We start from the raw sequence: 59625 nt of genomic DNA, 5'->3' as shown, positions 1-59625 counted from the left end.
AATATCCATAGTGTTTGTTAGTATATGTATTATATGTTAGTGCATATATATATTAGCTCTAAAACACCAACTAGCTTTAATAATGTTGTCTTCTTAGTGTATACTTTCCCCTTTCGGTGACCACTTTCCCTTTAGGCCATGATGTTGTTTTGTATAGTGTGTATACCACTTAGGCCATTTTCTCCTATATAAAGGAGACCGTGTAGAACATTCAATATATCAATCATAATACATACAATTTATTCTCTCTCTATCAATTTATCTAACAGTGTTAATTATATAATGATGTTAAATTATGGCGATCATGTGCCTTTAAGAAATACCATAATTTTATTGATTCTTTTAAAATATGCCGATTATAAATGATATTAATGAATGTGTGACTAAAAAATAATATGAAAATGAATATTTATTATAAAGTCGTTATCATCACTTTCACTTAAGATGAAAAAGATGATCTAATAAAAAAAGTAGAAAAATATGTAAAGAGTGAATTAAAATGATGATATAAGAGGTGCAATAATGTTACAGATAAATAACTCAAATACAGAAAAGTACCAAAAAAAATATTGTGTGGTCCAAATTAATTTTATGTGTGCATCTCCACTATACAAGAATTAAATTTAGACCACATATTATCTTTTCTTCATACTTTTCTCGGTCTAAATTTTTTATCACTTATATTACTCTTTACTCATCCAATTATAAGGGCAACTGGAAAATATTGGAATAAGTTAAAAAAAATAAGGAAAATATTTCAAGGAACAACAAAATAAATTATTCATATTTTGTAGCGATCAAACCAAATTTATTTAAAATCTAGAAATAACAAACTAAGGCCTCGTTTGGGAACCCTCCTTTTTAGTCAAAAAACTAAAAAGTTACTAAATTAGCCAAAAAGTCAACAACCCATACCAAAAAGTCAAAGATTCTCTTTTCTCTCTATTTTTTGCACATCTTTTCGTAAAAAGTCAAAAAGTCATCCCAAACATACTAGTTTTTTTTAGCTCATATTTTAACCAAATAGTCAAAAAATTTCTAAATTAGCCTGTTCCCAAACGAGACCTAATTATATTGTAAATACACATGATTTTATAGGGGCGTAAATAAAAAATAATTATATTTATAGGGCCGTCCCTTACAATTCTCCTCTGATGAAAGTTGCAATTATGTTAAATTATTTCCACTTAAATGTAATTTTTCAAAAATTAAAAGTAGAGCTCATCCAAAGCAAACGGCCTATGAAATTAAAATATTCCATGGTCAATTTATGATTTTAAAAAGACAATGATCTTAATTTCCAGAAAAACAGGTCAGTATAAAATTGCCCTGGTCATTTTTCTTTATTCTAAAATTGGGTTTTATTATCTATGTAAGTAAATTTTAATATGTAATTTTGATAAATATATATAATTTATTATTTTTATAAATATCTAAAAAAATTATATTAAGACTTCGCTTAGAGGCTCGAAAATTCTGGAATTATGAATCGCATTGAATAAGTGATGGAATTACTAATATAATGGTATTATGTTGAAAATAAAATACCTAATTGCTCAGGTTTGTTTTGAAATAGTTTGTTGAGATTAAAATTTATAAAATTTTGTAACAGTCCTTAATATAAATTTAAGAAAAATAGTTGAGAACACTAAAAGTGGTGCTCTAATAGCACTACTAATGATGTAACAGTGAGCAATGCCTTTTTTTTTTTTTTTTTTTTTTTTTTTGGCATTTCCAATGCTTTAGTGTTATTAGTAGTATTTTTTTTAGTGATATGAATCGTTTTTGTAGACTTAATTATTCTTATATAGTGAGAATCCTAGTCCTCTCATTTTGAAGGGTTAAATCCATGAAATTGTTTATACCATGTCTTTTTTGACAATTAGACATATAATTTTTATGAAATCCATCAAATTGCTATTCAATCTCAAGGCATAAACTGGTCGTATACTTAGTTATAAAAATAAAAAATAATCAAGCATATGGTCGACGAATCAAACCCATGTGGTTGTTTAAAAGTTGACTTTGATGTATAGCTAACCATTTGGACGGCTAGAAAATCAAGAGCACTTTAGGTTGTAATTTATGCCCTCAAATTGTAAGGTCTCTATCACATTCAATTCAAGTCCAAGTTAGGGTTTTATATTTGGAAATAGTTTCTCTCCAATTCATTTTTGTAGATTGGACTGTATTATTGGGCCCAGCACGGGTCCCATTTCGATAATTTAAACCGAATAATATGTAGAACTCGTCGAGTACTTTATTCTTTCAAAAAATTATGTTGATCGGATATCGATAATCCCTTGATTGGAACACATTTTTATTTATTTTTAAAATTATATTTATCATTTATAAAAATATGATCTGATAAAGGGCTATCAATATTCGATCAACATGATTTTTTTACAAGTATGAAGTACACGATGAACTCTACACATTAAACGGTTTAGATTATCAAAATGAGATCCGTAATGAACCACACAAACCCAACAGCACGGTCCAGTCCACTTTGTAAATTGAAAAAAAGCCCTCCCCTTTATATTTTTGCAGCTTTAGCTGAATTTCAGAAAACTCCATTATTCAATTAATTGACAGAATTTGGATCAAATTTTCAACCACTTAGGATTCGTTTGGGTCTAGTTTTTAACTAGGTTTTTTTAACAGATGTACAACTTCTTTTAGTAGATAATTTTTTTTTTCTTTTTTTGCAAGGACTCAAAAAGCACACCATAAAAACCTATAAAACGAAAAAGTTGAAAAAATTTTATTAATAAAAAATCAAAATAAAATGAAAAATGAAAATAAAAGATGAATTTTGGTCTCTTAGACAACTTATTGATTTATTTAAATCATATCACTTCTTTATTTTTTTTATTTTACATATTTTTCATAATAAGTCAATAAATCAAAAAATGTCACGCTCTAAATAGGCCTTTAAACTAGGGGTGAGCATGGTCCGGATTGGACCGGATTGGGATAAAACTAGGATCAATCCGTTATCTACGGTTCCTAAAAAATTGGAACCAATTCAATCCGTTTAAATCATGGAACCAATCCAAACCAATCCATTTAAATACGGATTGGATCGGTTTAGGACCACGGATTCACATAATTAAATAACAAAAATATATTTATAACACTTTAATTTTATAAAAATATAAACATAGCGCTATATTAGTTCCACAATAGCAACATATTTTTCTATAATAGCGACATACTATTCTAAAATTTAAATAACCATAAGAAAATTGGTTTCACTATAAGTATTTAAACCATTACAACTTAAAACTAAAAACGAACAAACAAGAGTAATAAAAGAAGATGTTATACGGTTTTAGGTTTGAGTTTAAATTTTATATAGAATTAAGAGAAGATACTATGGGGGAGGATGTATAATAAAAATATAGACTATTTGTATACGGTTCGGATTGGTTTCAATCCGGAACCGTGGGGTTCAATCCGGAACCAATCCGTAAACTACAGATTTTTAATTCTTCAATCCGGAACCGAACCGCGGATTCAAAAAACTAATCCAAACCTATCGGATTGGACTGGACTGGATCGGATTACGGATTTCACGGATCACTTGCTCAGCCCTACTTTAAACTAATCCTCTTGCCTTTCATATTGCAACAGTACCAAAGAACATAGGACTCCCCCTTGGATGAAGGAAATCCCAAATCCTATTCAAAAGTGAGTACCATATGCGTCTTATTATAAATTGATATAATTTTATCATAAAATTTTATAACATTAATTATAAAATACGTAATCTCACTACAAATTGACAGAATAAAAAATGTCGTAACTAAGTTACAAACTTTTGTTACATTAATTACAAAATTTTGAACATTTTAATACGTTAATTTATGATGAAGTTACACATTTTGTGATTGATATTACTAAATTTTATGATAAAATCATGCCAATTGTGTGGGTGCATATGATAGGGTTCCCCCCTAGTTAGGGATAAGGCTATTCTACACCCTCAAATGGGTGAGTGTACCATTATGACATTTGTAGGATTAATTACAGTGAATCCATTCAAGTCATAATTAAAAAATAAAACTTAAATCATAATCAAATATCACAAAAATTATAATAAAGACCTTTTAGATTATTACTAAAATAATGTCATAATAAATATCGTAATATTCATATTAACACCACAATATATATAATTAAATCATAATTAACACTACAATAAGTTATAATCAAAAATCATAAATATCATAACTCAAAAAGAGTATGTATCGTAATTTTTTTCCTAGTTATATATACAGACAAGGACACAGGATTCCATTTCAATCTCAGGAGAAAAAGTATATCTAACAAAAATATACAACAGTTTTTCCTTGACAATTTTTACTGCCGAAAATATACATTTTGTTGTTGTCATAGAAATAGGTAAAGTTCGAACAAAATGATAAATTATTGTTTTTTGTGTTTTCAAAAATACTTGCAATAACTCAAAAATTGTTAACAACATTTAAAACTTAGAATGTCTGAAGATGTCAATCTCATAATTTTGCAACCGAAATTTCAAATGCAATTTTAAATTGTTCGTAAATTTTGCAAATATTTAATTTTAAAAGACCTAAAACTATCACTACGATCTAAAACATAAACAGCAACAAACAACTCCATCATATTCTTATTCACCAAAAAAAAACTCCAGCATATTCTCATTAAATCGGTTTTTTAATTCTTATAATTAAATATCACATGTAACTATAAAATATCGACCAAAAAATAATGTTCAATGGTAATATGGTATTTAATTCTTGTAATTAAATATCACATGTAACTATAAAATATCGACCAAAAAATAATGTAATGTGATCTCTTTGATGACGAGTAAGACCTCCATCAAATGTAAGACCATCTCCAACGGTGAACCAAATTCAGTATCAAATTTGAATTTGATGAAAAAAGTCATTTTTTTTGCTCCAATAGTTTCACCAAACCGATATCAAACTGAGAACGGAGCAAATTTTTCATCAAATTGAGAATCTGCGTGAGCCTTCACCAATTCACTGTGTTGTAACGTTGTAAGTGCGGCCACGGTCAACCTACTGGATGTCCGGCCAGTCGACCGGTAAAAGGTTCAAACAGTTCAAATATTCAGGTTCAAACAAGTAAAATATATATATATATATATATATTTGCCTTACCGGTAGATCCCTGCCTTTGATGATAACCATTGGAGCAGCCCATATCAGATTGAGAAAATGGTCCTTTTTTTACTCAGATTTGATGAAAACAAAGATTAACCATTGGAGATACTCTAAGAGATCAAAACAAAAGAAGAAAACTGAAATAGTGAAATAAAAAGAAGAGAAAGAATTAAAACTAGAAGAATTTTGAAATAGAGATGGTGAAGAGGAAAAAAAAAATTGAGTTGAAGAAAGAATTGAAACTAAAAAAATACGTGGAGTCGTAAAAGCAAGACGTGTCGTTTGGGGAGTGGCTATTTTAGCCAAAAAGTCAAAAAGTTACTAAAAGTTGTCACATCACCTCTCTACTTTTCTGCACATCTTTTCGTAAAAAGTCAAAAAGTTACTAAAATAGCTTGTTCCCAAACGAGGAAGTAAAAAAAGAAGACGGAGAACCAAAACAAAGAAGAAGAATAAGATGGAAATATTCTTGGAACTAAAAAGTGAAGACTAAACTCAAAAATACAGATTTTAAGTTAAAGAAATCTTGAGGGACGACTACTAAAATTTTCAAAAACATTGGAGGGGCAAGTCTATATAATTTGTAAATATTTATTTATAACTATTATTACCACTACCATATTTAAAGATATTTTTTGTCAAAATTTAGAGTGCCACTGCCAATATTGTTGACCTGCCATTAATTTTGTTGCCCTCAAACATGTGGAAGTATCACAGCCATGACAGGAGGGACTAGAGCTCAAGAAATCCAAAGAGCTGACGATTCCAAGTTTGCAAAAATCAAGATTTTGAAGAATGTTGATGAAGAGGCGAGGCAGTGGAAAAAGTAAGAAAACTAAAGCAATTTTCAAATGTCATGATTTACAAAAAAAAAAAAAAGTTCAAGAAATAGCTAACATAACGAAGAATGTGCCGGTAGAACTCTTAATAAATTACTCCATCAATGGACTTACAAATGAAATCTAGGCTCTTGTGCAAAATTTCCAATCCTATACCATGGATCAAACATTGATTTGGCTTTATTAAGCGAGCCGAGTGTTAGGAGCACCATCTCTGAGATGAAATCCCATGGTAAGTTTTTTTTTTTTTGTTGTCGATGGAAATGCCGGTAATCAAACATATGATTCTACCATAGTTTCTTGATTTTTAATGAGATCTAAATATGCATTGCAAGGAATGAAAACAATTAGAGGAGAAAGTTTAAAGTTGGAATGATGAAGATAGTGATTACGAAGAAAGTGATGAATTGAAATCAAAGGTGATCAAAGAATTCCAAGTGGAAAAAATCACAAAAAAAAAAAATATGACAATTCCCAGTTTGAGATAGAAGAAAAGTGTCCAAGAAACAAAAATGACGACAAAGAACTTACTTCCACCGGTGACAACAAGATAGATAGGAAAAGGGTTGCATCTGGATGGATTGTGTGCGTACCGGATTCCGCACTAGATGAAAGTGGATCGGGGCTCCGCACTCGATTGATGTCACACCCTAAATCCGGGCATGACCGGTCGTGGCTCACAGGGATTTAGCCCAAGGCACACGTAATCCTAAACATGAACCCAAAACCATAAAGAATAAATGTGATGATAGCCCAGAAATAAATAAATCAACACTCAATCCAGTGACATACCACAAGTATAAACAGAAAAACCAACCATAATCAAAACCATCCAAACTTATGGAATATAAACAACCCACATATCAAAATAATCCTAAATGAACCTCAATAAAAATAAAAAGAAATATGCACAAATTTGACATAACAATCTAAAACAAAATAAATGAATGTCCTAGAGGTCCATACAATCAAGTCTCCGCTATGCCATGAGTCCACTCTAAGTCCTTCTAACACCTGGAAGTGATAAAAACTAAGTCAGCTGATAGCTCAGTGAGTAGCAACGTGGATAGTAAATACAATTTTGAAAACAGGGTTCAATTCCAAAATAAGATATATATCACAGAAACTAGATTGGCATATAGTTTGGTAAATACAATCTGTTTCAAAAAGAAGGTTCCACAGTTCAACACTTAAAATACTCATGTCTTGCAAGAACATGATAAACAACAGTTTCTACTTAAAACAGATTATAACATGAACACCAATAATTTTCTGGGTACCAATAAAAACAAATAATATGCCACACAGTTCTCAAGGCTATAAGCCCCATTGGATCTAACACCGAACTAAGAGTCATCCTCAGGGTGGCAGCCTGGTCTTTTTCTCAAAGACGATCCGATTGAAGGTCACCTAGCTTTTTTTAAAGGTCTTTTCCTTACAATCGTTGAACACTAGAGTCATCACGGTCCAACCCGGATCTGTTCCATAGTGGCCAGAGTCATTACATGCAGTGAAATAATTTCCCTGGACTAAATACACACATGGTCCCAATAATCAATACACATCAGTTTCACCAAACATGGTAGTTCATCATTATAAACATGAGACCAAAACAAATAGTTTACAGTATGCCAAGTTCACATATGTTTCAGAAATAATTTGATTCCATTGATAATATAATAATTTATCAAAACAGTTTAGTCATGAAATAACAATTTAATTTTCCAACAGTTCAGGGTAGGGGAACATTTATAAAAATATGTAGCATGAAACTACTCACCTGGAAACGAAATAATATAATCCTCGAATAGAGTATGAAAGTCCAACTAGTGCCCTGAACCAATATGAAAACTATACGTCACTACTAATTTAAAAATGCTAAAGAATACGAACTAAGTAATCCCAAACTAAAGCGCACTAACACGGCTCAACCCAACTCACCGTTACTCTTAAATATTATCTAAGTTCATGTTCTTCAGGGTCTAAAATCACCAAAGACATAGGTTCCGATCGAAACTTAACTAAAAGTGACTTTAAGATAAAACAAAGTTTTTCCAATCTATTCGCTAACTTTGAAAATTAAAAATCCACTCCACGTTGTTCGAAAAATTCTAAAACCTCCAGATATCAACTAATATATCCTAAGTTTCAAATCCAATTGGTTTCACTTGATTTGCTTATCAAATAAATTATCTACAATTTATTATATCCAAACAGGTTGTTTTCTGCAGCACTTTAAAGAAATTGCCGATTCTCTTAATATACGCGAGCAATCAATGCAAGACCAAAAATGTAAGAAATTAGACTCGTAACCGGTTCTAATGACGCTGATTTGATAATTTTTGAATTTATACCCAAAGAGAACAACACTTCCAAAGTTACTGTTTCGGACTGGTTTCCTAGACAGATTTGAATACCTCAATTTATATGGATTTTGACTCCCAAAAATTATGAAAAAATTCAGATATGCAATTCAATATGTAATTGATCTAATGTAACAATTTCAATTCAAACTTCATTCGTTTGATATGGTTTCTTGATTTTTAAAGTTTGAGATTCTGTGCAGAATTTTTGAACTAAAAATTACACCATTCTTTATACATGAATTTAACTCCTCAGATTTCTTAACAGTATATACACATATATAATACATACACCCACAACCTCTCCATCATGAATAAAATAATAATAGAATAAGAATAAAAAAAAACAAAAGCAAAAGGAAGAAGAAAGCTAGAGAACACACCCAAAAGTCCATCATTGTTTGCAACCATTTTTTTTTTCTTCTTTTCTCTCAACCCTTCTCTCCCGTCGTTGCTATGCTTACTGCTGCTATATTGTATTGAGCAACCTAGGGTTACTATATATATATATATATATATCTGACCAAATGACTCTAGTTAATTATCTTTTGTTTTATTTTGTTTTCTCTATCAATTAATTTAAATAACATACAAATATTATTTGATTAAAATATGCTTACTAATTTGTCATTTCTTTTTTTTTTTTAAATAATAAATCTTGCCTCTAAATTAAAGACTTTCACCATAAATTTATTTTAGGTTTAAAAATTAATTAAAAGACCTCCAATAATTTTAATTTTCACTTTAGGATTCAACATCAAAATATTTAAGATTGTAAAATTATTATTATTTAATTATCTATTTGATTTATATATTCGGGTTCTCACAATTGAACAATCCAAGGATTGAGGTTCTTGCCACAAGAAGTACCGTAAGAGCTGCCTGGCCGGGGTTGGCCGTATAACCCCTCCAGTGTAGGAATTAGTGATCGGAGAAGAAGTGCAGAGAGTTGAGTTTGTAAGTAAGTGATGTTCAGCTTGGATCGATTCAGTTACCTTCAGTGTGAAATTCATGTAGTATATATAGGGTTCCTTGCTTGCTCAAGATGGAGAACCACCTAGTAGTTGTCATAGAATGCATATACTCATTGTAGTCATGCTGATAACAAACTTCATTCTTCTAGTTTAACAGCTTCCCTGATTCTAGGTGTAGGGGACCAGCTGAGGTGGCAACTTGCACATGCACATACTCACAACTTCCACATTTCTCTGCGAGATTTCCTCAGCTCGGTACCTTGGTTCCCAAGTTCGGCCCTAGATGAGGCTTCTGTTAGGATGGGCTGATCCATTCGGATATCTTTGTGTGGGCTCGGCCCACTTTAGTTCGGCCCATAGAGTAGGTCTTGCAGCTCGGCCTAGCCTAGCATCGCGGTTGGATTAGCCTTTCTACTGCGGGTTGAGCCCAAGTGCTTGAAGACTTGGATAGACTGTTGATCATGGAGTTGGGCTCAATTGGCTTGCCCATATATTCATCTAACCCACTTGGATTTGGGCTTTAGTGGATTGGGCCAGTCCAAGGCTAGAATCCGACCCATTTTATATCCAGCCCCTTCAGATTGTATTCAACTGCCAACAAATTAGAGGAAGAAGTTTTTGATATGAAGAAACAACTGCAAGTTCCTAGCAAGAAGAATCTAGCTCTTGATGACCAAATTTGTCGGAAAACAAAGTTTGAAATGTTGATTGACACTTTAGAGTTGAAGAGTATTTTGTTCCTTAGATATCTCTGATCATTGATTACAAGGAAACCTTATCTCTCGGAATCTGGAAGTAGGTAAATATTCCTAGATTCCTTTCCATGGGTAATTTCGCACCTGGCTTTCTATCTTATCGATTAATGGACATTTTTTCTTTATTAGTGGCAGCATGAAATTTGGGTGAACTATGCTTGTGAAGTAATTTAAAGTTTCATGGATGACACATTCACAAAAGAAAAATGAGCAGACCCATATCATCCAATGTTGCTGTAGTTAAGAGAGGTGCATCCCAACCTTGCGGACAATGTTGTTTTAAGGGGGTGACATGATGCAAGTGGAGATTAGTTACTTGGCTAGAACTGATCAGTCAGCAACAGCTAGTTAAGCAGTTAATGGAGTTTGATAGAGTTAGGTAAAGGGATTAGGTAATTGATTGGAATGGGTGCTAATGAATTAAAATGTTCGTTCATAGGAAAAGGGATTAGGGAACTCTCTCTCTCTCTCTCTCACAATACTCTATTTTTTCTCTTCTGTTAATTCTTGATGACTAATCAGTTCCAGCTCTGTGACTAATCTCCACATTTTGCAGCAAACTCCATTTCAACTCCCCATGTAAATCATTGCTTTGCCAACCCTTGCTTCAAATTACAACATAGAAAAACATACTAACACTACTAACACTGCCAGCTCAAAATTGTTATTTGGCATGTCTATCAGACTTAAGAAAGTCCACCTCTGATCTAGTATCAAGATTAAAAAGTGCACACATTTCAGTGTTGCTTAAACAAATTAATAAAAGAAGCAAGAAACCAACAAGAGAAAATGTAACCAACCTCAAGAGTGTACAATTGCATTCAGCCAAACAAGTCAAGTCACTAAAAGATAAAAAGATAACACCTGCTTTTTCCTTAAATGCTATATCTGCAATTTTATCAGATATTATTTGATCTTGATCCATAATCAAAGCCTCTTTCATGAGCAAAGTGAATGCAGCAGAACTTCTTTTCCAGACTCGGTAACCATTTGATTATTGAAACTCTCAAAACTACAGATTGAGAGGCTTCCCACAAAAAATGGATAAGTAAGGTCAAGAACAAAAGAGGGAACAAACAGCACAGCTGAGCATACCTTTCCAGACCTATTGGAAAAAGATCATACATAATATCTGATCCGCGCACTGTTGCCTATTCATACCTTTCTCGGGACCCTCTTTGGGTTGCCCATGTTTTGCACTTCATCATAATTCATACCTTTTCTTTCTTTTTTTTTTTTAAAAAAAAATAAAATATTTTAATTACAAATACAATCTGAAGTAGAGGAATAACAGGGAAAAAAAGATGCATCGCATATGATCAAAGTCGAACCTGGGTATCATGTCTGATAAGAAAACACCTCATCCCTGCGGTCGAACCAAATCTAGTTGGGGTGTTCTAATTTCCTTGGGGTTGGCAAACATGGCAAAGAAAGCCTGCATATTAATGCTGTTGACAAAGAAAAAACCTTAATTTGATTGCATCATCTGAATAGTATTACTTGAACATGACACCTCCATGTGTTACTTGATCTGTAATACTCGTCAGAATCACTTAGAAGTACGTGGAACTATGCATAGTACAGCAATAAGCTATTCCCAGCACCACAAGCAATTAAGTTCGTTCTTGGATGCCAAGCCAGATGCAGTAGCTTAGAATTTAAGTTACAAGAAAAGTCAGTACTTCCCGAGCTAGAGTTTTCATGACCTGAAAAATTGGAGAAAGGAACAGAAGAAGCTGACAACTAAATTAGGAAATGCTATAAGAAACGTAAGCAAAAGCATAAAAAAAGGTGTTAAGAAGTAGAACTTGGGAACTCCAACCTTGTCGATAAAATGCACGAGTCAAGTTGCTGAGGGATGACCTTCTAGCCCTTGAAGCAGCTTGGAGATGTGGCTTCCTGTATTCAAGGACATTAAAAAATCGATGGAAAGATGATGTTTAAGAGATGCAAGGTGACTCTTTTTGTCCAACTGGAATATTAGAACAATGTGCTTCTACTGACTATTTAGGAATCTGGTGAATACTTAAAACTCAATTAACAGGACAGGATTCCCCTACAACAGTCGTGATTACCCGCTTTTGACTTAAGACGGAGTGTAATCACCTGCCTATGACTTGCCAGAAGTGAAAAGGACTGTCTTAGATATTAACCTGTATCATGTTCTTAGCAAAATGACAGCAGAACCTCCATAACACTACACAATGCATTGAGAATGGAAGCATTCTGGCAACTGGAGAGATTGCAAAAGATCTGCATAGCTTAAGGCATCTTATGGAGGCTATCACTATGAAGCAAGAACCATATGATGACAAAGTAGATTCAACAAGTGAATCCGAAATGCTTGGTCTACTTGAAGATTTATAGTCTAAGACTAGCACACTGTTTATTCTCCCATTTATTGAATATGGAAACTGTCAAATTGCTTTAATTGGCAAAGTTATGGTGGTAAAAGGCACCATGTTTGAGGGGTGGATCTGGAGTTCAAAGCATGAAGCTAGTGTCTATGGCCTATGGGCAAGATATACTGAAAGTCTACACTACTACCAAAGAGAAAAATAAATACACAAATAAAAGCCAGGAGCTTTTAAACAAGAAATTGTTGGTTCAGTGGTTAAAAATTAAAACTCGGCCTTTTGACTTTGAGGTAGTGTGTTCAAACCTGAGGGCAACCAACCACTTTGTGCGGATAATGTCAAAAGTTAGGTTTGTATCCAATGTACCCCTCCCACCCAGATCCTCATTCAATGGGAACTATACTGGGCATATTTTTTTAAAATAAAAATCAGGAGCTTACAACCACTAAATTAAAGCAATTACCATCACATTATAATGGAGGCTTCTTCAATAATGTAATTCAAGCATCAGTAGGTAGATTTTCATTTTCACATGATATTCAGTGGTCAGATAATTGAGACAATGAAAATAAAAGGCTACCTGCACGGATTTTTGCTAGCTTCCATTGTGATTCCTTCTTCACTTCCAACTCCATTGGAAAAAATACGCAGTAGGTTGCTGAGTTTAAAAATACAAATCATTATGCATGGAAAATGCAAGAAATAATAGGTAGATCACAAGTGTCCAATGTGTTGATAAGAACCTAGAGTTCCTGTTAAAGAAGGACAAACCTATAAGATCCAGTTGCAAAATGAAGTCCATCTCCACTGAGGCAGCAATCAAATTTATCAAATATTGCGTCATTGTTATACAAATCACATAACTGTGCAATACATAGTAAGTTGAGTTATCAGCTATGGAAGATACAGAAACACAAATTTCTTTCTCATGAAACTATCAATAATGAGATTACTAAAAAATAAAAGAAACTTTATAACTTGTTTGGAGGAATATTTATTTGTCATAGATGAGAAAACTCAACATGATGCCAATGAACATTCCTTCAAGAACTGGTTCAGTGATAATCAACAGGAGAAGCTCAACAGATGGATCAATACTCAGCCTTCGAAATTTTTTAAGCCCCTCGAGAACTTCAAAAACAGACAATAGCTCCATATTAATTGTTCCATGTTCTATAACTTTTGTCCAATGTACACCATCCATTTCTTCTTCGGAGCCTCATTAGCTCCATATTAACAATGTCCTCTTCATACCCTCATCAGCTTCCTGGCATTGCCCATGATGGTAGTCCATCTTAAAAAGTTAGCTTCTAATCTGCTGATATCTTATGGACCCCTAACGTCCCAACTTGGGACTCAGTTGAAGAACAACATTCTTCTCCTGAAGTTTCCTTTTTCCATGATTCATTCTTGTTTATATCATTTTGCCAACCATTTCCGTCACCTGACAAGTTGGACTGCTCTTCAAGGTTTTGGGAACTAACCCTTTCAAGTTTTAAGTGTACCACAAACAATTTATCCTATAGTCAGAAGAAACTTGAATGATTGTGAAGTACTCACCTCCTAGTCATCAATCTCTTCTTCCCAGATCTTAATGCTATTCATTCAATAGGAATAACACAGGGTTAAATAGATTTTGGAATAAGATCCAAGAAGTGCATCATCATTTATTTTACATTCCCATTTCAGTAACTTTATGGCAGAATCTCCTATGATTTTCTTTCTTTCTATTTTTTTTTTTTTTTTTTGTTTCTTCCCCTTCTTTCATTTCTCAATGTTTGGTGACAAAGCTGCTGACATTGTTCGCGTTCAGGCAGTATCTTGAACAAAAGTTTTCTCAAACCTTTAAAGACTACATGGAAGACAATACGATTCAGACATGTAGATGGTGCTCCTTTTGTGCATTTTGAAAGAACCAGGGGACCCGCTCCTTGTACCTCATATCTTAGTTCAACAAAATTCAACTTTGCAATAACAGAGTTTGGACATTTGACACCCAATAATCTCAGCTGTTGGTTTCTCCAGGATATCTACAGAATATACATTATGGGCGTGTTTGATTAGTAGGATTATAGTATAGGATTGGGATTGTTAGTCCATGGATTCACAATCCCATGTTTGATTACAAATTTTATTAACCGGATTACCTGTACGGTGGATATTCAATCTGACAAAATTAGTGAATTTTTAATATTGAGAGGGGCTGGGATCATAATTTCAAGTATGAAAGAAAAAGAAAACAAAATGAATACATAATAAATGGTTATCTCACTAATTTAATTAGATAACTAATAATACACTAATTCATGGGATTATTAATCATTTTACTATTAATCATGTTAGTCAAACAAGGCCTATATCTAGAGAATATCTACAATATTCTCACAGGATAATATCTATACAATATCTCTATAATATACATAATATCTAGAGAATATCTACAACATTCTCACACCAATAATGTCAAACCAATACATCAACATTCAGGTAAAACAATAGAGAATAATTTCATTGCAATACGGAGTTTATGCAATACAAATAATAATTATATGAAATATATTCACTTTTTTAAAAATGAAATGCTTATTCATGCTTTTTTAGTGCAAAATCATCACAGATATAGATTAATGAGGATCAATTATATTTCTCATTGAAAAATATTTTACCACTACCAATATGCTGTAGTAGAAATTTTATTTAAAATATTTTTTTCATTTAAAATATTTCAGAGTTCTTTTTTTCGTCAATTAATTTGTAAGTTATAAAGATGTTCAAAGATAAGAAACAACTGAGCATTTCTGTAAAGAATGCCATGAAACTATTTTAGCATTATCAAAGTCTGGAGCTACAAAATGACAATGTTTCCATCACAAGCAAATCATTCGACCTGCCGGAATTGAACCAGCGACCTAGAGGATCAGTCCTCTGCTCTTTCCACTGAGCTAAGGTTGACTTTGGACACCTCTTCTACCTCAATGAATTCAAGCACTTCCATTATCCCCACACAGAATCATTCTAATGAAGAAAATTAGTACGACTTTTGCAGCAAAGAGGGAAGCACTCAGTTATGTTGCCATGAGAACAGCTACCACAGGTTCCCTTGGCATTTGCTTGTTTCTACAGCAATTAATCTAAGGAGATAGGATGAATCAAATAACAAGCAGAATAGGTGATGCAGGACAGCGCTGTAAGGGCTGTTCTGGGGATGTGAAAGTGCTGAAATTTAAGAAAGAAAGAAAGAAAGAAAGGAGGAGAAGAAGATAGGTATAGGAATCACTCCTAGAATCCCTTAGGCATCACACCTAGGGTTTGATTGCGTCACACAATCCATAAGAAAGCTTCAAAGCTCTAAAAATTCTCTAAAAGTCTATTGAATTAATAGCATTACATGACTTTATATAGAACTAAGAGACTTCCTAAACCAACTAGAACCAGAAAAAGGAAACTGCTATAATATCTTAGCCTTCCAAAACTAACTTAAGACCAAATAAGAAACATAAATTTTTTTTGATAAAAAATAAATAAAACCTAATTAAATAATTTGACCCACAAGATGACCCATGGGCAACTTGCATAACATATGTCTAGAAATTATGAAATTACCAAAATACCCTAAACTAAAATAATAATAATAATAGAACATCACTCATAAGCCTAAAACATAACTATCCACGGTCCCAAATAAGTTGCTCATCATCCAATGCATGCCAAATCAAAGCTTGGGCGAGGCATCCCTTCCTTGTCTCTTGTACACCTTAAGAGGCTGCTGCCACTTGCCTCCATCAATAGGATAGATTGATAATAATAAAATAGTCAATGCATCCATCCAGGGGAAAAGAAGAAAGATTAAGACCAATATATGACCCTTTTGCACCATCAAACATGACAATCCATGATAATATTCTTCAACTATTCATCATATATGTGTTCTTACCTTGGGGCGAAGGTGCTCATGAATCTTAAATATTGCAACGGGAGAAGTCTCCATATGCATATCCCATAGCTAAAAAAGGAAAGTAAATTTATTAGTATACTTGCTAAAAATTCCTTGGTCCACTTCAAGTTCATAATGAGATGATGAACAAACAGAAAATAGTATACTAGATGACGGAAGAAAAATGGTAAGATACATTGCCCACTTAATCTACAGTCAAATATGGATCATTCATGTGTGTTCACACCCAAATAGAAAGAAAAACTTAGGCATATAACCAAAATTATAGACTGAGAATTGCAAACAGAGGCACGAGAACAAAAAATAGCCGTCTTCAATTAATCAGCATGTGTGGATGTGTGTACTTTTCAATTAGAAAAGACCAAGAAAACTAATAACATTCCTACGATTGTCCCCAAGAATCCAATGCCATGGCTCATGGGGGCTGCCTTATTATAACTAAACAAAACAAGATGCCATATATCATGTTGCAAAGCTTGACATGCACTGTTGGGCCCCTTTTCTAACAACTTAGCTTTTGGGACTGGTGGTTATCTAACATGGTATAGCTCCAGTGGGGAGAGGTCTTTGCCTTTGTTTCCTTGTTTGTATTTTGTTTCTCTATATGTTTGAATATTCAGATTAGGGGTGGGTGTTGTGTCGTGTTTGTGTCGTGCCATTTTGGGTTCGTGCCAGACTTACCTCAACACTACCCAAGCCATTTATCATTTCATGTTATCGTGTCGTGCCATTTTCGGTGCCATTTTCGGTTTGTGTCCAGTTCATGTCCTGTTAACTTCTCATATCAAAAAGTTTCACCCATAGCTAAAAATATCAAGTGTATGAAAAAATCAAAAAAAATCTCCACAAGTTGAATTTAATGAAACTAATCTCTACTAAATGAAAATCCTTCATAAGAATAATTGATTTCAATTCAATTTTAATTTCCTAATGTACAAAAATTATATTCTATTATTGTATTTTTTACTATATTAACCCTATAATAGTAGATAAAAAAAATACATTATATTCAATTAAAAGCATTGTTAAAATCCACCTACTCTCCACCTACTTCACCCACTTAAACCTACTCCACTAAACCTAACCCACTACACCACTACCACCTCACCTACTCCACTAAACCTAACCCACTACACCACTACCACCTCACCTACTCCACTAAACCTAACCCACTACACCACTACCACCTCCACTTCACCTACTCCTTACCTACTACACACTCACCCTCTTCTATATATAGGAATCATGAATCATTGTAATAGGTATCAAAAAATCAATCAATAATACAATTCTCTATTTCTTTTTATACATCAATTTTAACATGGTATCAGAGCAAGGTTAACAACTTAGTCATTCTGCTTCACTGGCGGGCGGCAGTCTCGTTTTGGCCGCCCGCCGGACCTCTACTCATACCTTCCATCCGCTGCCACAAATCCCATAACTGAATCATCGGAATAATCGCCGTCGTCCACGGCTTCACCGGCGAGTCGAGCTGGCTCATTCAGCTCACCTCCGTCCTCTTCGCCAAGTCCGGCTTCGCCACTTGCGCCATATTCAGACCCAAATCAACCTCAGCTTCTCTACCATGGCAAGACATGTTCCGATCTGCCTTCGTTCGCAAACCCGACTGCGTGAAGACCTAGGGTTTTGGATTCTGCTTGCTTCATCTTCAACGAAGAGAGCAGCCCTCAAAACCGAAATGCCCAAGCAAATCCATGAGATCAAGGACTTCCTTCTCACTGCCAGAAGGAAGGATGCACGTTCTGTGAAAATCAAAAGGAGCAAAGAAGTTGCGAAGTTCAAGGTTCGTTGCTCCAAGTACCTCTACACACTCTGTGTGTTTGACTCAGAGAAGGCTGACAAGTTGAAGCAATCCCTTCCTCCAGGTTTGAGCGTGCAAGACCTGTGAATCAAGTTGAGATGGAGTTGGAAGCGTAATTTGAAGGCCTTGTTTATTTAGAGTTGTGCTTTTGCAACTTATCAGATTTTATTAAAAAAAAAAAAAAAAACACTTGTTTGTGATGGTTGCTATCACCCACTCTCTCAAACAGATTCTCTCTCCCATGTGACCCACTCTCCCACCTATCCTCTTTCTTTCTTTTCCTTTGTTTTATATTTATTTTACTCCATTTTTTTTTGAAAAGCAACCGACACCTCCTCTGGTTTGCACACCCCTCCATTATTTTATGTTTCTTTTATTTTTATTCTTAAACACCACCGCAACATTCCACCCACCAGCCTGCTTTCTCCATTAATACATTTTTATTCTTATTATTTTTATTTTTCTTATTATTCCTCCCAAAAAAAAAAAAAAAAAAAAAAACCATCCACCGCCTAAACTTTATGTTTTATTATCACTTTCTTTTTTATTATCACGTTTCATTGGTGCTCTTGCCAAAATTCCAAATTTGCACAACAACCCATATTTTATTCATCTCAGGGATCACTCCCGATCACCATTTTACACAAAAAAAAAAAAAAAAAAAAAACAAACCATCACAACAAACCAAACCACCACACCAAAAGAGTTGTTTTCTTTTCTGCAGACGGCCGCCAACCGACCTCACTTCTTCGCCTATTCCGCCGGTCTCTTCTTCTTGCCTCCGTCTTGGGCGGCCCTTGACGGTGCTGCCTCCGTGTTTTTCACGCCGCCGAGCACGTTCACTCCCCCATACTCTTCCACTGCAGCATATGGCGGCCCTCCAAATCGGAACATCACGGTGGCCTTCCGCTTCAGTTCCTTATTTTCTGCCTTTAGCACGCTTATCTCTGCTCGCGCATCCTTATACATGCGTTGGAGCAGAGCCAGCTGGGAGTTTACATGCTGCACCTCATTTGTCCTACTCTGCAGCCGGTTCGACAAATTTGTGACCGCCGTCATGCTTTCCACACATGCCTTCAAAGTATACTGATTGGCCTCCACATCCGACTGCACCGCCATTCTTTGCTCCACAGACCGCATCGGAAAGTTCAACGGGGCAAACTCCGGGGCGCTTGGTTGAGTTTCAAGTGCCACCGCACCAGTTCTCTCTCTCGTTGACTCATTGAGGTCGGGAAAGAGAGTGAGCAGACTCCGGGAAGATGACGCCATTTTCTGGGCAACAGAGTGTTACAGAATATCTCTCGCAACAGAGTGTTACAGACTTTCTCTCTCAGCACAACGAAGAGTTTTTCAGACTCTCTCTCTCAGCACAACGAAGTTTTTTTTTTTTCAGAGGTTTTTCGCAGCTTTTCTCTGCCTGAGCCTCAGCCTCCGTCTTATAGCCGAGGCAGCCACGCGCATCGCGCGCCTCTTGCCACCAGCCGACAAACGGGCACGCCAACCAAGACACTCACGTGCCTCGCCATCATGTCCGGCACACCTTTTGATAAATTGGGCACGCCTTTTGATGGCACGCCTTTTGAAAGATTGGGCACACCTTTTGAGGGTGCGACTTTTTAAGGGTCCGACAAGACTCTGTAAACTGTCCCGACATTGATTCCGGTTAGCTCCTTTATGGGTCCGACAAGACTCTGTAAACTGTCCCGACATTAATTTCGGTTAGTTCCTTTATGGGTCCGACAAGACTCTGTAAACTGTCCCGACATTGATTCCGGTTAGTTTCTACAAGGGTCCAGCAAGACTCTGTAAACTGTCACAACAACTGTCACCACATTGTCTGCTACAACGGTCCGACATGACCCCATAAACTGTCTTCTACATCGGTCTGACACCGCCATCCAGTGTCCTCTACACCGTTATGACACCACCATATAGTGTCCTCTACAACGTTATGACACCCCCATACAGTGTCCTCTACAACATTATGACACCCCCATACAGTGTCTCCTATCCTCTTTTATTTTTATGTATTTTCTTGTTTTGTTACTCTCTCCAAACTCAAGTTGGTTAGTTCCTATCCCCCTTGAGTTTGCGGGGGCTGTTAAAATCCACCTACTCTCCACCTACTTCACCCACTTAAACCTACTCCACTAAACCTAACCCACTACACCACTACCACCTCACCTACTCCACTAAACCTAACCCACTACACCACTACCACCTCACCTACTCCACTAAACCTAACCCACTACACCACTACCACCTCCACTTCACCTACTCCTTACCTACTACACACTCACCCTCTTCTATATATAGGAATCATGAATCATTGTAATAGGTATCAAAAAATCAATCAATAATACAATTCTCTATTTCTTTTTATACATCAATTTTAACAAGCATATATATTTATAAACTTATATTAGCCTTAAAATCCTATTTACATGCTTTTTAATAAGTTAGAATGAGTGACATAAGGGATTTGAAAATGTCATGGAACTCCTTGGCGAAAGTAATATTAAATGTGTAACTAATTTTTCATTAAACGGATTATCCATGTCAGCTTCATATTATGCAGGTTCCATTAGGGGTGGACATTCTTCGGGCCTAGTTGGGTTTAGGCCGGGCTGACACTACATAATAATGGACTTTGTGTCTTCTGTTAAAACCTATCACCTACTTCACCCACTTAAACCTACTCCACTAAACCTAACCCACTACACCACTACCACCTCACCTATTCCACTAAACCTAACCCACAACACCACTACCACCTCCACTTCACCTACTCCTTACCTACTATACACTCACCCTCTTCTATATATAGGAATCATGAATCATTGTAATATATATAACATAATATCAGTCAATAATATACATCAATTTATCTTACATGGTATCAGAGCTAGGTTAAGAACCTATTCATTCTGCTTCACCGGCGGGCGGCAGCCTCGCCTTGGCCGCCCGCCGGACCTCTACACATACCCAGACTGTAACTTCATCTTCCTCTCTCTTACCTCTCGGCTCTCTCAGACCATGACAGACACCTCTTCACTGGCTTTGTCTTCTGCTGCTCTCTCATCTTCAACACTCAGTTTCTCAAGTAGCCTGGCAGCAGCAGATGCATCTTTGTTTTCCTCTTTCTTTTGTGATTCAGCTACCTCTTGAAACATTTCTATGAATGTTTTGCAATTCTCAACAGACCCAAACCTAATGGCAAAGAGTTCATCTTTCAATTCGCCATCAGCGAAATCAGCCGCATGCCAAACGCATGACTTTTCGTTCCCGGTGTGTTCCTGGACCGACATCGTCGGAAGAACGAGATGGTTGGCGCAGATCTTGAGGGTTTTGGATTGTCGCATAACGAGCCGAACTTTTCCAGTTCCCTTGTGCTTCAAAAGTTTCACTGTACCAGCACCTCTCTCCTTCCACTGCTTTTGCTTTCAACTCAACTGCCGCCGCCGCCGAAGGCGGGTCTCATCTCGGTTGGGGTGAAGATCTTCCAAACAGAAGGCGTCGCCGCCTTGTACTCCGGCGTCTCCGCCACCATCCTCCGCCAGACTCTCTATTCCACCATCCGAATGGGTCTTTACGAAGTCTTCAAGCAGAAATGGACACTCCCACCTGTTGAGCCCGTGGATAGAAAATATATGGATGCTTTCAAAGATGAAGCACCTTCCACATACCAGGCACACATACACACACACACACTTGCACTATACCAACCCATTTTAATATATTCACATCACTATCCTAGCCCACAGGTTCCGAAACCCCCACTGGATTTCTTTTATTTTATTTTAATATATTACTAACACACTTGCACTATACCAACCCATTTCTTCTCATTCTCATTATTTTTTATTATTATCACATGGGCGTGTTCCCCCTCTTTCAAAAAAAAAAAAACCAAACAATTTACAAATTTGCACAACACCCATATTTTATTCCTCTCCGGGATCAACCCCGATCACAATTTTACACAAAAAAAAAAAAAAAAAAAAACAAACAAACAAACAAACATCACCCACAAACACCCACCTACAGGCGGGATTTTTTCCTTTTCCCTTCTCTACTCTGCCGCCGGTCTCTTCTTCTTGCCTCCGTCCTGGACGGCCCTTGCCGGTGTTGCCTCCGTGTTTCCCACTCCACTGGGCATGATCACTACTCCCTGCTCCTCCACTGCAGCATATGGCGGCCCTCCAAATCGGAACATCACGGTGGCCTTCCGCTTCAGCTCCTTGTTTTCCGCCTTTAGCACACTTATCTCTGCTCGCGCATCCTTATACATGCGTTGGAGCAGAGCCAGTTGGGCGTTTAACTGCTGCACCTCATTTGTCCTACTCTGCAGCCGGTTCGACAAATTTGTAACCGCAGTCATGGTTTCCACACATGACTTCAATGTATACTGATTGGCCTCCACATCCGACTGCACTGCCATTTTTTGCTCCACAGACCGCATAGGAAAGTTCAACAGAGCAAACTCCGGGGCACTTGGTTGAGTTTCCAGTGCCACCGCACCAGTTATCTCTCTTGTTAACTCGTTGAGGTCGGGAAAACGAGTGAGCAGACCACGGGACGAAGAGGCCATATTCTGGGTAGCTGAACGGGAAGACGAGGCCATGTTATGGGTTGCTGAGTGTTTCAGAGAAAGGTTGGTTACAGAATGGCAACAGAGTGTTCCAGAATCTCTTTCTCAGAAACGGAAGAGTTTTTTTCAAAGGATTTTCGGCGGTTTCAGACTGGTTTGCACAGCCTCCGCCTCAACCTTGGTTAAATAGCCGAGGCCGACACGCCACTCTGTCGCTCACGTGCCTCGCCGCGTCTCCGGCTCACCTTTTGATGGCTCGACGCTTTCTGTCAGGCACGCCTTTTGATGAAGTGGGCGTGCCTTTTGAGGGCGCGACTTTTGAGGGCTCACTATATATATATATTTGGGCAGCCTATATACACCATCATACAGTGTATTTTTTAAGGGTCCGACAAGACTCTGTAAACTGTCCCGACATTGATTCCGGTTAGCTCCTTCAGGGGTCCGACAAGACTCTGTAAACTGTCCCGACATTGATTCCGGTTAGCTCCTTCATGGGTCCGACAAGACTCTGTAAACTGTTCCGACATTGATTCCGGTTAGCTCCTTCATGGGTTCGACAAGACTCTGTAAACTGTCCCGACATTGATTCCGGTTAGTTTCTACAAGGGTCCAGCAAGACTCTGTAAACTGTCACAACAACTGTCACAACATTGTCTGCTACAACGGTCCGACATGACCCCATAAACTGTCTTCTACATCGGTCCAACACGAGCCAGTGTCTTCTACATCGGTCTGCCATAACCATACAGTGTCTTCACCATCGGTCTGACACGACCATACAGTGTCTCCTATTCTCTTTTCTTTTATGTATTCGTCTATTTTCTTGTTTTGTTACTCTCTCCAAACTCAAGTTGGCTAGTTCCTATCCCCCTTGAGTTTGCGGGGGGCTGTTAAAACCTATCACTTACTTCACCCACTTAAACCTACTCCACTAAACCTAACCCACTACACCACTACCACCTCACCTACTCCACTAAACCTAACCCACTACACCACTACCACCTCCACTTCACCTACTCCTTACCTACTACACACTCACCCTCTTCTATATATAGGAATCATGAATCATTGTAATATATATAACATAATATCAGTCAATAATATACATCAATTTATCTTACATCTTCCAAGCTTGGCCTAGCCCTAACATTGGGCCACTACATTTGCCCAAGCCTAGCTTAAAAAATAATTATAAATCCCAAGCCCACCCATCATGCTATATGTTAAAAAAAAAAAACATTTTGTAATTAAATTCAATCACATGTTATATTTCTTAAATAAATATACTGACATCATTATAGATTAAAGGATTTTGTGTATAAATTGAAAGATTTCTTAAACAAATTTAATCACACATCACCACAAATGTGAGTTATAATAAAATCAACAAAGATAAAGTATAGATGCTAAATATATATATATATATATTAATATATTATAATTAATTAATTAATTTAATAGCGGGTCAGACCGGGTTGGGTTGGAAGTATAAATCACATGCCTAGCCCATCAATATATTAGGCTAAAAATATTAGCTCAGCCCCACCCTATGGGCTACAACAACCTCCCCAAATCCTCTAAAAAATAGTACTGGGCCGGGCGGGCCAATGGGCCAATGTCCGCCCCTAGGTTCCATGCTAACCTGATCTATTTAATATTTGTGTTATTGGGTCATGTCATATAGGTGTTCATGTCGGAAAATGGTCACTCCTAACCCGCTAACTTCGTGTACAGTTTTGAGTCGTGTTATCTTGTCATGTCGAAAATTCCCATCGTTAATTTGGATCTCCACATGCAAGACGGGAAATGCATCAGGGAGGGTGTTGGAGAGTTTAATATGTATTGTTGAGCCTGTTTCCTAGTAGCTTAACCATTTGGGACTAGTGATAATCTAACATATCAAATAGAAACACATGGAAACATGCAACCATACTCACTTGGAGAAAGAAAACAACTAGTTAATTTATCATCATTGAGAGGATAACGAAAATATGAAGGAGAAATTCTAGATTGAGAAAATTTAAATTCTCAAGTTCATACTCAATTGAGTAGTTAAAAGACCTTCAAATTCATATAATCACGACTTAGAATGTGTCTTCCATCAGTTGAAAACTTTATGTCTGATATAGATGCGATGATTTCCGTGAAAAATGATTTAGAGCCACGGGATTCCCCATCTCGAAATCTGTAAAAGCAGACTTCAAACTATAAATTTAAAATGGCACTATGGTTATTTAGGATGAAGAAAAGAATAAAAAGTACAAAACAAATGATAAGCCAAAAATGAGAGGGAAGTCATAAACATGAGATCATGAAATGAGGGGGGGGAAAAAAAAAAGTAGAGAGCACAAATAAAAATAAAAAATTCATACAAAACTCACATCCTTGCACTGTGATCACATAATGCTGACTGCCGCATGTCTACTAGCCGAATAAATCCCCTTGAACTGCTGTAAGTGAGCAGATTACAGTGAAGTGGATGAAATTCAGCAGATGTTATCACCTCTGAGTAAGAATTGAAAAGATCCATCATAAAAAGATACTTAGAATTGGGCCTTAAGAAATTAACATAAGTACTTCCAAATGTGCCATCAATTTGTTAATTAATCATGAGAGCACTGTTGCGTATTGATCAATGAAAAAAATGACATAGGCCATAATAAAAAATAAAAAAATAAAAAAATAAATAAATGAATAAATAAATATGCTAACAAGCAATTCTTCAAATTTTAAGTCCACATACATTAAGATGAATGCAGATAGATATATAGCCTTTGCATCATTATGCAAGCAGAAGGATGATTCATTCATCTCGACTATTTTGAGACTTATAACTATACACTAAAGGCATGTTTGGGGTAGCTTTTGGCTGTGGAATCTTCAAAGGACTTCACAGGCATGCCTTTGCCAAAAGGAAGTTCGAACAAAAATTATGTTTGGCAATCACACACCTAACATATATATATATATACATTACTGTCAGGGATTCATAAATGAAACAACAATGAAGAGGAAAATAGGTAGAAAAATATATTTTTAATGATAAAATTGGTATTCAAAGTTCGAACCATCCTTCATTGAAATGGTTTCTTGACTTCCAGGGAAGTCATTTTCAAAACTACACAGGTAGCTTCTCCTAAATGGGCTTCTTCCAAAAGCTCATCTGCATAAGTTTAGCAAACATTTATTTGTGCAAGTCCTTTTGGGCTGGAAAGTCATCCTAGAAAGATACCCCAAATGCTACCTAAGTATCTCATGAATATTGATTCAATGGTCCTTGGCAACAAGTGCTTGGGTTCTGAATACATATGCAGGTGTCTAGGCATGAATCTATGTATGTATGCATGTCCATCTAGAACATTCCATATTGCAATCATGACAAACACATCACTTGTTTAGATCACAGCAAATCAAATAAGAGGTTTAACAGCCTCCGAGATAATTGAAACCTTATCAGATGGAATTGTGTACGCTAACAGATGCACCATATGTTGTCCTTTCTTTGAACTACTAATGACAACTTGTACATTTTTTTAGCCCATTTATTCAATACGCATAAGAGAGTACATGACAAAGCGAATTAAAACCTAGTATCATCTCATTCCTTTTTTATCCCCAAAAATTCAAGCAAGGTGCATACCTCTCTAAAAAGCCAGGAAAAAATATTTTTGAACCTTTTCTCCTCCACATTTTGCAATGCCTTCAGCCTCAAATCTATATAGTTGTTTTAGCCAAGTTAGCATGAAAATCATAAACAACCTCAAAATAGAGCAAAACACCTCACACCTTACATATGTTTAGGGAATTGGGGAGCTAGTGACTGCGCAATAATCATCAGCCCCATCCATTGGGGAGAACTCTAGTGTCCATACGCTTACCACCAGGGCCCAATATACATTTTTTGGAACTCATACCCACTTAAAAACTTAAGGCCGGTAAATGGAGATCCCCATCTAATGTATGTTAAGACCTATCCCTTTTACTATTTATTTGATATGGGACTCTACCTTCACACATACTCTAACAATCTTCCCCTCATGTGTAAACCAAATATCGGGCTTCGCCTTGCTCCCCCTGAAGTTTAATCTATGTTAAAATTCACCTACTACACACCTACCACTACCACCTACTACACACTCACCTACTTCACCTACTCTCCACCTAATCCTCACCTACTACACACTCACCTATTCTCTTCCCACATCCTCTCTTCTATATATAGGAATCATTGTAATATATCAACTACAATCAATCAATAATACATCAATTTTTACATGGTATCAGAGCCTAAGATTTAGGCCTGTATTTCTTTCTCACCGGCGGGCAGCCGGCCGGCAACTTTGCCTTTGCTGCCCGTTGGAATTTTCTACACACCTTCTGTCTCCCTCCAGCTCTCGTTTAAAAAAAAAAAAAAAAAGAAAAAAAGAAAAAAGGAGTACCAGAGACTCTACGATTTCTTCTACGACTCATCGACCTTAGTCCTCGACGAAGCAGAGAGAATCGGAATCTCAAGAGAAGAGGCTTGTCACAACCTCATATTCGCGACCTGTTTCAATTCATTCGGAGGCATGAAAATCCTCCTCCCAAACATGATCAAACGGATCGGAAGAGCCGGAGTCAACCTCCACACCCAACTCGAGGAGGAGATCCGATCCGCCGTCAGATCCAACCTTTCCGAAACCCATCACAGCAAGTGTTTTGCCAACAAGGGATACTCCCACATATTTGTTCCGCTGCCACTTCCCAGCTTTGACCGAAGCATCGGCTTGCGCAATGTTCCGAGCCATGGCAGTAAGAAGCGCGATCCCGTGCTCGGCGGCTGCGACGGTGTTAGCCGTCGGCGCATTAATCACAAGGCAACCGTGCTCCGTCGCTGCCGCCAGATCCACGTTGTCGATGCCGACGCCGGCGCGTCCGACAACCTTGAGCCTCCCAGCCGACGCCTCGAACACATCGCGATTGACTTTGGTGGCGCTGCGAACGATCAGAGCATCGCAGAGCGAGATCTTAGTGCAGAGCTCTTCGGGACTCAGGTTGTAAGAGCAATCAACGTTGGCCACGTCTGTCAAGTGCTTGGACCTGTAGCTAGATTTTCTTGGACCTTCTGTTCACTAACATCAGGTTCTTCTCTTTGGTATTATCAGTGCTCTTTTCATAAGCCTCAGCATCATCCACAAACAAGCTAGAATCTGAAAGACACAACTCACGACCACTCATGCGGTCATTCTTATCCATCACCTTTTGCACACACACCCATATTTTTTTATTTTTTTTTATTTTTAAACAAATCTTCACCTTTATTTTCATTATTATAAAGCTTAGTTGGTCTAAACTTCACACCCATCCACCGTCCAAACTTTCTTTTTTATTTTAAAGCTTAATTGGTGCTCTCCCTGTTCCCCACTCCCTCCTTTATTATTTTTTTTTATTCATCATTATATATTCATTATCACTATGCTTATCATTTCATCACCATCACCATATTTTTTTTATTCGATTCCCTTACTTTTCCAAAAAAAAAAAAAAAAAAAAAAATCCATTCACAACCACGTCGATTTTCATTCCACAAATTTGTCATTTTTTTTTTTCATGCCGGGATCAACCCCGATCACAATTTTTCACCACACAAAACAAAAAAAAAAAAAAAAAAAAAAACCAAAAAAAACACAACAACAAAAAACACAACTACCACACACCGACATCCCTTCTCTACTCTGCCGCCGGTCTCTTCTTTTTGCCTCCGTCATGGGCGGTCCTTGACGGTACTGCCTCTGTGCTTCCTAATCCACCAAGCAAGTTTCCTCCTCCCTGCTCCTCCACTACAGCATATGGTGGACCTCCAAATCGGAACATAACGGTGGCTTTCCGCTTCAGCTCCTTGTTTTCCGCCTTTAGCACACTTATCTCTGCTCGCGCATCCTTATACATGCGTTGGAGCAGAGCCAGTTGGGCGTTTAACTGCTGCACCTCATTTGTCCTACTCTGCAGCCGGTTCGACAAATTTGTAACCGCAGTCATGGTTTCCACACATGACTTCAATGTATACTGATTGGCCTCCACATCCGACTGCACTGCCATTCTTTGCTCCACAGACCGCATAGGAAAGTTCAACGGAGCAAACTCCGGGGCGCTTGGTTGAGTTTCCAGTGCCACCGCACCAGTTATTTCTCTTGTGGACTCGTTCAGGTCTGGAAAGAGCGTGAGCAGACCACGGGAAGAGGATGCCATGTTCTGGGTAGCTGGACGGGAAGAAGAGGCCATGTTTTTTGGGTTGCTGAGTGTTTCAGCGAAGCAGCGATTTCCGACTGGTACTTTCAGAGAAGGACTGGGCAACAGAGTGTTACAGCGTATCTCTCTCAGAAAAGGAAGAGTTTTTTTCAGAGGATTTTAGCAGGTTTTTTTTGTCTCAGCCTCTGCCTCAGCCTAGGTTAAATAGCCAAGGCAGTCACGCGCATCGCGCGCCACTTGACGCCAGACGACAAAACGGGCGCGCCAGCCAATGTGGTCACGCGTCTCGCCATCATGTCCGGCACACCTTTTTATGGAATGGGCACGCCTTTTGATGGCACGCCTTTTTATGGATTTGGCACGCCTTTTGATGGCACGCCTTTTTGAAAGATTGGGCACACCTTTTGAGGGTACGACTTTTTATGGGTCCGACAAGACTCTGTAAACTGTCCTGACATTGATTCCGGTTAGTTTCTACAAGGGTCCGACAAGACTCTGTAAACTGTCCCGACCTTGATTCCGGTTAGCTCCTTCATGGGTCCGACAAGACTCTGTAAACTGTCCCGACATTGATTCCGGTTAGCTCCTTTATGGGTCCAACAAGACTCTGTAAACTGTCCCGACATTGATTCCGGTTAGCTCCTTTATGGGTCCGACAAGACTCTGTAAACTGTCCCGACATTGATTCCGGTTAGTTTCTACAAGGGTCCGACAAGACTCTGTAAACTGTCCCGACATTGATTCCGGTTAGTTTCTACAAGGGTCCAGCAAGACTCTGTAAACTGTCACAACAACTGTCACAACATTGTCTGCTACAACGGTCCGACATGACCCCATAAACTGTCTTCTACATCGGTCTGACACCGCCATCCAGTGTCCTCTACACCGTTATGACACCACCATACAGTGTCCTCTACAACGTTATGACACCCCCATACAGTGTCCTCTACAACGTTATGACACCACCATCTAGTGTCTTCACCAATGGTCTGACACGACCATACAGTGTCTCCTATCCTCTTTTATTTTTATGTATTTTCTTGTTTTGTTACTCTCTCCAAACTCAAGTTGGTTAGTTCCTATCCCCCTTGAGTTTGCGGGGGGCTGTTAAAATTCACCTACTACACACCTACCACTACCACCTACTACACACTCACCTACTTCACCTACTCTCCACCTAATCCTCACCTACTACACACTCACCTATTCTCTTCCCACATCTTCTCTTCTATATATAGGAATCATTGTAATATATCAACTACAATCAATCAATAATACATCAATTTTTACAATCTATCATCTGCAGGTTCGTCATAGATCATACATACACCCCTCAATCTTGATCTATCTCTCCAATATCGAGTCCATCTTGTCTTACCCACAGACCATGCTCCATTGAGAGCCATCTTACCGCGGTCCAACCTTTCCACGTGCACCAGAAATTTTCTTGCTCCATCAAGAGTCGCCATGGATTTTTCTTACTCCATCGAGAGTCCCCATGAAAGCCCACCAACATCAATGCTCCAAGATAGTCCGCCCATAAATCGTCAGCCATCGACTATGATACTAGTTGTTAGGGAATCGGGAAGCTTATGACTAAGCAACAATCACCAGCCCAATTTGTTAGGGAGAAACTCTAGTGACCATACGCTTAACACTCGGACCCAACATACATTCTTTAAAACTCTTACTCACTTAAGAGCTTAAGCACTGCAAATGGAGAGCCCATCTAATGAATATTAAGACCCAACCCTTATACTATTTATTTTGTGTGTGACTCCACCTTCACACATGCTCCAACGACATACACATAAGAAGATGGGACCCTCCAGCTGCTTTACATGTGCAACACTAACTAGGGAGAATATGGCCTTGAACTCTCAATTGATAACCATTAAAATGTTCCAGCATCTAGCCAATAAAGAAACACGCTGATGAAAACTTGAACACCCAAACACACTTTTAAGGAAACTGAAAACAAATGTGCTAGATAATCTCATATTTTCCCATTTTGGTTGCCTTCAATTTCATCTCATTTGTTCTACTTCAAACCTCCTGCACCAATAGACAACAATAGCATATTCTTTTAGCTCAATGCGAATTTCCTTGAGTTTCTTTCAAATGGAAATAGATAAAGCATGCTCTAGAACCTTCTTCCATAGGGATCATCTGGAAAAAAGCAAGTCATTTAGGGCCATCTGGACAGTTGAAATCTTTAGGTTCTGTGGAAAAGCTAATTAAAAAATTGTACTCTACACGTCTGTTTGCATACATATACACCCAAATGAAGCTCTTCCCAATTTCTCTCTGCATAATTTTCTCAGTGGTTATATGAGGGTGTTCCAAACCCATTTTTCAATCTAGAGTAATCTATATCAGTACGTGCAATCAGCATAAGGTTCTCCCACGAAGCATAAAACAGTTATCCAAGGTGGCACATGGAAAAAATAAAATAAAAATGTTACACACGTATTAGAAAAGAAAGGTAAATGACATTAAGTAGGGTCCATTAAAACCCCCAAACTAGGTGACACGAAACATAATTTCTTTTTACCCTGATAAATGGGCTAAAAATAGTTGATCATACAAAATTTCGAAGCTTGAGCAAGTCAAACTAGGTGACACGAAACAGAGTGGTTGTTTCAGACTTTCAGTTGACAAGGTGATTCAATCAGTAGCTTTGAGAGGAACAAGAGGGAATGATCTAACACCAAAGTTGTGTGTAGGTTGTTGTAATACCCAAAGAAAAACATTCCAAAATCTATTTTTTTTCTAAATAATTTGATACCAATTAAATGAATTCAGAGGTTCACCTAACGATAATTTCAAACTTTGTGGGTCTAACTTAAAAAATTGAAGTTCTCCAACTATAGAAATATATTATAACTCAAATTTTGTATGACCACTGCAGCCCTTCAAACAACCCTACAACTTATAGAAATATAAGTTCCTTCTTTCAATCTACACAAGAACCTTGTGATTCTAAGACTTGTCGGCAAACAATTCATGATGTCAAAGAACAATCAAGTTTGTAAAAAATACGTATCACAATTATTTATTTATTTATTTATTTATTTTTTGACCAGCAACAAAAAGATTTCATTAAATGTAAAAAAGATACAAAGCAAGGACAAGATGTCCTCTAAGAAAGAACAAGAGAAAAGGACAGAAAACACACTAATACAAACAGCCCTCCAATAATTGGAAATCAAAAAAAGCAAACCCTTTACATCCAAACAAACGAGAGAGCCAAGAAAGAAGTTATACTCGTCTTGGAAGGTTCTTTTGCATAATTAAAATTATCACCTCCCTTTCAATATGTTGGTATTCATCACAAGTAGCACATAAAATAAGAAAATGATGAACCAAACATTGAACAAGAGCATGTGAAACCTAAAAAACAATGACAGAGATGCAATGTATGATTTTGTTCAACAGATGAAGGCAAAAATTACCTGTAAGATCCTCCATGTTTGATGGCTTCATGTCAACAATATTGAAACACTGATCACTGACCTCAAGATTCCACAAGTTTATCCTAAGGTCATCCGCAGAAATAAATGTCTCACCATCACTGCAGAAGAATTAAACTCCTCAATTAATTACGTGAACAATACTAAAGTTTTGCCCTTTTATAACATGAAATATTTTATGGTAAATACGTGGATTGATTCAGACATACAGATGCCTGAACATCTGCGTGTGGAGGGAAACAAACTTAGAAAAGCTTGCTCTTTTAAATCTTTCTGTATTGTAAGCAATAGTAAAACATCATATACAAAGAGGAAAAAATTATCAGCTAAGATATCAACTTCAAATTTACCTATTATTTGAGATAGAGTTAATATTAAAATCATGAGCATGACCATACACCTTTCGACATCTCGCAGGAGCACCATCTCCAATATTTGCTACCTAGTACCATAGCAAACTGGTATTATACACTGTTCGATGTTCCTACTAAAACCCGTAAAATTATGAGAACACAAATGGTAAACAATCGAACAAGTATTTCCACGATACACAAATACCTACCTCGGTATCCCCTTCATGAGATGGCGATGTGTTGTTCGTCATTTTTTCTGTCCATTCTAAAAAATAACCATTACCAAAAGATGGTTTATGTTGCCCACTGACATAACTCGCAGCCAAAAGCGCATTTTCAGGACATACAAATGGGTTGAAGTCCATTTCTTTAACTTTCTTCACTTTATGCTCCTTAACCTTGGTACAAAAACCACAAAAGCAATAAGTCAGCACAACTATAGTAAGTGACTAGTAGTAAATTGACCCCACAGAACACCTCCAGTCTATATATGACTAGAGGTAGACAACTTCGTTTCAGTATCTAGTTTAGTTACAATCTGTTACCTGTAACAGTGAACGAGTGATGTTCTCCACAATAATTAGTAGTTTCTTGCGCCACTTTTTTGTACACAGAACATCCAAAGAAGTAAACAAACCAATAGATCATAAAGAGATCACATATTTTATATTAGTTTCATGTAAGTCAGATCAGAAAATTGAACCCCTTATTGTAATTCTTTGAACTTTTTGACAGAATTTTAGTTCTTTCGATTTTTCTATAAATGGAGCTCCCACTACTCCAATTTTGGGTTCTTACACTGGAGCCTTTCATGCGATGTTTACTATTTTCCTAACCATAAAGATGTACATCAAGTTTGACCTTGCTATTGGGCTGACTTATGCCTATAACCACATATAATTTCATTTAATTTCCCCTCACAAGATTCAGAGTCATCTCTATATCAGATATATATGAAAATTAAAATTAGAATATATCTAATCTGATACATTAATTTCTCCTTTACAACAAGAAAATAAACTGTTGAGTGAAAAATTAGTTATCGTCTAGATTATTTTTACATAACGAAATTCGGAAGTGTAGAACGTAAAATTCTATGAATTTTCGAAGTTTATTTGATATCACAATCAAACAACATGCAAAATGGAAAAGGTAAAGATGTCACAATCATCCTGCAAGGCGGGAACTAAATTTCTTTGAATAGAAATTGAAGGTAAAGGTAAATTCTTAATAATTAGAGTTCTTTTCTCTAAGAATTCCATACCTTCCACAGTTTTATAGTTTTATCATTTGTTGAAAGAATAAACAGTGATCCATTAGGTGTTGCACACCATCTCACTTTGTTAATCTTCTCTTCGATTTCCAAGCTCTTCAGATAATCAAACTATATAAAATGGGAATACATCAGGATCTGCAATGCACATCAAAAGCCAAATATATGCACCATTTTAATTGAAACAGAAATTATAATTTCTAGATGACAAATCGTAACATATAAAGCATACCTCTGGCTCGTGACTCTGAAATTCAGTTTTATATTGGAATTCTGGATGGTGTGTGTCCACAAAATCCAATTTCTCCAAATGAGTATGGTGCTCACCCAAACTCTAAAAGCCAAAAATAAAAAATAAATGGATCATAGTTTCCATTTGTCCAATAAATAAATGGAACTACCAACCTCACAGAGAGAGAGAGAGAGAGAGAGAGAGAGAGAGAGAGAGAGAGAGAGAGAGAGAGAGAGAGAGAGAGTAATAGCTCTTGCCAGGTGAGATCTAGATAATATATATATAGAAATACTCTCAGTTGATGCATCAATCTCACATCTTTATTAGCCTTCCTTTCAAAAATTACAATACGACCACCTCGATCTCCAACAGCAAGATAATCACCACTCTTCTCGAATTCAATCGACGATATGATGTCAGCTAGAAGAAAAGCCAAAGTTTACAATGTCAGAAATAATGACACAATGACATAATGTCAAAGCAATCCGTCAAAATCAAAAGAAAAAAAGGAAAAAAAAAAATCAAACTACAAATTAGCATAAAATTCCAAGGAATTAGATAAAACAATTATATTTTGTAATATTCTTATACATTCTCCTGTAATGTTAAGGGCAGCCTAGTGCAGGAGGATTCCTGCCACTATGGGGTCTTGTGAGGGTTAGATATATGCAACCTTGCCCCCACGTGCTCAGAGACTATTTTTGCATTTCGTACCTGTGACACAATGGAACAATCTTACTGTTGCGCTAAAGCCCACCCTCATTCAAGGTCAACAAATCTTATTTATTAAAATATGGTTGTGTTCAAGTCTTAAAAGACTTTATTGAGGCTTGCCTCAACTCAAGACTAAGTATTACGGCTTTAATTCTTAGGCTAGACATATACTCCCCAAAGGTTTGCACATCACTGAAGCATGCACCTTAGGTGCACATTATTGTTACACTTATGAAGAGATTGTCTTAGGCTTTTGTTACACTTAGTCTGGTAGATGGTTTGAGCAAAAAATAAAAAAGAACCCCTTTTGCAACTATAATCTATAGGACTAATTGACCAATCAAGAAAATGCACAAAGTTAATGCTCAAGTGAGAAGTTAAATCACTAAAACTAAGAATGTCAATTTCACTTTCAATTAAGGCAAGCTTCCTTCTCTATAGTGAAATGTCAATTTCATCTTCTCTTTTTCTTTTTCTTCATTAAACCTTACTTTATTTTATTTTTATTTTGATAGATAGTACTTGAATAGCAATATAGAAATCAAAAACTACAAATAGAAAGGAAGGGAAAGAGCATGTAGGGTTTGGTCACTAAAGTAAGAGCAGTTTGCAACAATTCATTATAAGGAATAGAGGGTTTGGTTTTGTCGCATTATTGGCACGTTTAAATTCTATATCAGTTTTGGTGTTACCATATCTTACAGTTTTCTTGTGCAACCACCCATACTTGATATTTGTGGATATTTGTGAAAAGAAAAGGAAAGGAAAAGGTGAATGAAATAGAAGCTATTTGTTCACAAATTTCCTTCCCTTCTCCTTTTCTTCCACAAATTCTTTCAATAGTCCTTGGTAAAAGACCGGAAACCCGTGCGGTGTTGGTGCTAAGGTCCTTTCGATTAGAAGCCGGTAAATTTGATGGTGTTTAGGTGATGCTTAGTGAAAGTCACTAGTAGAGTGTTGCTTCTAATAGCTCACTAGAATAGGGATTGCTTAGCGATGACCACTGGTAGATACATGTACTTGGGAGGATTCACCGGGTTGATAGTAATGAAATTGAAAAACATTATCTTTATGACGATGTTTGATTTTTGGTCATCGGAATTGACATAACCCTTTTTATGAAATGAGAAATCATTTTGAGCATACTATACATATGTAGCATCATGATCATGTGCATGTGTAGAGATATATTACATTGCGAAAGATTACCCTATTGGACTACATGTTCACCCTACGTGGCTGAAATCTTTTTCAGGTATTGATGGCGTGTCCCACCCTTGAGGCGAGGCATGAGATGTGCGCATGAGTTGAGAAAGAGTACTTTTGATTTGTTGGCCTTGGGCCCTCTTTTTATATAGGCCGAGTGCCATCTTTCGTAAGGGCTATACCCTTTTTATTTGATGTAAGTTTTAGGGTATTTTAGTTTACATTTAACTGTTGTTGCTTTTGGATTACGTACTGTATATTAACTCCACTTAGATGTTAACTTAAATATAGGATGTATAACATTGACATACATTTATACAAGAGAGGCCTTTTGATTATATTTAGGCTCATTTTGGGATATTCTAAATAAGTGCACTTTTTGACTTTTTATGAAATATGGATTAGGTTTGAAGTGATGTGGTAGAGAGGTGATGTGACTTAAATAAGATGATGTGACTTAAATAGGATAGTGACTTTTTAACTTTTTGACTTTTTTTTAAGATGCCAAACTTAGCCTTATTATTGTCTTTTCTTTATCATTTATGATTATTTCTCGTAGGTCGGATTGTGTAAATCCAGGATGTGACACAACTATTCACACATAATATGAAAGTATCAATATGTACTTTGACCAAAAGTAGCATTTGTTGCTTTTTTCTAATATAAAAATCATAGAGGTAGAATTTTTATTTATATAAATTATTTCAACCAATAAAAAGCCTTAAAATGACTGTCTAATCAGTCATACACTAAGATCCAAATTATACAACTCCCAAACTAATATGAAGTCATCGAAATAAGCATTAAGAAATAACTAATATAGATTTATTGATTTTCTGTATTTTCTTTTTTATTTTTTTATTTTTTTATTTTTTGGTGGCTAAACTTTGGTCCCCTCTAAACAAAATTTATGGCATAGTCCATGCTCATAAAACTTTGTCAAACACAATGCCACTTCAACTAAACCTAGGGTCATAGCATGTCAGGTGAATTAAAGTTATGCAGACATTACTCCAGGTTCATAATCCATCACCATTGGATCATATTCTAGGTTCAAAAACCAAGAAAATGTGTAAACAATTGCAGTTCACACAAAAGCAATATACATATGATTCAGTGTTGTCACCCTATGTTTGGAAATTTAGGAGAGAAAATAAAAGATTGTGTTTGCCATATCTGATAGCGGAATTTATCAATTATCATTCACTTTCATATTTCTCAATCACCTAACACAAAATCATAATATTTCAACTTTCATAATAGCATAGAACACCACTGCGCCAGTTTAATATATTGGACAGGAATATATATATATATATATATATATTCTCCAATCTCTTTTGGAGAGATTCGGTGAAAATAAAAAATAAAAAACTTAAAAAAATAAAAGTTATATTAATTAAAAGGGCAAATTACATATACACCCCTCGAGGTTTGGTTAAATTACAGATACCCCTGAGGTTTCAGAAATTACATCCCGCCCCCTGAGGTTTGTATTTTCATAACAATTTACCCCCTGAGGTTTATATTTCATAACAAATTACCCCCTAATTTCTTATGCAAATATAGCATTCAGGGGGGAATTCGTAATTTCTCAAACCTCAGGGGTATCTGTAATTTAGCCAAACCTCGAGGGGTGTATATGTAATTTGCCCTAATTAAAATAACTTTTATATTTTCATTTCTTTATTACTAAATAGACAATTTTAATATTATATAAAATTAGTAATCAATTCTTTTCTTTTCTTTTCTTTTCTCTTACCATCCTGGAGAGATTCGTAGGTTGTAAGAGAATTCAATCATTCTACAAAGAGAAATAGGAAAAAAAAAAAAAAAAAACTTCAAATCACTCAATCCAAACATGATACATATATACACACATACATATTTGCAGAGAGAGAGAGAGAGAGAGTAACCATCTTGAACGTCCTCTCCGGGACTTCGTTCGCCGAAAACCTGAGAAAATTTCCACACCAAAGAGGAAGGAGAAGACTCTGTGCTCAAAGTCATGGCTACTTCTGATTCTGACTACGACATCGCTGCGTTCGAGCTCATGCTGAGATCGCCATTAAAGCTTACACTCGCAATTGGTGTGTGCAAGCAAACACACAGACACACATTCTCAGTGAGATTCTGATTCTGATTCTGATTTTGATAATTCTGAGCTTTCTTATCCACTCGATTTCCCGGAAAATGTTTCTCAGTCGCGTCACGATATGCAAAATGTCGAAAAAACCAATTTGTCTTCTTGTCTCTGAATCAACTGAGTTTAGTGGGCTTAGGTTTGAGGCCCATCGTTTAAAAGGCTTAGCCTAAGTCCATTACATTATTAAGGCCCTTTTTTTTTTGGGGGTAATTTTTTGGAAGCAAAACCAAACATGCCATAAGTAAGGGTGCGTGGTGCGGTTTGATACATTTTAAATATAAAATTTAAATCAAATTATGAATGGCGGATTGTTAACTAATCAAATCGAAGTCTAAGCAGTTTAGGTAGTTTCAATTTGCTAATTGATTGAAAAATAATATTAAATAATTATCAAGTACTTATATAATATATAACACTAATTTACATAATATATATATATATATATAACACTAACTAATTTTTGCAAAATATTATATATAACACTAATTTGTAATAAATTTTAGGGTCATCTACCAACCAGTCCTTTCTTTATTTTATTTTATTTTATCTTATCTTATTACCCATTAGGTCCTGACTAGAGTCTTATGCACACATAAGTCGGGAGCTTCTATCTACACACACCAAATCCCCTCTATACACACACTTAATGATATTTATTTTTATTATAATTTTATCCCTAAGTGAAATTACTATTTTAGACACCATACCCAATTCAAAACGTCTCAATGCACATCCATCCAGACTTCACATCTATTGAAGCTCCAAGTTCGTAGCTTCTTCCATTAAAGCTGTTGAAGCTGTTGAATTCTTCCTCATTCATCATACATTAAGGTAGAAAGGAAAGCATCAACCTTCCTCATTCATCATACATTAAGCTAGAAGGGAACGCATCAACCTTCCTTATTCATCATTGTTATGGAGGATTTGTCTTCTGAAAATCAGCAAATAAATGTTTATGAGAAACATAGCGAAGAAAATGTGAGTTTCTCTTGTTTTTTTTTTTTTCTAGCGTCGTTCAGATAACCAGAGTCGAATTATATTATTTTGTTCGGAAATCTACTACCGAAATAAGTATTTAATTTCGGAAGTTGCTGTCCGAAATAAGTTAATTTTCACAACATTCAACTTCCAAAATTTTTAAATTAATTCGGACAACTACTTTCGAAAATTAGCATTTTGTTCAACACTGTACTTTCGAATGAAGTAAATTTTTTTTTTCCCATTTTATATTCCAAATTTGCAAATTGCATACCAAATTTACAGTTTCGAATTGCAAATTAATCTTTATAATGCCATTAAAAATTTGTAATGTTATACAAAACATGTAGGAATATGTGCCAACTCAAGGAAGTCAGGTTTGTACGGATTTTGTGTTGGATTACACTACTTAATTCACAATTGAATAGGTTCACTCTACGAAATTATAATGATTACGTTTCGAATTGCTCAACAAATGTAAATGTTTAATAATATTTATTTGACTTTGTAGGTATTCAAAAGTAAGGATGAATTGCTCAATTGGGTACATGAAGTTGGAAAGAGAAATAGTTTGGTCATTGTAATCAAAACATCAGACTATGGTGAAAGGAAAAAAAGACCCAGGAAGTATCTTGCTTGTGAGAGGAGTGGCCAATATAGAGCGACAAAGAAGTTAAAACATGATGGCAACAATATATCAAGAATAACCGGTACGAAGAAGTGTGGTTGTCCTTTTGATATGAGGGCTCACAGGTTTACCACACATGATGAATGGACATTGACCGTAGTATGCGGATTGCATAGCCATCCACCTGCGGAGTACCTTGAGGGACATTCATATGCGGAGAGGCCATCAAAGGATGAGAAAACATTGTTAATGGATATGTCAAAGAGCATGGTTTGGCCAAAAGAAATCCTAGTAACCTTGAAACATCGAGATGCCCTCAATGTAAGCACACTTAAAACCATTTACAATGTACGCCATCGAAAAAAGGTGGTACAGAGAGCTGGAAGATCATAGATGCAACACTTATTAGGTGAATTGGCCAAGTATAATTACATTGAGCGCCATCGATCTGAAGAGTCCACGATGACTGTGACAGACTTGTTTTTGGCACATCCTACCAGTTTGGACTTATCACGGTCTTTCCCACGTATATTAATTATGGATTGCACATATAAAACCAACAGATATCGTCTTCCTCTTCTTGAAATTGTGGGAGTGACAACAACTGAAATGACTTTCTCTGTCGCTTTCGCATACTTACAGTATGAGAGGGCCGATAACTATGCGTGGGTGTTAGTTACATTGCGTGATGTCATGGATGGTTTTGTTGTGCCAACAATTATTGTTACTGACAGAGAGCTAACCTTGATAAATGCCATACAAAAGATATTCTCGAGTGGCAGACATTTATTATGTCGTTGGCATATCAATAAGATTGTATTGACCAAATGCAAGAAAATGTTTGAGACACAACAGAAATGGGAGAAGTTCAACCATGAGTGGAACTCTTTAGTGTATTCATCTTCTGAAATTCAATACAATGAGCGTCTTAAATCATTACTTAAGGAATTTAGTAGTTATCCTGATGCAGTCAAATACGTCATGGATACTTGGTTGGTTCCTTACAAGGAGAAATTTGTAGCGGCATGGACAGACACGTGTATGCATTGTGGCAATGTCACAACGAACCGGTAAGATTACTTTTGTTCAATATGTTATTAATAAGTGCCATGTACTTGATTTTAATTTGACTTACATTGAATTGAACAGGGCTGAGAGTACACATGCAAAACTTAAAAGACAATTGGGTTCATGTCAAGTCTCAATTTAGTCATTATTTGAGAAAATACACAGTCTGCTTGAGTTGCAACACATTGATATCAAGGCTTCATTTGCGAAAAGTCTAACTGTTGTGCAACATCAATTTAAACCTTCTCAGTTCAGGGAGTTACAGGGTAATGTGTCTATCTTTGCATTAGAGTATTTGCTTGTAGAGAGTAAGAGAGCCAATTCCATTGGTATTGATGTTGAAGCTTGTGGATGCGTCCTTCACCACACTCATGGTTTACCTTGTGCCCATGAGATTACTGACTACATCAGACAAGATCGTCCTATACCACTTGCTACCATACACTCGCAGTGGAGGCAACTTCATATCTCCATATGCAAGAAAGAAGAGGAAACGAAGGTGAGTTGTCATGCAGAAGTAGATTTGTTTATGAACAAGTTTAATGAAAGTGATAGAACCATGCAGTTGGAGCTTTTGAAGAAGTTGAAAGAGATTAGATATCCGGGAAGCACTTTTCTTGTTGAGCCGGAGGTGAAGCCCAAAACACGTCCTCGGGATCATAAGAAGATCAACGTTTCTACCCGTCGTGACCCGTGTTCATTTGAGTTAGTGCAATCTGGACATGATTCCGTCTCACCTGGGGACACTCAAATCACTACATTAGCTTCTACTTTGGAAACCAAGAAGAAGCGACCTGTTAAGGGAAAGGAGAAGGTGAATACGAAAGGGAAGGTATACATTACTAGAACAGTGAAACTTGGTGCATATGTTGATGCTTTCCCTTCTGGGTTGAAACCATACATTAAGTTTGTAAAGGATGTAACTACAGATAGGAATTGTGGTTTCAGGGCTATAACTGCTTTAATTGGTCATACAGAAGATGATTGGGCTCAGGTTAGGCGTGATTTGTTGGGTGAGCTGCACACACACAAAGAGGAATACATTACACTTTATGGGTCCTACGAAAGGTTTGAAGAATTGACAAGCATATTGTCATACTTTGAAGACAGTCTTGGATACTCACATTGGATGACTATGCCAGACATGGGGCATATTGTTGCATCGTGCTACGATCTTGTGTTATACCACTTGTCATTACAGCAATGTCTCACCTTTTTACCTCTTAGAACAATGCCAGTACCTCAACTTGATAGACGTAAGATTGCCATTGGGTTTGTCAACGGAAATCATGTCGTCCAGGTATAACAGAAACTTATCAATTTGTGCATGTACAAGAAGTTATGAGGTATAACCACTAACTCAATTGACATTTGGTGCAGGTTTTGTTGCAGCCAGGCCATCCAGTTCCTCCTATAGCCACTAATTGGCGAAAATACCATCACCCTTGCGCTGTCGACTGGGATGATACATATGTGCGCTACATTCAACATTTCAAGGACATTGTTCATGATAATGTAGCTACTCAAGAGACATTTGATGTTGTTGATGTCGCATGACACATGTATGCATTTGACAATGTTAGAATTATGGAAGAAATTAATGGATGTGTTTTTGATGTTGATGTGTTCTGTGGCATGGATTGAATGTTATCGACCATTGTTACCATTCCATTGTAATAAAAAAATATCATTTACAAAATCAACGACCATTGTTACCATTCCATTCTAATAATAAAATGTCATTTTCAATGGTATCAACTATTGTTGCCATTCCATTCTAATAAGAAAATATTAACCACTGTTACCATTACAACAATATCATCTTACAAAAAACACCACAAAAAATTCATCAACTAACAAATAACATGTCACGAATCAGCTGTATGCCTACGCCTAGGCCTACGACTGTATGTCAATGTCGGAGATGAAAAGCGACCTCCAGTATAACTAGGTCCAGTAGAACTAGGTCCAGCTTTGTCAATGTGCTGACCTTCAAGGACATGCGTCATAGTCTCGATAGCCTGGTAAAGTCGATGAGGATGTCGAATCCCCTCCTCATAACCAGTCTCAATAATAGGATGTGAAATCTAGAGTGCATGTGCAATACGCTGCATTTGAAAAGAATATCATATGTTAGGGAACATATCAGAAAATAAAAAGTAAGTTACAAATGCAATAAAGACGATAATATATTACATCGGCATGTTGGCTGAAATCTTGATGGTCATGGACACGCGGTTCATCAATGTGCTCAACATATAGGTGCGTGAGATTCTTATACCAATCCATGTAACCTGGTACACATTCCCAAGGCTGACGAACTAGTGTGCTCCTCCGCTGCTTAGATAACATGTGGTTATCCCAAGCCTCCCAGATCCTATCCAAGTATCTATACATGACTGTATATCATGCAGATATGTTGCCTCGAGCACCACGACTGGGAGCTAGCGGTGCATCTGGGATGGTTTGAACCCTGCCAAACTGCCTCAGAACTCTATCTGGATGATAGGGTTCGACCACGTCTAAGCACTTTAAGCATCCATGGTAGAACGTAACCGGGTTACATAGATGCCGGTCTCTGCAACTGTGGTATGGATCCGAAATAACCTGTAAATGTAAAGTGTTTTTGAATTAAAGTATATAAAGGGTAAGATAAATGGAAAGTGCTAAAATTATCTGAGGACGAGTAAACTTACATCAGTCGCTACCAAACTATCAAGCTCCGCTCGAAAAGATTTCAAATGATCAATGGAGGAACCCGCCTCTCTCCTAGATGCCCAATGGTACATGTGTGGCATGTTTTCATTGTAGCCCATGTTTTGGTGAGGTCGGAATGCTCGGAAGTGCTTATAAATCCACGCCTCCAAAAGAGTCATGTAACCACCCATCTACTTAACACTGGACCAGCTAGCATACCCCAACTGTCTGTATAAAAATGCTAATACAGCAGCACCCCAGGCGTAAGTATGAATGGATCCCAAATCCATCAATAAGCCAAGGTAAACAACAGGAACCCTGCCGCCACTCTTGTCACTGAAGAGCGTACATCCCAACAGAAATAACAAATAAGCTCTAGCAGCGCACTGTATAGCCTCCTCTGAGTCTGAATCTGTGACACAGCAAACTGACTTCGCAACCACTCAAGCCTGACTGAATTTCCACTAGAAGTAGAAACATCTTCATGTGCTACACGTTCAGTAATCCCCAAGCCATAAACCAGTAGTGTAACTCCATGATGATCTGTCACATCTGGTAAGCTGACTGATTTGCCTACAATGGAAAGGCCAAGAATAGTGCCAACATCATCCAGGGTCAAGGTCATCTCACCAACTGTCATGTGAAATGTGTTCGTCTCAGGTTGCCATCTCTTAACAAAACTGGAGATTAGAAACTTGTTGACGAACCGATAAATGCAACGAGCTAACTGTGACAGCCCAGACTGCTCAATAATGGCTTTGAATCTGGTGTTGTTGTCTACTGACCACTATGGCCATGCAAGGATCTTCAAAGAGTGATTATGACACTTTAGGGGCCCTCGTTCTTATAACACAAATAATATCTCATTAAAAACTACCATACAACACACATAGAAAAGAAAAAAAAAAATCATATAGAAATGAATTTCACTTATACTTAGAAATGTTTACCTCCCCGTGCCAAACAGCTGCAGCGACATGACTATTGAAACTCCGTAGTATTGATGGATCAGTCTGTCCACTTGGAAAAGCATGAGTAAGGTCCTCTTCCTGGACAGTAGGAGAATTGGGTAAAGAGGCATCCTCCACAGCAATGTCAGGCATATCATAACCTTGAACTCGTCTTTGGCTTCGGCTCCGACTTTGACTGGCACTGGGGATATCATATTCTACCAAAACTGGATCACGACCCCGACCACGACCTTGACATCGTCCTCGCCCACGCCCTCGTCCCCGTTCATGGTCAATATCCAATTCATGACGTCGTCTATTTGAAGCAGTAGGTGGGACACGTTGTTGACATTCAGAATTCATATTATCAGCAAAAAATAATATGTTTAATAACTATACAATTGAAACAAGGGAGCTTATATTTGCACACACCCATTCCCCTCTTTACACATCTTTTCCAATAAATAATTGGTTCGGAAGTAGAATTCCGAAAATAAATCCGATTTTTTATTTTTATTTTTTCGACATTCAACTTCCGAATGTGTTTATTAATGTCTATAATAGTAATTTCACTTGAAAATAAAATTATAATAAAAATAATTTTTATTAAGTGTGTATAAAGAGGGGAATGGGGATGTGGAAATAGAAGCTCCCTTGAAACAAGAATATACAAAAGAATGGGGGAAAGAAAAAAAAAAAAGAAGAAGAAGAAAACTGTTCGGAAGTTGAAAACCAAAACTACATATTCTGTTCAAAAGTTGAAAACCGAAACACAAACTTAATTTCGGAAGTTGAGTGTTGTCCAAATTCAAAATTTTAGGAAGTTAACTGTCGAAACAATAAAATTTTTTCGAAAATCTACTGTTGAAATTAATGATTATTTTCGGATTTCTACGTCCGAACAAATTGTTTACTTTCGGAAAACCAGTTCCGAACAACTTGTTTGTTTTGAAAATGGTTTAATACAAAACTCTACATTACAAATTCAAATAGGAATGAGGATTGAAAAGTAAACTAACCTAACTACGAATGAGGATTGAAAATGTGCTGGAATTCAATGCTTTTTTGGAGATGAAAATGTACTGGAATTCAATGCTTCTTCATGGATGCAACTTTGGGGATGAAAGTTGTGTGAAGCAGGGAGCTATGGGGAGAGATGGGTAATGTGTGAAAAAGGGTGATGTGAGAGATGCAACGCAGCTTCAATGGGTGTATTTGCACCGTTGGGATATCAATGTGAGAGATGCAGCTTCAATGAGTGTATTTGCACCGTTAGGAGAGCTGGGTTTGAGGGTCAGGGGATGTGTGTGTGTGTGTAAGGGTAGATGTGGAATGAAATGTGTGTGTAGTGAGTAAAATAATTAGGAATTAATTTTTTTGGTGTGTGTAGTGAGAAGGATGTGCAAAAAGGGGATTTGGTATGTGCAAATAGAAGCTCCCACATAAGTCCTATTGCAAAAGTCTTTTCCCAATTTTGCCCTTGTTTTATCATTTGCCTTAAATAGTGTTCTCTCTCTCTCTCTCAACTATTTCTGAAGTTTCACACCACCATCACATACCGCCACCTCCACTACACCTACCACCACCATCCACTGCTACCATCACCATCATCCATTGTTGATCGCCACTACCATCGCTTACCAACCACCTTCACTATGGTTGATCTACATTCTTACTATCACTGATCTACACTTTATCGTCGCCAATCTACCGCCACCGTCATCGATCTACACATTGTCTTCTCCGACTACACTTTATATCTCCAATCTACACTTTATCTTCTTCGATCTACACTCCACCAATGCCAATTTATACTCTATCATCAGAGATCCTTTGGGAAAACTTCGACAATCACGCAGGAATTAAAAATTCCTTGTTAGAGATATTTTTGCGTTTTAAATTGGTTTTGTTTGGGTTTGGTTCTTAGCAATTTTTTTTTCTTTTTTTGTTTTTTTTGGTTTTTTGGATTTGTAAGATAGTGATAATAATAATGAAAGATATAAAAATTCTTTAGATCACACCTCTCTTTATTATTCTCTCTGTCAATTACTTGTAAACTAATGTTTGGAGAATTTTGTGAGAAAAGTATTTTCTATATGTAAGTCTGTCAATGTGTTTTTTTGAATGAATAAGCAAGAAAGTGTGCATGTATGTAAGTGTGAGTGTGACAATGAAAGAGAGTAAGTGATTAACTGGTTTGATAAATATCAATACAGTGATAAATTTGGATAAATCTATTATAGTGATAAATTCATCAATCTTACTCCTTCGTGGGTTTCAGAGAGCTGTGATAGACTGAGAGCAGTAAGATCTTCTTGTGAGTTTAACCCAATTTGCTATCTTTTAGAGATATTTGATTACTGACTTGAGCGTCGAAGTACCCTTGGGTGAACAAACCACCTCCAGATTCCTATCTTTTCTATGACAGGTTGTTCAGACTTAATCTATTCTGCCAGTGCTTTCCAGCTGAGTTCCCCGTTTGGTTGTGTGATCAGAAATCAACACCCATAGTTTGGTGCCGTCTGTAGGAACGTAAGGAGAATAGATGGCCAACGACAGATAGAAAGAAAAGATCGGGGACGACATCCTATGTGGGAGTGGTAAACATGCTGATCTTAACATCGAGGAAGAAAATCATAATGAAGGAGCACAAGATCAGAATCCCAGGGATAAGGACATCGGCAAGGACGGAGATGCCTGGAAGAAATCAGGCTGAGATGAGTATTACAAGGAAGCGACCTCCAGGTATGGAAAAATAGATGCTTAAGGAGGGATGGCGAGATGAAGGAAATGGCAACAAGTTGGCAGATCTACAATCGGTTGTCAACTTCATAATACAAAACAACATCATGCAACCACCGTTTCTGTTGCAGGACACGCCGATGCCAGGAACCAAGACTGATGCCCAGAAAGGGGGGCAGAAAATAATCCCGGCAGAAAACAATCCCAGCAGTCTCATAGCATGACAGGGAAAAGGAACCCTCACATCGACCTTCACAGGATGTCGGGTGAGGAGAGTCAGTCAAAGGTGACTCGTAGAGGACACCTCGTACCAAGGGGACGTATGTCAAAGAGCCCCGGAATGTCCAAGGGAAGGGCATGTGTTTTGACACGGTGAATGAAGAGAAGTCTAAGAGGACACATAACGACACTGGGAGTAGCGCACCAAAAAGATTGAAATCTGTTGACAGCCGAGCTCCTGGTCGGACTAAGAAGGATTTGAGGGACTACCTCCAGAGGAAACAACAGAATGCCGAAGTCACATCCCCTGTTAAGCTAAAAATGCCATTCTCCATATAGTTGGATAGATTTGAGGCCCCAAAAAGGTTCCACATGCCGAGGTTCCAAATTTATGACAGTAAATCCGATCCGAACTTTCACGTTGACTTATATCTAAATTCAATGGTTTTGTATACCGGGAACGAACCGTTGCTGTGCAAGGTATTCCCCTCATCCTTTGGGGAAATTGCATCGGATTGGTTTCACAAGTTGCCGAAAGGAACTGTGAAGAGTTGGGAATGTCTGGCCGAGATGTTTGTGGCCAGGTTCGTTACAAACAAGTTGCAACCACTAAGGGTAGATTCCCTGATGGCTTTGAAAATTGGCGAGGGTGAAGGCCTCAGGGCTTATGCCAAGAGGTATTATGAGGTATTCAATCGAATGTTAGGATGTAACTAGGAATTGATGGTTGTGTCTTTTAAGAACGGCTTGGAAGATGAATGCCTGCTTCGAAAGTCACTGGAAAAAATTCTACCAAAGAGTATGGAGGAGCTCATGGAACGGATCAAGAAATATGCCAGAGCAGAAGATGACACATCGGAAACAAAGGTACCAAAATAGGAGAAGAGGAACGGCTCGTCAAAGCGAGGCCGAGGTAATACTGGTTTTAACAGGTAGGAAACAGGGTTGAGGGTTGCACAGGCAATCACCACTGTGTTCTGTATCCCAATTACAAAGTTCTAGAAAGGATTAGGAACCAACCATATTATAAGATGCCAGAAAAGGTCCCTGGCGAGTTCATGGGAAGGAGCCTTGGGAAGCACTGTGCCTACCACAATGAGGATAGGCACCCGACTCAGGAGTGTAGAGCCTTGAAAACACACTTGGAAGACCTGGTCAGATAGGGTCACTTAAGGGACCTAGTGGATGAGGCCAGAACGAGGAAAAAGCATGCAAGGCTTCCCTCGGCACCGGCGGCACCACTACTGCAATGACCATAGCAAGCAGAACCTCGGGTGATCAATGTAATTCACTCGATAGTTAATGAGAATGATATGCGAGGAGAGACACAAAAGGTGAGACACATACAACATGTGTATCAGGTCCAGCAAAAGAGGCCTAGGACAAACGAGTACCAGGGACCGATGGTGTCTTTTATTGAGGCAGACCTAGACATGGTACAACATCCACACAACGATACTCTGGTGGTAACCCTCAAGGTTGGAGAATACCAGGTAAGGCGCATTCTGATCAACCAAGGCAACTCTTGTGACATCATGTATGTCAGATTTTACAAGGAGCTTGGCCTTTACCGAGATGATTTGGAGCAGTCCAACAGCCCAATGGGCAGGTTCAATGGAACGCCGACATAGCCCCTAGGAGCAATAAATTTGGAGGTGCAGGTAGGCACCAAGAAGGTAAGCACAAAGTTTGCAGTAATTGACACCTCCTTCCCTTACAATGTTATCTTGGGAAGGCTATGGTTGCACGCAATGAGGGATGTTCCCTCAACACTGCACAAGCTATTGCGATTTCCAACTGAATAGGGGATTCAGGAAGTCAGAAGGGATCAAGTGAAGGCAATGAATTGCTCCATGGCAACAATGAAATCTAACTGCAATGTATGAGAGGCACAAAAAGTGGAAATTGATGACGAGGACATAGAAGTCCTAGGTGATGTTGGCAAAGAACCGGCCAAGAAGAATGAGGAAGCCTTGAAGAAAATTCTGGTCCAAGAAGGGGATTGTAGCTCGACTTTTTCGCGCCCCCTTTCGAAAGAAGAAATAAGCCCTACAGTATCAGACTCCCACGGTTCTGAATCTGATCTCACAAGTGCAATGTGAAATAGATAAACACCAAAGAGTCCTAATCCGACAAATCTTTTGGAAAATCAATTTTGAATCAAATTGTCAAAAATGGACTGCTTTGCCAGATACAAAGTCGCCATCTAAATATTTTGGGAAATTTAGAAAACCTATGACTCGTGCCAAAGGCCAAGTGTTCGTTATTACCAAGATTGTCTTGGGTCAAGAACTTAGGTACGAGAGAGGAAGGTCGTAAATGAATTTGAGCACCTAAGCCTGTTCGATCAAAGATCGGCCTCTTCTAATTATGATATGAATCTTATCTACATTATATGCTCATGCTCTGGTTTATTAGGCTAGCATTACTATGTGATACGCACACACAAGTATAGACTAACTTGTAAGAATTGGAACACTTGATTTCATGTTTGTTTGCAAAATTATTTTGACATATGTATCATTTGAAAAAGTGATCGCATATGAACATTACTCAAATTATTCCAATTCAAGCAACTAGCCTTCATCCACAGGCATTTAAGCAGTTATAGCACTTAGCCTCATGGCAAGCATACTAGATATGGCAACATTCACATACATGCGATATGCTAAAGCAAGTACAGGCTCACCTAGTACTCCAAGCCAAAATAAACAAAAGAATTAGAAAAATGCATGATTTCTAACTATGCAATATGACTAATGCAACGTATGTGATAATGCAATTAATAGGCTCGACTACTAATATGGCATATGAATCAATGAAATAGTATGTGGTCTAAGCATGTATTTAAAGAAGTATTGAACTAACAATGCAGTTAGAATGATGAACCGAGCCTCGGTGCGTGCAATACAAGTGGATGCAAAACATGGAGTCTGTTAAATAAAACATGATGTTCCTAAACTAACCATCATAAGCTAATAAATAAAAAGGAGAAAGACGTGAGGTTGGAAGAAATATATATTATTACATTGCACTCTCACAGAGGAGAGTCCGAATGAATTAAGCTAATAAACTAACTAATTAAAACTAAGCTAATTATTACAAAACAAATGAAATTAGCTAAACTACTTAACTAATTATTACAACAAATGAATTCACTATTCTAGTTAACTAAAATAATTACAAAACGAAATCAAATAACTAGTTAACTAACTAATTAATTACAACACCTTATAAAAATTAACTAGCCACAACTAATTAATCACAACAAACGTCTAGCTAAATATTTAAACTAAGCATGCTCGGTATGCGAGGAATTCTCATGCACGTGCTCAGTTTCTATCCGAAAAGCCACTGTTTTGCTTCCGGAAGGTCTCTGTTGCGCAATAGAACACTAACACCTTTGTCCATTTCCAGAATATCTCTGTTTTGCTCAAAGAACACATTGCTGAATTTTGCAGATAGCCTACTAGCCACTACTGTCCAGTTCACCTTGCTGCGACAAAAACAAATAGAGCATGCACAGGGTGTTCTCAAGGGTTTGTTTGCACAACTCACCTCTCTTTTTTATGAACAAATCAAAGGAGAGACAAGACTTGATCCATAACTCATCAACTCAAGCAATTTCATTCCATGATGGCTCATGAACCAAAGTGTACAATTTCAATAAATGCAACAAAATAAGACACACACCTCTTCTCTTTCATGAATTGATCAAGGGAAGTGGTGAACTTAGAAACTTGAATTATTTCATCACTAATGAGTATGAAATGCCTCAAGTTTCCATGTGTTCAATTAACGTCCAATTGAACTCAAAACTTTTTTATTATCTTATACCATTTTAGCCTCAATTTTATTAATTATTTCATTTTAATTACCAACCATTCTTTAATTCATTAAGTCCAATGGTGAGTTTAAGTCCTCTAAATGGAAAGAAGGCTCAAATCAAGAGTTGTCTTAGGCATGAAAGAAACATCATACCGTTGGTAATGAACCCTCTAAGAGATTAAACCATTAAGCATGACATCTCAATCTCATACTTAAACAAATAAGTAGTTTGAACTACTTTCAAAGCAAAACAAAAGCCAAGAAAGGAAGGAGGTTGTAGAGGTGATTAAGAGTGATCACAAGTATGGAAAGCCATAAATAAACACTATCAACTCAAATAAGATGGTGTCTAAGGCCTAGAACACAAAACTCATGAGGACAATTACACTATAATCATGAAAAACAAAGCTCAAATGCAAATATCAACCAAAAATAGTGCTAAAAAAGTCTAAAAACAGTCCTTAAACACGCTGGAATTAAAACAAAAATAGCTAGATTAATATGCTAAAACAAAGCACAAGCTAGGCTAGTAAGCAAGACACAAGGAGGGGAGGCTAATCCTTCTAAATTTGGACTTCAAAACATGATTTTGGCCATTGAAATAACTCTAAAAATCAGAGTTTAAAAGCTCAAAAACAAATAGTAAAAGGATGGAAAATATAAAGGTAAAGTCCTTCGAAACAAGGTGCAAAGAAGGGTGAACCACCCCTCAACCTTTAATGGCCTTAGAACCCAAGTTTTAACCAAAAAATACAAAAATTTTATAGCTCAAAAAATGTTGAAAAACAACAAGAATAATAGCAAATAAAACAAAGCAACAAGCAAAGCCTTATACCTCTTGAGGAGAATATCAATTCAAGGCAACAAATCAAAACAACACACCCTTCAAGAGCTCAAACCAAGCTCAAAAATGAAAAAGTTTGGTTAAGGGTGTATAGGCAGAGGTTAAGGATGTATAGGCTGAAGTATAGAAATTTGGAAGAGAGAGAGAGAGAGAGAAAATTGTAGAAAGAAAGGAAAAATTTTGCTCTAAAATTTTTCTAACCATAAAACATGAGAGAGAGGCATCCTATATATAGAAAACATGAATTTCCCTCAAGAATATCCAACCCTACACGTGAGAGCAGATGCAAGCATCTGTGCAAATAGTTGTCACAAAATATCTGTAAAAAACACTGGTGGCTAGCAACCAAAAGTGATGGTCGGCAGCCCAAAAAGGCGGCCGATAGGCCACCAAGGGTTGCAGGCTTGGAGAACCAAGGTCTGGTCCAAGAATGAGGCAACAAAGGTGTAAAGTTTGAAGAGTTCAAAGCTGTGGCATTCTGCTAAGGACTTTAAGCACTTGACGAGCATACAGACTCATCATTAGGTGTGCATGTGATGATGTCCAAGTCGTAAGGGCCGTAAAAAATGGGGTGTCTACAAGGATGAAAAGCGCTTCTTCCTTCTCGGCTCAGGCTTGGCCAAGGATGAGGAATAAAGGCTTTTTTACGGGCCAACATAGAAGTATTTTCCTAGACGCCATATGAGATGCCAGGCATTGACCCTGAGGTCACATGCCATATGCTCAATGTAGACAGGTCGGCTAAACCTGTCATCTAGCGAATGAGGAGGCCAACATTAATGCATGTTGAGGCAGTTGAGAAGGAAGTGGACAAACTACTGGAAGCCAAAGCCATTCGCAAGGTGAACTACCCTACTTGGCTATCCAACACTGTGGTAGTGAAAAAGAAAAACTGTAAGTGAAGGGTCTGCGTGGACTTCACTAGCCTGAATAAGGCTTGCCCTAAAGATAGCTTCCCTCTATCTAAGATTGATCAGTTGGTGGATGCCACTTTAGGGCATGGAAGGATGAGCTTCGTAGATGCTTACAAGGGATACCACCAGATAGCGATGTATCCCCCAGATGAAGAGAAGACTACTTTCATCACCCTAAAAAGGTTGCACTACTACAGAGTGATGCCTTTTGGGCTGAAGAATAGAAGGGCAACCAATCAGAGGTTAGTGACCAAGATGTTCAAACATCTGATTAGAAAGACAGTTGAAGTGTACATTGATGACATGGTCGTGAAGACCAAAGAACCTGGGAATCATCTGGCCGATTTGAAGGTAGTTTTTGATAGCTTGAGAACATATCAGCTCCGACTCAATGCTTCAAAATGTGCATTTAGAGTCGGATCTGGTAAGTTCCTAGGATACTTGGTTACCAGAAGGGGCATTGAGGCAAGCGCAGATCAAATCAAGGCCATTCTTGACTTAAAGAGCCTGACGTCAGCCAATCAGGTCCAGATTTTGACTGGCAAGGCGGTAGGCCTGAATAGGTTTATCAGCTGAAGTTCTGATAAGTGTAAAAAAAAATTTAGTTTGTTGAAGAAGGCCACAGATTTTTTGTGGATAGAGGAGTGTGAAGTCGTCTTGGCTGACTTGAAAAAATACTTGACAACAACTTTAGTTCTGTCAAATCCAATACCTGGTGAAGAATTGTTCATATACTTGACAGTTTCAGAGCACGTAATGAGTGCAGTGGTAATCAAAGAAGACAAGGAAGAACAAAGGGTAGTATACTATGTAAGTAAAACCCTAGCAAGTACAGAGACCAGGTACTTACCCTTGGAAAAATTAACACTAGCCTTAGTGATGGCTTCAAAATCTAAATCACTACTTCCAAGCCCACAAGATTGTGGTACAGACTGAGCATCCTTTGAAGTCCCTGTTACAGCAAGGAGATCTGATAGGCAGGGTAGCCAGATGGGCAGTAGTGTTGGGCCAATATGACTTGGAGTTTAGGCCCAAAACAGCAATTAATGGCCAGGTTCTAGCGACTTTGTGGTCGAGTTCACCCCTGGTGCCATCCTGCGTTGGACTCTGGTGAGCTGCAACTTGGGATGCCCAAGGGAGCAAGAAGAAACCCAACTGGGGCCTAAGAACCCCACTCTAGCAAAACAGAAGAAAGAAGAGAAACCAAAGCCCTGCGACATTTACATCAGCAATTTCTTCCACCTGTTTGTCGATGGAAGCTCAAACTATCAAGGAACGGGTGCATGAGTAGTGTTAGTATCGCCGGATGGGTGAATGATAGAGCAGTCTATGCGTTTGGGATTCAAGGCCTCAAACAATGAAGCAGAGTATGAGACATTGATTGCAGGGTTGATGTTGGCAATAGCAATGAAGGCCGATGAGGTGGTAGTCTTTTGTGACTCCCAACTTATTGTGAATCAGGCAACAGACAAGTATGTAGCTCGAGATAAACAAATGATAGCCTATGTTAAAGAGGTTGTCAGATTGCTTTCTTTGTTCCAAGATTTTTGGCAACAACAAGTTAGCCGAGATGACAACAGTCAAGCCAACGCCTTGAACAACCTGGCTAGTGCAATAAAGTCGGGAGAGCCAAGGATAATCACGATTGATTACTTGACAGGACCAAGAGTGGAACCTCTAATAACAGAATATGCGGCAATGTGTGTGGAGTGGGTCCAAGTTGGATGGATGCAATATTAATGTTCCTCAGGGATGACAAGCTGCCAGATGACCGAAAAGAGGCGCACAAGGCCATATTGAAGTCGGCCAGGTTCAGCCTAATAGCAGATGGCCATCTCTACCGGAGATCCTTCACTAGACCCCTTTTGAGATATGCGCATCCCTCCCAAGTTGAGGACTTTCTGTATGAGATTCATGAAAGAGTCTATGGAAGCCACGCTAGGGGCAGATCATTTGCTCATAGGGCCATCACTTAGGGATACTTGTGGCCTTACATGTAGAAGGATGCTGAAGCCTACGTCAGAAAGTGCGAGAAGTGTTAAAGGTTTGCACCTTTAATACATCAACCAGCATCATATTTGAACCTAGTATCCAGCCCTTGGCCATTTGCCCAGTAGGGCATGGATCTTGTTGGACAACTGCCTAAGGGAAATAATAGTAGATAATGGTACACAGTTTGATAGTAAGTTAATCAAAAGCTTTTGCGCAAAGTACAAAATCAAGAACTACTACTCCACTCCAAGTTTCCTTCAGAGCAATGGTCAAGCAGAAGTATCCAATAAAACTATCTTGGATGGGATCAAGAAGAGGCTGGAAGCAGCAAAAGGGAAGTGGGTGGAGGAGTTGCCTAATGTGCTCTAAGCATATCAGATTACGCCGAGAAGATCAACTAGGGAGTCTCTTTTTGCCATGGCTTATGGCATTGAAGCGGTTTTCCCATTAGAAGTCGGCATCCCTGAAATCAGAACCCAGGGAGTAGAGAATGGGACTAATAAGGCATTCTTGGCCCAAGATCTAGACCTGCTGGAAGAGAGAAGAGAGAGAGCAGCAATTCGGCTGAAGGCATATCAGCAGTAGCTTGCTAAGGCTTACAACAAGAAGGTAAACCCAAGAGAGTTCAAAGTTGGGGGCCTCGTCCTGAGAAAAGTTTTCGGTAATAAGAAGGATCTTAGGGAGGGCAAGCTTGGCCCAAACTGGGAGGAGCCTTATAGAATCATCTCGGTTGCCAACAGTAGGGCATATAAGCTTGAAGCCACTGATGGCAAAGAGTTTCCAAGACCTTGGAACACTTGCAATTTGAAGTTTTTTTTTCATTAGTTTTTTGTTTTTCAAAGTTTGTGTCATAATTTTATTAGCCGAAGTAATAATAAAATGCTAGTTTGATTTTTATGATTTTGAAATTTGTGCGATAGGATTGACCAGTCCTATGACGATGTTTCTAAATGAAACATGACGAATAACTTAGACTTATTATATGGCAGAATTGAATTATATTTTCATATAATAAAGTTGAACTAAGTTGGCGATGTTTCTGAATGAAACATGACGAATAACTTAGACTTATTATATGGCAGAGTTGAATTATACTTCCACATAATAGAGTTGAACTAAGTTAAATTAACTTTGACTTGCCATGTCGGCAGAGTTAAACTCAGAATGGAACTAAGGTCGATTAACAGAGAAACCAAGGTTGGACCTCGGTTAGTCTTTGTTTGAATCTGACTTCGATAAAAGACCGTAAACACATAATGTGAACTTAAGTGGAACTTAGGCTCACATTAGGGGGCAGGAAGCAGGGATGATAAATAAACTTGAGAGCTTAGGACTTGTTGAAATTTTTAGAAAAATTTACAAGTTAGAATGGGCTTGACACTTGTTGAAATTTCAGAACAATTTACAAATTGCAGTTACCCAAGGTAATGATGAAAGAAGTATCCGAGGTACATATTACTCGAGATGACCAACCAAGTTGTCAAGCTTGGTAAGGTTAGAAATGTAAAGTCTTGATAGAAGACAACAAGTGGAAGTACAGAAGCAATGCTTGACTGAATAAGTTTTAAGAAATAACACTTGTAAGAATATTTTGAAATATTCTTAAGTGTTAGCCGAGGTATTCTAATTGTTGGCTGAGACAAACAGTCAAGGTTTATATTCGAGGTACTATAACCCAAATTGATTACACAGTTAAGGTGTATTTTGAAGAATTGTAATATTATTCTAAGTATGGAAGAATACAAAGTTGTGAAGACAGATGAATCATGCATTCAAACACTTAGTCAAAAAGCAAACTTGCATTTATAAGAAGAAACACGTTAAAAAAAGGCACTGCGACTTGGCATAGAAAGCTTCTTGTTCAAATGTAAAAGAAGGCACGAACAATAGAAGGTTACAACTAAAAAAACAAAGAACAAATAAGGAAGAGATTCTAAATAGATTATTCTGTGTCGGCGGTTGGCTATGTTTCGGCCTCAATAGACAGTTGGGAAAGCTTCTCGGTAGTCTTTTCAGCCTCTATCTCGGCGTCGATCTCGAGAAGAGTCTGGTCAAAGCTCTTCTCAGCGGTCTGTACCTCAATTTCAGATGTGGTCTTCTTAGGAGAGGCACTTTTGTAGACCTCGTCTTCCTCATCTTGAGTCAAGTCAAGGACTTGCTCGTTCAGAGTAGGGGACTTGGCCCCAGTAGCAGCCTCCTCTTTATCAACATCATCAGCCTCAATGTCCTCATCCTCAGCTTCGTCCTCGGACTTCTTGGGAGATGGGGAAAAAGGCACTTGGAGTTGGCTGATGTCTCTAAGGGAGGAATCCATTAGGACAAAAAGTTTATTTAGAGCTGCCGTCCAGCCTAGGTAAAAGCCTTGGTTACAAGCTTGGTTAACCTGGGCTTTGTATGCATCACGGATGGCAGGCTGTCCCTCTAAGAATGCCTTCTAATCAGCGGTTTTGATTTCGGCCTCCTTGGTGGCCAAGGCTTCTTGGAGCTCTGCTTGGGCTTTGGAGGTTTTGGTTTCAACCTCCTTGGCCTTGGCTTTGAGAACCTCGGCCATAGCCTCTGCCGCTTTGGTGCTCTCCTCGGCCTGATCTTGAGCACTTTTTGCAGCCTTGGCTTGATCTAGTAGAACTTTCATTTTTGCCTCAACATTATTCAAGGAGGCAAGAAAGCCAACAGTGTCTTGTGTTTTCTTTGTTAACTCCTTCTTCATCTCCTCGGCCTTCATCGTAAATGAGTGAACATGCTGGATAGCCTAGAAAGAAAGAAACAAACAAGTTAGTAAAATTCCTAAGTATGAAGAACTTAAAGTAAAAGCCAAAAAGTACTAAGTGTTGGGAACTTACCAAGATGGAATGCTGCATCATCAAAGAAATTTTTTTATATTCATTGATCTTGGCTATGCGATTGAGATCAGTTGGAAGGAGCACAGTTGTGGAAAGAACGGCGTCTACCTCGATACTATCGATGGCGCTATCACCAGCCTTCATTCGCTTATCACCAATCATGATTATAGGGGCCCAAGGCTCATCGCCTTTGAAGGCACTTGGGCTTGCTGCGGCTATGGACCTTAGCTTCTTCAACCGAGTGGTATCGGATGGCTCGGCCTCGGCAGGCCTCTTCTTGGCATTGGAGGCACTTTTCTCAACCTCTGCCAATCTCGAGATTGGCACGGTGTCTTCAATGTCAATTTGAGTCACAGTAGTTTTTGCCTTGGTATGCTTCACATTTTTTGCCTTAGGCTTAGGCTGGGACTCTGATGGAGAAGAGGTGACAATAACCACTCCTGGCAAGTCGGCTAGAAGGTCTTCGACAATGGCTTTGCTACGGCCCATGTGGTCAGCGATTTTAGCAACGTTGACTCTTATGCCGAAGTGTATTGCTGGAAGGGCGATTAAGGGATTGGCTGGATCGTAAGCCGACGCCTCAAATTCTCGATGTTTGCGGCTACGAGTTCTGCGGGCTGGAACGTTTGCTGGGACACAACGTCGGTGTCAACGCTGGGATGTCGGGATAAGTTAGGGGGCAAAGGTTGATGGCACCTCAACGTGATCTAAAGAGGAGGCTTGGTTTGGCCTTGGCGATGAAGTGATTGGTGGAGTGGAAGCAGACGGAGGAGTCTTGCTGTGCCTAGGAACGTCGAGCAAGGCCGACTTGTATGTTGAGATATAATTGAGTAGTAGAGGGGCTTTGCACTGGTTGACAGACAGGCCTTGCAGCCTTTTTCAGGTCTTTGCTGGGGAAGAAGGACTGGCGGAAGTCTTTTGATGGTTGAGAGAGAGTTGCAAAGAGCAAAAAGCAGACATTAGAACAGATAAGAGAAATAAAGTGATAAAGTCTTAAACAGAGAAGTTAACACTTAGTTCTTACCCTCATCCTCTTTAAACACCAATCGGCGCAGAGGAAAGAGATGAAGATCATCATCAGGAGCAAACTCCCAGTTACCTGAGATGATCAGGTAATCATCTCCAGCACCCTTGTTGGAGTCTGGGAGGTTGGCTATGATTTTGTAGGTAGAAGATCTGGGCTTGAGGTAATAAATGTAGCATTTTTTAGACTTTAGGCCACACATGGTATAACAAAATTGGATGTCGGCTAATATTATCCTAGCATTTTCTTAATGGGTATGGCGATTATACCATTGATAACCTAATAGGAATTGATGGCTAGCTGCATAGGGTTGAGTTTGTAGTAGTGAAGGACTTCTCTAAAGAGAATGTCTAAAGGAAACTGAAGTCCATACTTAATGAATGTAACAACGGGAGAGGGCATGGAGTCTCCATCAGGTATGATAGAGTCCTCCTCCTCAG

The 59625-nt window shown here is 37.9% G+C and overlaps 3 protein-coding genes across 16 annotated transcripts; 2 read left to right on the top strand and 1 right to left on the bottom strand.

The window, feature by feature from the left end:
* Positions 1-6835: 6835 nt before the first annotated feature.
* Positions 6836-38586, bottom strand: LOC114270766 (serine/threonine protein phosphatase 2A 55 kDa regulatory subunit B beta isoform). 14 transcript variants are annotated; one of them, XR_014356884.1, is made up of 16 exons: positions 38232-38540; positions 34712-34815; positions 34396-34497; positions 34155-34274; positions 33100-33288; positions 32888-32979; positions 32520-32638; positions 25218-25341; positions 24898-25021; positions 16400-16468; positions 13237-13328; positions 13046-13123; positions 11931-12007; positions 11440-11844; positions 7797-7850; positions 6836-7030 (listed from the first exon to the last, which is right to left on the bottom strand). XR_014356884.1 is itself a non-coding variant. In XM_028212352.2 (14 exons), the coding sequence occupies exons 1-14, from the start codon at positions 38323-38325 to the stop codon at positions 11678-11680; spliced, it is 1551 nt and encodes a 516-aa protein (XP_028068153.1). In that variant the 5' UTR covers positions 38326-38540; the 3' UTR covers positions 10732-11677. The 14 variants fall into 14 exon arrangements, 6 of the variants coding, with proteins under 6 accessions (XP_028068153.1, XP_028068154.1, XP_082765589.1 ...); XR_014356887.1 differs by having other exon boundaries at positions 11440-11814; XR_014356885.1 differs by lacking the exon at positions 7797-7850.
* A 790-nt stretch (positions 38587-39376) lies between these two features.
* Positions 39377-40460, top strand: LOC145813111 (uncharacterized). Its single transcript, XM_082908381.1, has 3 exons — positions 39377-39439; positions 39790-39816; positions 39951-40460. The coding sequence occupies exons 1-3, from the start codon at positions 39377-39379 to the stop codon at positions 40458-40460; spliced, it is 600 nt and encodes a 199-aa protein (XP_082764507.1).
* Positions 40461-40529: 69 nt separating this feature from the next.
* Positions 40530-42692, top strand: LOC114270779 (uncharacterized). Its single transcript, XM_082908380.1, has 4 exons — positions 40530-41106; positions 41217-41299; positions 41386-42435; positions 42516-42692. Exons 1-4 carry the CDS (start codon positions 40530-40532, stop codon positions 42690-42692), a joined length of 1887 nt encoding a protein of 628 aa, XP_082764506.1.
* The last annotated feature ends 16933 nt before the right edge of the window (positions 42693-59625 follow it).

Source organism: Camellia sinensis, chromosome 15 (assembly GCF_055761805.1).
Source record: "Camellia sinensis isolate YWXY chromosome 15, ASM5576180v1, whole genome shotgun sequence".
In the NCBI taxonomy this organism is placed as follows: Eukaryota; Viridiplantae; Streptophyta; class Magnoliopsida; order Ericales; family Theaceae; genus Camellia; species Camellia sinensis.
The sequence above is the reverse complement of the archived record's forward strand: the minus strand, read 5'-3'. Positions and strand labels throughout refer to the sequence as shown.

Excerpts from the sequence above, each read along its gene's own strand:
- LOC114270766 (XM_028212352.2), bottom strand. The coding sequence starts at position 38,325 with ATGACTTTGAGCACAGAGTCTTCTCCTTCCTCTTTGGTGTGGAAATTT. Across the intron at positions 34,275-34,395 it reads TTCAGAGTCACGAGCCAGAG|TTTGATTATCTGAAGAGCTT; the intron begins GTATGCTTTATA and ends CATTTTATATAG. Across the intron at positions 11,845-11,930 it reads TCGTGCATTTTATCGACAAG|CTTCTTCTGTTCCTTTCTCC; the intron begins GTTGGAGTTCCC and ends TTTAGTTGTCAG.
- LOC145813111 (XM_082908381.1), top strand. The coding sequence starts at position 39,377 with ATGGAGGATTTGTCTTCTGAAAATCAGCAAATAAATGTTTATGAGAAA. Across the intron at positions 39,440-39,789 it reads AGAAACATAGCGAAGAAAAT|GAATATGTGCCAACTCAAGG; the intron begins GTGAGTTTCTCT and ends CAAAACATGTAG. Across the intron at positions 39,817-39,950 it reads TGCCAACTCAAGGAAGTCAG|GTATTCAAAAGTAAGGATGA; the intron begins GTTTGTACGGAT and ends TTGACTTTGTAG.
- LOC114270779 (XM_082908380.1), top strand. The coding sequence starts at position 40,530 with ATGACTGTGACAGACTTGTTTTTGGCACATCCTACCAGTTTGGACTTA. Across the intron at positions 41,107-41,216 it reads AGCGGCATGGACAGACACGT|GGCTGAGAGTACACATGCAA; the intron begins GTATGCATTGTG and ends TGAATTGAACAG. Across the intron at positions 42,436-42,515 it reads ACGGAAATCATGTCGTCCAG|GTTTTGTTGCAGCCAGGCCA; the intron begins GTATAACAGAAA and ends CATTTGGTGCAG.